The sequence below is a fragment of the Etheostoma cragini genome, chromosome 16 (assembly GCF_013103735.1).
Source record: "Etheostoma cragini isolate CJK2018 chromosome 16, CSU_Ecrag_1.0, whole genome shotgun sequence".
NCBI lineage: Eukaryota > Metazoa > Chordata > Actinopteri > Perciformes > Percidae > Etheostoma > Etheostoma cragini.
In genome coordinates, this window is record NC_048422.1 from 3,450,314 (window position 1) to 3,521,109 (window position 70,796).

The following is a 70,796-nucleotide window of genomic DNA, read 5'->3' on the forward strand; positions in this document are numbered from 1 at the left end:
GATAGCAGAGTTACCCGCGGCAACACTGGTACAAATACAGGTTTGCCCCTCATATTTAACAATAAACAGCTGTGTTAATAACAATTTAAACTGTAGACAAATGTCAGAAGTGTGGACCGACAGCCTCTGTGTGGCCGGGCACGGAGAGAGAGTAGAGGAGAGATCCAACACAGGCACGGCTTTACAGACAAAATGGGTCATGTAATGCAAAATGAAACCATATCCATATAAACAGCATGGCAGCGGATGCGAGGACATTAGCACCGGTGCGTCCTAGAAGAGCTAACAGCTAACAGACGCTACTAGCACCAACTAGCACTGGTCACTGCTGTTGTCTGAAAAACAACAGACGGGACAATATGTTGCGTTTACTGGTAAACTGGTAAACCTTGAGACCGACGTATAACCGACTGCTATCTGTTGAGTTGTCCTCCCGTTACTCTGTCCTCTGTGACTGTCTTCATCTAGAAACTAACGGGTGCAGGGAACTACCTTGACTGGCTTATGAGCAGACGGTGGTTTACGGAGGGGTAGATTGGCTTTGGGAAAATAATCAGCGTTCTATGAAATGAAGCTTAAAAAAAAACGCTTGATCTTGCAAATTTGATCGCGGGAAGTCAAAATTGTGATCGCGGTTACAATTCGATTAATTGTGCAGCCCTATCCATGCCCACATATTTCAGTGATTGGGTGTGTTTGTGTGTTATTAGGGTGACAGCCAGCAGACTCTCAGAGAGCTGAGGCTTCAGTTTGCTGAACAGATTTCTCTACTGGCTGCAGAGAGAAACAGCTCTGACATCATGGAAACACTGTTCAAAGGTAGGAAAGACAAAACATGTCAATGTAAAACTCCTTCAAATGTGTGTTAGAGACTTACAATGGTGTTTTGGCTGTTTGTGTTGTTGTTGTCCTCCTGTCAGACAACCGGATCGAGTCTCTGATCCAGAAGGCCGATCAGGTGTTGAACTCTCTGTCTCAGAGTTCTGGAGAAGCAGATCCAGGTGAGTGCACGACTCAAGGTTTCAGACCACTGTTATTCAGGACACGAGGAGGATCTTGTAGTTTGTTTTCTACAGATTTTCATCTGGTAGGGTTTTTAACTGAAGTCATCTATTGATAATATGATTATAACAGTGTTGCCACAGGAAACAATATCGATCCCCAGAAAAACTACAGATGTGTTCAGTCTTCTATCAACTTGATGCGTCTCTCTGCAGCAGTAGAATTAAAAAAAAAAAAAAAAAAAAAAAAAAAAAGTTTTCTCTAAAGCAAAACAACAAATACATGTCTACATCCAAGAGCAGTATGTTTTGTAACAAGGTCACACTGGTGGCTAACTCAAAAACATCTGCTTCACAGTAAAAATCAGCTAGCTATATGTAATCTGAGGAAGCAAAGATTCTTCATTATGTCTTATGTCAATATTTTGGCATTCCTTTTCTTTTTAATACATGGTAAACCATATACTATATACAAAGAGAGAACATAGGAAGAGACAGAGGGAGTTGACAAGCAACAGAAGTCCCTGTCCAGACTCAAAATGTGGGTACTACAGTTGGACGGGCTGGAACACACCCTAAACTTGATTTAAAGCTCTGCAAAAGGCATTACAGCGTAGTCACACTCTGAAACGTCTCGCTCCAGTTTAGGTTGCGAAGCTGGTTATGGTTGTTAGGCCTTTGTTTCGAGATTGGGACTGGGGTTCGAATACGTATGGCTGAGCCGTAGCAACGTTACCGGCTGAAGCGGGTTTTGTTTTGGCTCACACTAGCTTGCTTGTCAGGGCCCGCTCTACTCTGCTTCTGAATGGCTAGTAGGGTCATGCCTCGCTCTGTAGCTGAAACTGAGCGCTCAACACACAGGGTGAAAAGAGGAGCTGCAGCAATGTGAAGTACAACAAAAAATGGTGATTTTTGTAAATTAAACCATGTAAACCTGTTCTGGTACAGTGTCTTAATACAATCACAAACCTGAAACAAAAATCAAATCCTTGAAAAAGCAGCAGGTCCATCAGCATATGTCCAACCATGATCTCAATGAACCTCTTTTGTCAGGATATAGACCGTATCATCGTACAGAGACCACCCTCATCAAAATCACAAAGGATCTGCTCACCCCTGCTGACTCTGGACACATCAGTAGTCATTCTCCTTGACCTCTCTGCAACCTTTGACACAATCTCCCATACCATTCTCCTCGACCGCCTATTCCATCACCTAGGTATCACCGGCACAGCTTTCTCCCGGTTCCTGATCTCTCACACAGGAAGCCATTTGCCGCCTTTGGTGACTCCCGCGCCGGTCAACCAAGGCGTGCCTCGAGGCTTCCTTAGCTCAGCCACTGTAATTCGGTAAAGTGTCCTTGGGTTTCATTAAAGACACAATATAAATAAAAGTTATTATTATTATTATTATTATTATTACGCTACTGTAAAACAGCTAAGAGCAGGAAACATTGGCCCCATTTTGCCTCATCATGCACATTTGGTACCAGTACCTTTTTCTCCATTTTGTTTATTTTTTTTATAATCTTGGTCGGGTGAATATTTTTTATTTTTTTATTTAACCTTTATTTAACCAGGAAAGTCCCGTTGAGATTAAAAACCTCTTTTTCAAAGGAGTCCTGGCCAAGAGGCAAAACACAATCAATTACATTTATAAAAGTTATATAACACAGACCGTTAAAAACATTTACAATGTAAACAGGTCATTTCAGGTTCTCTCAATCTGGATTTAAAAGCATTTAAGGAAATAAGTTCAGATAATTTCAAGTCTTTTTGCAAAGAGTTCCATGCAGAAGGAGCGGAGTAGACAAAAGCCCTTTTTCCAAGATTTGTACGGGCAAATGGAACAAAGAGCAGAAAGTGATCATATGATCGCAATGAATAGGAACCAACACTTCAATAAAACAATTGCGGGCACTTGACTTATTTGAAAGTGCGGCTTTGTGCAAGGTGTCCCATTGTCTCTGACCAATCAGGGGTCTGCAGTGTTTTAACTCCACCTTCTAGTATTCACTCCAAACCAAACAAAGTTCCAGCTACTATCCACAACTTTTGCTAATGGAAAAAACAGAAAAAAGGACACGTACTGTGCTGTGGAAAGGCAGCAATAAACAGATGTTACCCTTGTGTCGTGTTTCTTATTGCAGGTTTTTATGGTGTCTAAATGTGACAATTATTGTTTACTGACACAATCAGAGAGACAGTTAACAGTGAAATCTTTATCTTATAACACCATCACTGCATTAAAAAGATTTTTCACACATGTAACGGCGATGCCTTGTTCTTAAATAACTAAACGTTGAATAACTGTTGTTGTAGGCAGTCCTGCTGATTATGTTGAAGCAGCTCTCAGTCCAGCAAACACTGAGGAGCTGCTGCTCTGTTCCTCCTCACACTGCCGTCCATTCACTCAGTAAGACTTATTTACTCTTTCCCTTTCTTACCTTCTGATGGACCATGAATCAACCCACCGAATAATGACTTGTTGAACCTGCAGGTACTTGGCAACAGCAGCAGGAGGGGGCATCACAGAGGCTCTGACTGACATTAAAGCTCAGGTAAGTGTTCATTCTGTCCTACTTCACTGCTCAGAGCCACCAGCCGCTGTACTCCACAAGCGGGAGACACACACTCGTATACACACACACACACACACATAGTTTGCTCAATTTATAGTTGCATGTCATTAAGTCCTTGCAATGCTAGTGGAATAGGCCTCTTCGTAACTTGTCTATATCTTCATAGTTCAACTTCTGGGTTTGCTCTAGTGCCGCAGAAAACTCCGCCGGATGCATATCTTTTTGACGAAGTCCGGTTCCTTCTGCTTTCTTTGTATTTAAACTCTGATGGACTCATGAGGACTGTTAGACGATGAGGTCAACTGCTTCTCAGATCTCTATGTGGTAAATTGAGACAGCTAGCTAGACTGTCCAATATTATTAGTACTAATATTATTGTCATTATATGATAGTCATTTTTTTACGATGTAGGCCGAAAATGAGCTTCCCCTCTGTGTGTGTGTGTGTGTGTGCGCGCAACAAATGCGTGTTTTAAATACTTTTTTTTAATAAAAAAAATTAATTGATTAACAACAAAACGCATTGTGTGGCGGCCAATGTTGATTGTGTGGCACATCGCCACAAATTAGTCTATGTGGGAAACCAGAGCACGTTTCTCTCCTATCCCAGAATGCTATGTGGACTAGCCAGACCCTCCTGGGCGGCGCTGTGGATGACGGCTTGGCAAAGTGAGACTAATTCATCACCACCTATAGGAGAGATGCACATTTTTCTCTTTCCCAGATTATTAAAGGACTGCAGGGCCAGTATCATAAACCACATTTTTTGTTCAGATAGACGATGGTGAATGGAGACCTCAGCTGGGTTTCCCATGTGGTTCCTGTAACACAGATGTCTGTGATCCACTTACATATCCAGGATCACAGCGCCCCTTTTGGTCTGCTCTCTCTCCCAGGCTCAGGGCTCCGGTCTCCATAGAAACAGCATCTTAAAGCAGCCTGGTCCGGTGGAGGCTCTGAAACAGATGCTGTTCAGACTGCAGGCAGTGGAGGCAGAGGTTCAGCGGCAAACGCAGGCATCGGTAGCTCCAACGTTCTCCGACAAGGACGGGCTGCAGGCAGAGACAACTCCAGAGAAGCAGGTGTGAAAAGTCACTCTGCATTGATTATTTTACCAGAAACAGAACGTATATATCCAGTGTGGCAACATTTAGCCTTCCCCGTGAGTAATGTAAACAAACAACCAACGGTCAACCAAAAGTCAAGTGGTTGAGGTCCTGTAGGACTTAATGGTGCATTCAGGTACGGGTCGTTAAACTCATGACACATGCATGTGCACCTGCCAACTCTGAAACCCTTAGTTGTTGTAAAGTCCCTGCCTGCCATCTAGTGGCTCTTATTGTGGCATTGCTTTCATTGCTTAAAAAAAAGTCCTCGTAGAAAGATGTGATCGAATCTTGACTTTATAATCCAAAAACAAGTTAAATTGTTGATTTGGAGAAAGGTGACATCCTCCAGGTTTATACATCATTTACACAGAGTTCCTGAACACACCTGGAAACTCTGCTGTCAACATTCAGCTGTATTGTATGGTGAAAATAATAACACCTACACACCTAAGTTTGTGTTTGTGTTGCAGTGGCCCGAGAGTGAAGCAGAGCTGGAAAATGTTTCTGGTGGACCATCACTACAGCGGTAACTCCCACTGAACACATGTTGTCACTTATCCTGTGAAATATCTCAACATCTTTTAAACATATTGGCACCAACATTCATACAGCCTCAGCTGTGTTTTGGCTGCACTAAAATAAGATGGTGAAAATGATAAACATTCTACCTGCGAAACATCAGCCTTCTAGCATTGTTGTGCGGAAGTAAGCATGCTACAGTTAACGTTAATCTCAATGCACAGCTCTCCCTAAGTACAACCTAAAGCAATAGCCCCTTGGGGTCTTTTTTTAAGCTGCTAGTGTCTGTTCTACATTATAATCCTATGGAATAAACCATGTTTCATACAAGTCCTGAGCGCTTATTTAAAACTTCACTGCCGTTTTCTGACAGCTGACCAATGGCAAGTGGAGTACCAAGACCTATCGTTTCCATAATGACAAGAAAAAATGGTAAAGATGCCCATAAATAGACTTGTGCTATTGTCTGCCTGCAGCGAGCTATGTGATATCTTGTCAAAACAAGTGTGATCATGGCCTCGTAGACTAAACCTATGTTGGTCTCAGTCACAAAATACTTTATCTCACCGAACAAAGCTATTCAAATCCAAATTCAAAAGGAGCCCGAACGCTTGCCTTTTCTGAAGATGAACTAAAAGGTAACACTTCTGTGATCTAGTGTATTTTGTCCTGATTGATTCTGCACTGTGCTCTCATGGTGCCCTGAACGTGTGCTTGAACATGTAGTTTGTAACAGAACTGTTTACATCCAATCACACCTACCCAGTTGTGAGTTCAGCGACAATTTTCTTTATGAATATTTCCATCCTCAGAGCTTTGCACCACCTAAGCCGTCTGAAGGTGCTGGTGGAAGAAAGAGAGAAGAAACACACAGAGAAAGAAGAGGAGAAGGACGAAGATGAAGGACGCTACTCCTCTTCTTCTGCTGAAGGACTCCCCTGCACCCAGCAGACCCCCACCTGAAGCTAAAGGCCGGTCTACCAGAGCAATGCCCTTCCAGGCAGCGTCGCCTTCGCTCAGTGTTCTCACTGGGCTCTCCCTCGCGTCCAGCAGCAACAATCTGCAGATGTTTCGGCCTAAACTCTGCCCTGCTAGTATTTTAGATGAAAAGGTGCAGTACTCAGTACAGGGACCATACCAGTCCCAATTGGAAATTCATAAAATGGGAGTTTAAGTTGTGTGAACAGTATGTTACAGTGAAGGAAGTCTAAACTGTCACTGTATCCTAAATCCAATCCTCTGGGCCTCCTCCTCGTGCTTCTAATGGCATAAGAACCAACAACCAATCAGAGCCGAGGATTCTCTGCAGTAAGAGAATCTTAAGTCAGATAAAATGTTTCATCTTCTCATCTAACTCGGCACAGACAAAAGGATTTATCTTATTGTCACACTGTTGCTCTTTAAATGCCGGATGAGATTGAAGCGCCGCAGTCTCTGTGACTACGTTTACATGCACGTAATATTCAGTTTTTTGCCCTTATTCCAATAAAGACCATATTCCGACTAAGCGGTTTACATGTACTAATCAAAGTGAATATTCAATTAATATTCCCATTGCGCAAAACCCGATTTTTTTTTTTCTTCAACTGTAAACGTAGCCACGTAACCATGCTAACATTGCCATAATACAGTGCTAAATGTTACATGCTAAGGTTAAGTGTATTTCCATGCTAAAAACTTAAGTGTTATATGTTAAACATCACACATGATGCTAAACCTCGACAACAAGGATGATATGAAGAAAAGAACTTTTGTAACTATATACTTTGGCAGATTTTGTGATAGTATTGGAATTTTTTGTTTTAAAACATGGGTTTATTCCCTAGATAAAGAAATAGTTTAGTTTATTAACTATTTGTACAGAAATTCTATTACTGTGCTAGGGCTGCAAGATATGAGAGAAATATCTCATTGTGATTATTGTAACAGATATTGTAATACAATTCACAATATTGGCAGGAATCATCATTTTGTCTAATTCTCATTTTCATTGACCATTAACATTGATAGAATTTAAAGTTTTATTTTTATGGGATCTGTACCAACCCGACTTTTTTTTTGTTTGTTTGTTTTTTGTTGTCCTTTTAGCCTGTAGGACATGATTTGTGGGTCTGGACGTCTTTGCAGCACCACAATACTTTATTTAGACTGGTTTGACACATATGTTGCCATTAACATGTTAATGTTGCCCCCCCCCCCTGCAAATTTGAATGGTGCACTAGTCCATATTGCGATTTGGATACATTGCGGTTAATTGTGCAACCCTAACTGGTGTCAATATTCAAAGTTTTCAAACGATACCAGCCCTACTAAATGTTGGCATGCCGTTGGCGCGCTCAAAGCAGAGCCGGGATAATTATTACCCTTTTTTTTTTTTTTCACAACATGGGAATCTTTCCCATCTCTACCACCCATCCCATATTCTGTAAATGCAGCATAAACATGTGATCTCTTTTGGCTCCATCCTCAACAAGTCCACGTTTGTATTTGCTGGTGCGACAAGATGGTTGCCGCCTCGCACTCATGTTCCTGAATGATTTCAGTCAGTTTTATTATGACCTGCATCAGAAAATCTGATTACCGATCTATTTGTATTTTCATTCACTTCTTTGGCTTTTCAGCAGATGAAAAGCGCCTGTCGGTGTTTTCTCTCGTGCTTCACAATCGGAACCATTAAAGTGCCAAATCATCAAAAAGATGCTAGAATGAATAGCTGTGGATAAGGGGAGGGACCCATAGAAAAGGCCTCTGGACAGGAGACCTGGACATGAAAATATATATATATTTTTTTCTAATGGATGCAATTTTAATGTATAACACAAATAGCTCATATTTCCGTGGAATAGACTTGTCTCCAGCTGCTCTGAGCTGGTTTCTCTTCAGACAGTTCACAATAAAACGTATCTACGTTTACTACTCAATCGTCGGCTCATTTTTAATGTTATTAAGGATCATTTGGACGTTATTAGGAATTGGCACTCTTTCACGGCTCCCCGTAAACTCTTATCATACATTCTAAATAGAGCTGCAAAGATTAATCAATTAGTTGTCAACTATAAAATAATCACCAACTCGTTATATAAATTGATTCATCTGTATTTTTTTATTGAAACAAAGTAAACTAACTCAATTTAAGTTGTGCACTAAACCAGACATTTGAGGAAGTCATCTTGGAATTTGGAAAAACACTGATCCACATTTTTTCAAATTTTCTGACATTTTCTTCTTTTTTTTAGGAATTTGTTTGGGCATTTCGTTTTTAGGATAAAAAAAACAAAAATCATCTGCTGGGGGGGGGGGGGGGTAATCTGCCCATCATCCAAACAGTTATCAGCTGGTTTTACTTCAAAGGTTTGCATTCCCGTTATGTCACGCCCAGATGTTAATCAGTCCATCACTCCCTGCTGACATCACAGTCTCCCCCGTGTGATCGAACGCGACACTCTGCACGCCGTCCCCGTGTCCCGAGAGGCTGCTCGCCAGGCACGAACCCACCTCCACCAGTCTGACCAGACCGTCGCTGCTGGCGACCGCTAGCATCTTCCCCGAGGGGCTGAACACCACCTGGTTGGCCGCCGACGGCCCGGCGTCTACCGTGGCCACGGCTGCCGCAGTTTTCCTGATGTCCCACAGGTTGACGATGCCGTGGGAGTCGCAGGAGGCCAGGACGTCGCCTGCCGGGTTGGAGGAGGCGTGGTTGCAGGGGTGCTGGTGGAAGGCGGAGCTGCAGACACCCACTCTGGCATCCCACACGGCGAGGCTTTTGTCAGCCGAACAGGTGAGGAGGAGGTTGGAGGAGGGCAGGAAGCAGACGCTGTTGACGGAAGCAGTGTGGCGGCGCAGCGTGAGGCGGCAGCGCCGGCTGTTCAGGTCCCACAGCTTGGCGGTTCTGTCAGCCGAGCAGGAAGCCAGGAAATGGCCGCACGCGTGGAAGGAGCAGCCCCAGGTGGGCTGGCTGTGACCGGACAGCGTCAACACGCAGCGGCCACGAGAGAAATCCCAGAGACGCACCTGCGGGAAAGAACAATCCAAGAGGGGACTGACATCTATGCACAAGAGCATAGTGCATTATACCCACGGCTATGATTATTATGAATCATATTTCTCTACATCTGCATCAGTGTCTGCGTTTTTCCTCGCCAATGTTGCCACAAATGCTTTCTCGTGGGAAAGTGTTGGGTCTTTGTAAATTATAGAGTATAGTCTAGACCTACTCTGTCTGTAAAGTGTCTTGTGATGACTCCCTTTGTGAAGAACAACAACAACACAGTGTAACAGTCTAACTACCTTGTCCAGTTTGTTCAGTTTGTTCCCCCCCCCCCAACTCTCAATACAAAAGGTCAATATACTCAGAATGATGTGGTTGTATAACAATGTCAGCATAGTTCTGTTAACCACAGACCAAGAAGATCAGGAAGAACAGAAACCTTACTAAGATCATGTTGGGTTTTACTTTAAATGGGTCATTTTTTCCTTCTACTGGGACATGCACTGGTATCTATGTAGCCTAACTAATGTGAACAACAACCAGTTGGAATTGGTCCAGAATTGAGCGAGAACACTGTAACCGGTAGCTACGAACTGGGCTGCAATGTAAGGACAAATGCACATTGTCAATCATGTCATTGTCTACCAAAAGTGCTTTGCTTACCACCGACCGGCTCCGATTATTATTCCAAGTCTCTGACGACATAATGGAAAGGACCCTTCCAGAGATAGACCTTCTAGTTACTAAGTAAGACCTCAGACGCAAAATCATCATCGCCAAACCCACCAGACCCCATCCATCCATCCGTTCATCCATCTTCATCTGCATATCTAATATCGGGTCGCGGGGGGAGAAACTCCAGTGGGGGACCTCAAACTCCCCTTTCCCGAGCCACATCAGCAAGCTCCAACTGGGGGATCTTGAGGTGTTCCAAGGCCAGGTTGGAGACATAATCCCTCCACTTAGACCAGGGTCTTCCCCGAGGCCTCCTCCCAGCGCAACATGCCTGGAACACCTCCTTAGTGAGGTCCCCAGGAGGCATCCTTACCAGATGCCCGAACCTCCTCAACTGGGTCCTTTCAACGCAAAGGAGCAGCAGCGGCTCTACTCCGAGCTCCTCTCGGATGACTGAGCTTCTCACCCTATCTCTAAGGGAGACGCCAGCCCCCCCCCCCTCCTGAGGAAACCCATTTCGGCCGCTTGTACCCTTGTACCCACCAGACACCATTTAAGTGAATAACACTGTAATAATAATAATCTGGGCCCGTCAGTGGCAAAACTAGCACTTTTTGTAGACGTACAGTAACTTGAAGGATTGCAATAGTCCAATAATGTTCCATTGGGCTGCCGACTGCAGCGATCTTGCTTAATAGTGGACCGTTTTCAAAAACTGTTAACATCAGTCGCTTATGGCGTTATTCCACTGCAGGGTACCTGCTCCACTCGCCTCGACTCTACTCGCCCTTTTTTGGTTTTCAATTACGAAAAAAGAGTCCATTATGTAGTACCACCTCAGTCGAGGTTCCAAGCAAGCTGAGGCGATACCAAAAGGTGACGCGAAACCCTGCAGACTCCCGATTCGTCGGAGAGAATCGTCTAATTACTGCGTCATCATTGCTAGCGACAGGCGGGGGGGGGGCGGGGTCAGTTTCCCGCTATGACGACCAGCCACGGAACGCATAAGGTGGTGCTAATCTGCAATGGAAGACGGGCGAGGTGAGCCAGGTACCATTAATGGGAAAAACGCCACTGGATACACAAACGTAGGAAAATAGGTTCAAAAGAAAAAAAGAAAAAAAGTTACCCTTTAATGTGTCACCCACCTGTACAGTGTTGCAGTAGTGTTTTGTAATAAAGATGAACTTACCATAGAGTCTCCACTGGTTGTTGCCAGTTTTGTCCCGTCAGGGTGAAAGCTGCAGCCAGACAGCCAATCACAGTGACCCTCGCCTGTCAGCACCATCTCAGCAACCTGGCAACACACATTACATGACGTCGCATTTCAGTCCAACAGCCAATCAGAGTGACCGTCGCCTTTCCACAAAATAATAGGATTTTGTCTCGCAACCGGTTTCCCAGGGCCCCGTTATTGCACGCCACGCACATGTTGATGTGGAGATATTCCCTGAATTTGACAAGATTTGTATTGGAATAACATCACTTGCTATACCTTTTTAATATTTAAACTCTTATCTGTAATGTTGACATGTACGTGACACCTTTGTCTCACCTTCTCTCCGTTGGCTTGCAGCACCCACAGCCTCCAGCTGCGGTCATCACTGGCGGAAGCCAGGATCCGCTTCCGTGGATGGAGGTCTATGCAGCTGATGGGAAGCTCGTGGGCTCTGAAGGAATGGGACAGACTGAAGGAACCGGGGCTTCTGCCTTTCTGAAATCCCACCTGAGCCAGGTGAGGGTTCCCCAGGCGGCTGCAGGCGGGGAAGTCTGTGTCCTTCGGATGTCTGTTGCTTATGGGGCTTTTTGCTGTCGACTTCTCAGCGCTGTAGCTCTTTTTGTTGCTTTTCTCTTTCGTAATTAGTTTTTTTTCCTGATTCTGTCTTGCGTCCGTGGTGCTTTGAACTCGGTCCTTTTTTAAACTGATGAGCATTTTGTGCCTCAGAGCGGCTTGATATTTGTCCTCCAGCTGCCTCAGCGCCGGCTCGTAAGACTCCAGGTGTTTCTTCATCTCTTTAAAGTCCTCTATCAGCCGGTTTTTGTCCCCCGCGACTCGTCGGTACTGTAGCCGGTGGAAATCCCTCTCCCTCTGCATCCTGACCAGCGCCTCCCCCGCCGCCAGCACTTCCTGTCGGAGCAGGTCCGTGTCTCTGCGGACCTTCTCCAGCTCGCTCTGGAGGAGCTGCCCGTGTGTGAGAGCATCGGGGACGAACGAGCAGCCGGTCGCTGCCACCGGGAGGAGCTTCTGCGCTGAGCCGTACCACTCGGCCTCGAAGCGGCTCAGAGTTCGAGTCAGGCCGGCCCTGCGGAGGAAGTTCCTCAGGAAGTCGTCCACCGCCTCCGGGATTTCGGCGACGCTCTGTTGTTCGGGTGGCCCGGGGTGTCTTCTAGAAGCTGTGGAGGGAGCCGCCTCTTCAAAGTCTTCCTCCTCGAAACTCCTCTCTTCCTCCTCCTTGTTCTCCTCCTGGGCTTTATCTTTTCTTCTTGCCGACATTTTCTCTCTCTCGTCAGTCTCTGAGCTTCTTGTTTACCTGTTGCCATGGTTACTGTGCCGGAATGGAAAGGTTACACGGCCTTTATCAGGCCCCCCCCCCAAATCCAAACTTTGTTATTTGGTGACTAAAAATATAACTTCCACATGATTATATCATATATTATGCTAATTTATTTTTTTTGGTATTTTAATGCATCTATAAATAGGCTTATTTCTAGGGCTTTGGATATCTTTGTCATTTTACTTTAGCCTACTGTAAAGGCTGTTTTTTTAATTTTTAATTTTTTAATTTAATTAATTAATTAATTAATTTATTAAGCCCCTCTGAACTTCATTGCAGTTTGTTCTGTTATCGGACCACACATGGAAAAGTAATGCAGAGTTCTTGTTTTTTTTTAGTTTTTAATTTTATTTTGTTCACGCCTGAGTGGCGTAGCTTTGGTGACATTGTCATTGCTAAAAATATAATTTGCGACAATGAATAGAATGCCTTTTATTGTTACTATATGTACAACAAGATTGAACAAAACAAAAATAAATAAATTTAGTTGATTATATTGCACCTAGTATGGGTTGCATAATTCAGAAAATGTCATGATTCCATATTAATTTTTAGGCTCATTATTCAATAAATGTTGTGACTTTTCCTAGGTGATAGTATACACGCCACTACACAATGAAAACTAAATGAATTTTTAGAATCCTATGAATCAATTTGGAATCTGTAGATCTTGAATCGCAATACAAACGTGTATTGATTTTTATTTTTTTATTTTCTTTGCACACCCCTAGGGATCCTCTCAACTGAGAAAGAACCAAGAACCAGAGAACCAAGTCACAGCAGTCAACACCAGGAACCAACATCTGGCACCGGATCTGCCAAAGGTACGGATGAGATTTCCTGAGTGTAGTGTACGGCACAGATCTTAAAGGTCAGAGTTCATGTAGAGTTCTAGTGTGGAGTTTCTGGCGGCGCCATAAGGACTCCTAAGAAATTTCCTCATGGGACAAGCCTTATGGCCATCTTACAGTCAATGCATCCAAGCGTGCGGGTGCCAACGTGACGTCAAAATAACCTCAATCCCCCTGGGGCGCCAGGATTCTGGGTGCGTGTCGTGTCCAGTATTTCTAAATTCCAGGCTTTGAGGCTCTTACATTTAAAAAAAGATGGACTAATAAAAAAAATCAGTTCAGTGAAATCCTTGAAGAAAGTTTGAGTTTCATTTGCTGGTCACACTGTTTTTTATTCTGACTTAAAGTGGAACCCTGTTCAGGTCTGGACTCTGTCACCGCTGCTATTTAAGACTGAAGGGCACACAGAGCATTATGGGTAAGAACGGCCCTTATCACAGCAGGGAATGTTAATGAAACACACATAGTTTCCACATGTGACAACACCTCAGGAGATACAGAGACTCAAATAGACCGGAGGGAGAGCCAGGCCTAGCTGACTAGTTTTAACTGAAGCAAATAAGAGACATCTGTAACAGCCACTGAATAGTCAAAATTGAATATTTTATTTTGAATAACAATCTAAATGAAGTCATTTATATTTGTTGTTTTATTTTATTTAAAAGCTTTATTGTAATGGATAATGAATTCATCTTTTTTAATGGTCACATAATCATTCAATTGAAGCAACCTGAATCTTTTTTTTTTATTTCAAAGTGTGAAGGGGAATCCTGAACTGATGTGTAGTGTGTGTGTATATATGTGTGTATATATATATATATATGTATATGTACGTGTGTGTGTATATGTATGAACGTGGTTGTATATATATGTGTGTGTGTCGTGTATGAATGCATGTATATGTGTGTGTCATGCATGAATGTATGCATATGTGTGTGTACATATTTATATGTATATATATATATGTGTGTGTGTGTATATATATGTGTGTGTGTACATACATGTATGAATGTTTGTATATGTATGTATGTGTATATGTATGAATCTATGTATATGTATGTTTGTGTGTCATGTATGAATGTATGTATATGTGTGTGTGTGTACGTATATAAATGAATGTATGTACGTGTGTGTGTACGTATATGTATGAATGTATGTATACGTGTGTGTCATGTGTGAATGTATGTGTATGTGTGTGTATGTATGAATGTAAATTTATGTATGTGTATCTATGTATACAGTATGTATCTGTGTATGTACAGTATATATGTATGTATGTGTATATAGGTACATATATATGTACAGTGTGAGTAACAATGCTCCAAAGAAAAATTTCGCGTATGTGTCCTCATACCTGGCAAAGCTGATTCTGATTCTGATGTGTGTATTTTTCAAGAGAAAATTCACAATTCTTCGGTTTTTCTTTTTCAGTTAAACTTTTATTTATTTCCATATATTTAATTACACTTTAACAATCCTGTGCTCTGTTCACACTTTATTCTAGTAGATCTTTACTTTTTTTTTTTTTTTTTACACCTCTGGCAATTTACATCTTTGGCAAAGTTCATAAAACTCCTTCCCTTTGAAATGAATAGAGGCAGATATAGAGACAGAGTCAGCACATAGATTGTTGTCATTGTAACAGTTTGAATGTAAAACTCCTGACAAATTTATTCATGTTTTTTTGTTTTGTTTTTTTTACCATTTCCTGGAAATTCTGTTAAAATGTGTAGTCTGAACTGAATAAAGTTGTTCCCGCTGGTTCCTGGTGGTTCTTGGGGGTTCCTTCTTGTTCCTGCTGGTTCCTGTTGGTTCTTTGTGGTTCCTTCGGGTTCCTGTTGGTTCCTGCTGGTTCCTGGTGGTTCCTGTTGGTTCCTGCAGGTCCGACTCGGACCTTCGAGCCGGAGCCTGAACAGGTTCAGACTGGTTCATTTTTGTCTGGAAGCTTTTTATCTATTGTCTCTTATCTGCTCTTTAAGTGCTTCTATTCCAGTTTTGTTCCATCTTTGGTTGGCTCTTCCCTCTCTCTCTCTCTCTCTCTCTCTCTCTCTCTCTCTCCCTCCCCCCCCGCCTCTGGACGTTATAAAACGTCTCCATCTCCGTCCGTCCTCTCTGCACGCAGCATGGCACCGAAGAAAGTGGAACCCAAGAAGACGGAGGTGAAGAAGGTGGAGGCAAAGAAGGAAGAGCCTCCTCCACCCCCCAAACCTGCGGAGCCTGAATCCAAGCCTCCTGAGGTGGACCTGAGTAGCATCGTGGTGGAGTTCACCCCCGACCAGATCGAAGAGTTCCGAGACGCCTTCACGCTGTTCGACGAGACGCCCGCCGGCGAGATGAAGATCACTTTCGCCCAGTGCGGAGACGTCATGCGAGCGCTCGGCCACAACCCCACCAACGGCGAGGTGCTGAAGCTGCTGGGGAGGCCAAAGGCGGAGGAGATGAACGTCAAGCTGCTGGACTTTGACACCTTCCTGCCAATGCTCCAGCATGTGGCGCGCTCCAAAGAGCAGGGCACCTTTGAGGACTTCGTGGAGGGTCTGAGAGTGTTCGACAAGGAGGGCAATGGCACGGTGATGGGGGCCGAGCTCCGTCACGTCCTGGCCACGCTGGGAGAGAAGATGACGGAGAATGAGGTCGACCAGCTGATGGTGGGACAGGAGGACGCCAACGGTCTCATCAACTACACCGAGTTTGTCAAACACATCCTGGCCGGGTAGAAACCACCACCGGGTTCTTGTGACGGACTGAGGTCTTGGAGATTATTATTTGCTAAAAGTTATTTGTATGATATGGAAATAAATTACGGAAGAGGATTAGGGCCACTGATGAAAAATGTATTTGAGTTCTGACTTCACTTTCAGAATTTTGAGAATAAAGTGAAGTCAGACTTCTGAGATTAAGTCAGACTTCTGAGATTAAGTCAGACTTCTGAGATTAAGTCTGAATTCTGAGAATGAAGTCAGAACTCAAATACAGTTTTCACCAGTAGCCCTCATCCTCTTCCGTAAGAAATAGACCAAAAGCTCCATTAGCTCCATTAAGAGATTAACAGATAAAAGACCCGGTGCTGGACAAGAAGACAACGACCCAGAGTGAGGGGGGAAGAGTTTGTGGACCGGCTCAGACTAATTATCTGTTGCTAGGGAAACTTAGTCTCTGCCTTGTGATCCCACAGATCTGGAACTCTGATGCTTGACTAATTAAAACGTACTCGTTAGAGATAGTACTATCGTCTCATAGACTCTGGTGTGGGATCGGTACGTTTTTAGGGGCACACAGAGGGTTTCCCCCAAAAGTCTCTGACAAACTGAGATTCCTGAGTCTGTCTTTGAAGGACTGTCTCTGATGTCTCCGCTGTGTTCAATGTTGCACCTGTATGTTTCCACGCTCTCTGTCTCTCTAATAAAACATCTTCAGTCCTTCTCAGTTATGAACTGTGTCAAAAGAGCTCAGGATGAATGGATCAACTTTTAGATAGTAACTGTAACTGTAACTGCACCCACATACATGTACTATCTATCTATCTATCTATCTATCTATCTATCTATATATATATATAGTACATGTATGTGGGTGCAATAACAGGAGACCTATTGGAGAGGTTGCCGAGCTCAGATAAAAGGAAGGTGGTCGTGATGAAAGAAATGTGCATTTAATACAAGATTTTATAACTCTATAATAACTCAAAAACATATTTATTATTACAGACAAAATTTAAGCTATTGGCTTTTTATTATATGAACACTGGGTCTGATTACAGTGACATAAACCATGTGAGAATGTGTATATATATATATTCAACACCAGGACAAGGTATGGCCTGTGTGTGGATAGTCTCACATTGCTAGACCTTCTGTCCCAGGGGCGTGTCAGTGCTGGAGTGCTAATCTATTCTGGGATGGGGGGGCAACTTACTTAAGCCTGTCTGAGTAGACTCAGTACTGTCTGCTGCTCCATCAAAGCAAAGGTGATGTGGATTGGTAAGGGGGGAATCACTGTCAGAGGCTCTAAACAAGCTCATGCTTCCTCTTTAACACTCAGCTAGAGAAAGATAGCAGAGGTAGGCTATCAGAAGGGGAGGGACATCTGGTGCGTCTCCCCCATAGACCATTACTATTGTTATCAATATAGTACATAGTATATACATTATATTTGTATATAGTCTATGGTCTCACCGAAAAATATGTTGGTCGAGCTGGACTAGTGTGTGGATAATGACATCTCCAGTTTTATAATCAGCAAGATAAATTCTGTTTTTATGTATGTACTGTGTGTATGTATAAATATATATCTATTTTTACATACAGTATATTAGGGAAGTATCACTCAACTCATGATTGTATACGATTCATGATTTTAAATTTACAATACAGACAATGAGCTACAGACATATCTGAAATGTATTGATTTACAGTATTTATACCGACAAAACAACCTTTGGACGTACATGGGGCTTTTTTTTTCAGCGGCACCGTTGCTCTGTCGAAGTGGGATAATTCCTAATTTCTGCTTTTCTAACTCAAACATCAGGTCTAATTTCCTATAAATGAGGTTTATTGACCATAAATAAATCACAAAAATCACTGTGAAACTAAAGTTAATAATAATAATGTTAATAAGTTAATAAGTTAGTGTTACGTAGTGTTGAAAACGTCAAAAAAAGTGACAAACATTGGAAAAAAAGCGTAATGGAGATTTGTCCACCCTCCATACCAGCAGGGGGCGGTAACGCGCCAGGGTGTTGTTTATGAACCGCCGATAAACCGCAAAAGGAGTCGCCTGCGTCACATGTCACAAGACTGTCAACAGGAAGAGTTTTCTCTCGGTTATTGTTGTTGAATACATCTTAGTACATTCAGAATATGACAGCGGAGCAGACTGGGTCTAAGTTAAGTTGACTCCGTTCTCAAGGGTTGAAAGTTTTACGGCGGCACGCGTTGTTGTCTTGCACGACGAACCGAACTCCAGCACCAATTCTCCCAATTGAAGATAATCTTGGTTTCACACCGAGGTATGTACACACATACACACGATTTAAAGCCTTTCTTGTATAAACGAGATCCGCATGTCGTTCGGCGTACATATAACCTTTCAAGTATTCTACAAATTCGTCTGAATACCCCAAAAATATGATTACATCGTTGGTTATGGCGGCAACGTTAACGTTACTCGTTGTGGAAAAGAGGAACCAACGTTAACTGGAGCTCCTGGATACTCCAAATTTAACAGATATCTTGAATTTATCAAATTTCGCGACGTTACCAACGTTTGGTTTTTGCTAAGGGGGCGAGTAAAATGCGAGCGTTTCCTTATTAATACGTGTCGGGTTTTATGATATTTTTTTGAATAGAGTTTGGCGTTGAGATTAGGAAGCAAATGGAAAAGTAAAAAACGTACATTTCCCACGAGAGAAACCGTTACATTCAGACAGACAGCTTTTTATTCAGGAAGTTTAACACCCTAGGCCTATTAAAGTCGATGTATATACTATACTACTCCTGATATAGCCATACAGCCCTTCCAAAGCATTTAGACAGATATAGCTTTTTACTAGGCTACTGCTGCACCCTTTCTTGTTGATAGATATTAATTAGTCAGGATTGAAAAAGTTCACTTTGAGCATACCTTAATTACTTTTTCTACATATATTCCCCCAAAATATGTTTAGATTTATTTTTCACAAGACCAAAAAGTGCCAAACTCCCATCACATGTAGTCGTTTTCTATTGATAACATCTGGAAAGCCTACAAGAGAAATCTGTCAATACATTGTATCAGCGAGGCTTAGTTTACTTAACCCTCATGCTGTCCTCAGGTCAAATTAACCCGTTGTCCTATATCAATGTTCTTTTTAATTACCCAAACTAACATGATTGATTCCACACAACGCTCGTTGGCAAGTACAAATCTCTACTTTCATTCCTTTTGGGGTCTTATTCAGTTTAATAGCATTTGAAGCCAAATTGAAGTGTTTTTGAAATAGTATTGAGTAAAAGTTGACATATTCCAGTCTGTGATTATTACCCTGACTTCCTTTAATTATAGTCTGAATGATTCCTAATTTCTACTTTTCTAACTCAAAAACTAGGTATAATTTCCTATAAATGAGGTTTATTGACCATAAATCACAAAAATCACTGTGAAACTAGAGTTAATAAGTTAGTGTTACGTAGTGTTGAAAACGTCAAAAAAAATGACAAACATTGGAAAAAAGCGTACAAATTGTTGGACAAAGGACCAAAATGTGAGGAAAAAGTGAAAGCATTGATAAAAAGCGTCAACAAAAGTGTTTATTTTCAATTTTGACGGGACGATAACACAAAGGTTAGCGTAAAACAGGCCACTGCCTACGCTTGAATTCACGATTTAAGTGAGCTTCGACTTGGAAACAAGTTAAACCTATTCTTACTGCACTGTCTATCTGATTTGGACTATTTCAAAGAAAACATGGACTTTCAGGAACCGATTGGAGAAAAGGAGATTAATTGACGTGTTTTATAAATGAAAATAAAACCTTCTAACCAAATAAAGTGAGATTCCTCTAAATGTATCTTGCCTCACTGGCCAACTCTGGGTCAAATAATATGTCACCAAAGGTAAAGAAAAAATGTATGTACTGTACAATACAACAGTGACTACTATCAAATGTACACTATTATTCCACTATTATTCCGAATATGACAATATTCCCGAATTTGATTCAGGTCATGTAAACAGCATAATCTGGTTGAATATTCCGAAAAAGGCCTTTTTCCCAAGATGGCATTTTCCAATTAAAGCTCTAGTGCGATGTTTCTGTCGCCCCCGGGAGGAATTCTATGTAACGACATGGAAAGTGCCGGCACATCCACATGATACAAGCCTTCCGGGATCGCGGTCCAACAAGTCCACCACTGCTGGTTCATTTTAAAAGAATCATGTTTTGCGCGGCTGCATGTAAACGGGAATATTACAGGGATAATAACTTTAATTAGCCATGTGAACAGATTAGTTGGAATATGGTCTTTTTCTGGATAAAGGCTAAAAAACTGGAATATTATGTGCATGTAAATGTCAACGTCACCGACATTTATATGGTCAGAATAGTTTGAAGTGAAGGATTACACATGACTCAGACCAGTGTATTATGTTGTGCCCGGCAGGGTCAGAGGTCACCATGGGCTCGGCAGTAGAGAGGACGGACGAACACGTGAGAGAGTATCTGATCTACCGCGGCTTCACCAGCACCATGAAGCACCTGGACACAGAGATCAAAACCGACAAGGAGAAAGGCTTCAGGGTGAGACTGCTGGACATACGGGTGGAGAATTTGTCTGAGGAATTTGTTTTACCGTAGTTTTAGAGACCGACTCTTTTGTAAAGGTAATTCTTTTGGGGGGCGTTTGTGCCTTTCTTCATCAGGACAGGTTAGATATGAAAGGGGAGAGAGAGGGGGAAGACGTGCAAGTTGGATTCCAGCCCTGGGCCTCCGCGTCGAGAAATAATAGAGGCTTCCGTTTACCCCGGAAGCCAAAGCGGAAAACAATGTCACACCCGTGTTAAATGCATTCCATGTCCAAGTTTCTAGCCAGAGTTAATTAAACAGGTTGGAAGGGTTTTATTTCAGTTGGTTAACAGCTGGTCTGATTTGCATTGAGAGATGATCTTATGGAAAGTTCCCCATGCTTATCTCTATGTATGGTGGAGGGTATGTGATGATGGGGGGGCTATTTTAAATCCAAAGGCCAAATGACCTTTATCAGGATGCATAGTATCCTGATCCATGAAATAACTGGCCCTATAATAATTAAATAACATAATAATATTAATAATAATATTTAAAATGGGCCGGCTTCAAAGGGAATTTAACATAGGGGGGTGTATACTTATGCCACCTTTATTTTAAAGAAGAACATTTATTTATTTACAATACATTATTCATTCACAAAGAAAATAGGTAATTATTTTTTAAAATAAGGCATTAATATCAATTTCCAAAAGATGTTTTTTTTATTCAACTTTAGCGTGTGTGGGTAAACCTTCTCAATTATTGAGACATACAAAAAGCGGGTCAGCAATTTTAGCAAGCGTTTGATTGCTGAAATAGCCAATACAGGCTTTTCTATTGATTATTGATACGTGTATGAATAATTTTGGACATGCCACTTTTTGTTCAAATGTAAATTAAAGATGAGTAATGATTTTTTCCACAGTGATGCCTCTTGTCCATCGTCTCATCTTCTGGGAGACGCATGTGTCTTTTCTAATCAAGAAAAAACTTGCTGGTTGAATAAAAGTAACTTTAAATCCAAATTTGCCAGGGGTATGAATACAGGCTTGACTGTATGTATAATATAACGAATACATAAATAAGAATAAATAGATGGATAAATAAGAATTGCACATGAGAGTGGGGCATGGTTGAGATAAAGATGTCTTCCATCTGCAGGTGGACAAGATCATCGATCAGCTGCAGCAGTTCGTCCTGAACTTCGACCTGTGTGGTCTGAAGGAGTACTGGCTCTACCTGGACAGGCGGCTGTTCTGCAGACTGGAGGATGTTTACAGATCCACAGTCAACAAACTGAGAACCAGCCTGTACAGATACTACGTCATCAACACCATCCAGGTAACACCCTGTAGAGCCAAGGGCCCCTTCTCTGAGAGAGAGACGGAGCAGGGACCCCTTACTATGTGTTGTATCAAATCAAGTTGCATATTAACCTGGTCCTACGGTAACGTGTGGGGCGGCCTAACACCTTTAGACATGTATCTTTTTAGTGCATAGAGCATTAAATATTTATTGGTAGGAATTTATAAATCATGTTTTAATGTTAAAAATACACAATGGCACAGTGAATCCTCAGCTGACTTACCTTTACCTATAGGTCAGAGAGCCAATCATCAGTGTTTTCTTTCCCCGCAAATAGTCTGATTTTATATTTGCTAAGATAAGATGTTGGATTCATGTTGATTCACATTTTCATTTTTGAAAAAACTTTGAAAAGTTGCAAAGAAACTCTTGTCTAATACGAAACGTTGCCTACTGTTACAGTTATTTTTTGCAAGTTGGACAGTGTGCGGGCGTTTCCTTGCAGCGTTTGGATCACTTATCCCCCTCCCTCCGACCTGACTCGTGTTATAGATGTGAAGAGAAAAAAAAAAAGGTATGGACCCCTTGTTGATGTTTCTCCGTCCTTAATGCCTTCTAGAAAGGAAACCTGGAGAAGACTCAGGAGTTTTTCCAGAAGCAGGCATTGGAGCTGCAGAGTCAGGTCGAGTGGCGCGATTGGTTCATCCTGCCGTTTATCCCCACCCCCGAACAGAACCCCGCCTTCTCCCCGTACTTCTCCCGCCAGTGGTCCGACACCTTCCTGGTCTCACTGCACAACTTCCTGTCTGTGCTCTTCCAGTGCATGCATATCCTTTAGCTGAATCGCCAGCTGATTGCAGTTTTAGTGATAAGTGATAGGGACGTAGCTGGTTTCCAGTCCTTAACCGGTTGTCACCCCAGCCGGCCCTGCTGAGTTTTGATGCCGAAGTCCAGAAGATGACGAGCCTGACAGAAGAGAACGAACAGCTCCGCCAGCTGGTGAGAATAAAATGATTTTTGTTGTTGTTGAAAAACGTCTTTCCAAGTCCCGAAGACGAATACACACTGCCTCCTGTTAACCCAGGCACACACGTGCCCAGTATACGAGAATGTTCCGGGGATATATATGCAGAGATTAGTTCTTCTGGAGCTAAAAACACTTCGAGATCGCCGCTTAAAAACCAAAACGTAGCAATGTAAATGTTGTGATCTCAACAGTCTGCTCACCTTTGTGTTGTCTTCTCTTCAAAATATGAAAATCAACACTTTTGTTGGTGCATCTTATCAATGTTTTTTTTAAACACTTTTGACTTTAAAAAAAAGGGTTTGTCACTTTTTTTGACGGTTTCAACACTACGTAACACTAACTTATTAACTTTAGTTTTACGGTTATTTTTGGAATTTATGGTCAATAAACCTCATTTATAGGAATTTACACCTAATGTTTGAGTTGGAAAAGTAGAAATTAGGAATTATTTAGACTAAAATTAAAGGAATGAATGTTGATATTTAATCACAGACTGGAATATGTCAACTTTTACTCAATACTATTTCAAAAACACTCAAATTAGTTTTTCAAATGCTATAAAATTGAATAAGACACCCCAATATTAATGAAAATAGAGAGATATCAGAATCACTCATGTTATTTTGGGTAGTTAACCCTCATGTTGTCCTCAGGTCAAATTAACCCGTTAACATGTTCTTTTTAATTCCCCAAAATAACATGATTGATTCCACACAACGCTCTTTAGCAAGTACACATCTCTACTTTCTTTCATTTTGGGGCGTCTTATTCAGTTTAATAGCTTTTGAAAAAAATTGAATTGGTTTTTAAATAGTATTGAGTAAAAGTTGACATATTCCAACATACATTCCTTGAATTTTAGTCTAAATAATTACAAACTTCTCCTTTTCTAACTTAAACATAAGGTAAAATCTCCTATAAATGAAGTTTATTGACCATAAATTCCAAACATAATTGTAAAACTAAAGTTAATAGTGTTGAAAACGTAAAAAAAAGCAATAATGTGATGAAAAAAGGGACAAAAACGTGAGAAAAAGCATCAATAAAAAGCATCGACAAAAATGTTGATTTTTAATTTTGAGGGGAAGACCACTCAAGGGTTAAAGAGAGTTGTTGATATAGGAAAACAGGTCAATTGTCCCGAGGACAACCCGAGGGTTAAATGGTTTTCAATGGCTCATTGTTATTGGGGTATATTTTTTGTTCCTGTTGTATCTAACCTGTGATTCTGTCTTATCTCGTCCAGCTGTTTGTCCTGCAGACAGAGAGTCGGGACCAGAGAGAGGGAGACGTGATGGTCCACCACAAGCTGCCGGTGTATGTCCAAAACATGGACCGCCTGGGAGACACTGAGCTGTGAGACACTTACTCCTCTGTCTTTACTGATGACTGACTGCAACTAAGATGGCTGCCGTCCTGTCAGGTCTTTTTTTTTTTTTATGTGCAATGGGTTGATTTAAAGACAGTGGAAAGCATAACCAGAGTTATTTATTGGAAAAGGAGTCTCACATGGCTGTCTCCACTGACCCAGAGGGGCTTTGCAGTCTTTTGGGGCACCCAAGATGGCTGCCATGCTTTAAATAAAATGGAAGTGTTAGTTTTTAGATGTGTTCGGCTACATTTACATTGCCACGTTTTGGTTTTGAAGCGGAGTTTCTAGCCAAAAGTAATCTCCGTGCACACGCAGCTCCAACAGAAGAACAAATGTCCGTTTAAAGTAACACGGCCAAACCGCATATCTCATCGGCATTATCCGACAGGAGGCTGCATGTGTACTTTGCCCATTGTTGGTAGTTGTCACGGTAATATTTGGAGCTTAGTCTCAGAGAACAAGATGGCATGATCCAATCAGGCGGTGACGCTTTGGCGTCAGTCGCGGTGTTGCAGAAGGTGTCTGTTCTTGGCCGTTGAGACAGCAACACAACCCCGCAGATTCCAAACCAAAACGGGTCGGAAGAGTTTTCAAATGTCTCCGGTTTAGAGGCTCTGAAACGCCAGAGCAGGAGGAATGAGAGGGGGAAACGTAACAAAAGATTTTAGTTTTTAAACCAAATGTTAACTACTAGGGTGAACAGTAGGGTTGCTGGTTCAAGTCCACATACGGACCAAAGTATGGTGGTAGCTGGAGAGATGGGCACTGCCTGGGCCTGGGCACTGCCAAGGTGTTCTTGAGCAAGGTATTGAACTCCAAACTGCTTGGGGCACCTTTCCATGCTTAGCCCCCCCCCCCCCCACACTCTAACATCTCTCCATTAGGGCATGCATGTGTACTGAGTATGTGTGTGTGTAATTCAGGCCTGTGTAGGATGTGTGTAATAACAACAGAGTGTAAATTGTAATTTTTTCCGTGTGGCACTAATAAAGGATATACTAATCTTAATCCTAAAACGTAGCAATGTAAATGTAGCCTTAGAATGGAAGAACAGATGGCGGCCATCTTAAATCTTCTCTCTAAATGGTCTTTCCATCCATTGCGGTTTTGCGTTTTTTAAGCCGTTTTAATTTATTGTTTCATTTCGTACCACCAAACACGGGAAATGTTACTGGTGTTAAAACTTCAGCATGCTAGCTTGGTTAATTGACCTCAGTGCATTGCCTGACTGCATTTGTTTACTGGTATTTCATTTTAAACGTTTTACCCTAAAGGCTGAAGCCCAGTTCAGACTGAAGATTTGTGACAAGTTGCAACCAATTACGTCTGCAACGTTCTGAAACCTGTATCTTTACAATAAGTTGACTAAATGGGACGGTGTATGGTCTCCATAGCAATAACTCTCTGTACTTCCATTCTAACTTCCAGCTTTTACAGCTTCATTGCAGCTGGATATAATGTGTTGCGTCTTAAAACATGAATGAGGATAGAGATAGAGAGATACTTGCTACAGTTGCACTTCTAGTGATGAAACTGTAGAAATGTTTTATTCACTGCTTTTCGCAACCCCCCCCCCCCACCCCCACACACACACACACACACACACACACACACACACACACACACACACACAGATGACGTCTGTCATGTTCTAAAACCAGCAGTGATGGAAAAAGTATTCAGATACTTTGGTGAAGTACTAATACCACACGGTAAAAATACTCCTGCATTGAAAATGTTACTTCAGGAAAATGTACTTAAAGTATTAAAAGTAAAAGGGCTCAATGAAGAAAAATCCTCACATTTTAAAAACTGGAAACGATCCAAACAATTCTGTCAATCAACTACTGCTGACTTTACACCAAAAGAATTTTCAAGCGATTCCACCGTTGCAGACTAATTTCCAATGTTGGAATAAAACCCTGAGAGTCTTGCTAGAGTTGGACCATACTCCCATCTTCTCAATCGTTCAGTGTAAGGTCATAAAACACAGTCCGTATTTTTCCTGTCTTGACTTTCCGACAAAATCAAACAAAATCTTAGCTTTGATGTCTTGGCAGTGAAGTTAAATCACGTGAACATTGTCAACAACCAATGGGTGCGATCCCTCCAACACCAAAGAGGAAGCAGCAACCGTCTAGAGCCAGTGTTGTTTATGGTTGCTTTTGTTTTTGGCGCCGTACTAAGCTAAACAAGAGGGAAAGTTTCAGATTTTCAACCCTGCTGAAGGGCGTCATCCAATGGGAGTTTTACCAGCGGATAAACAAGGTTGTCCGGGTACTGGAGACATTCATCTGCACGTACGGCAAAGCAATAAATCAGCAAACCTTATCCCTAAGTTACTAGCGGTAGCTAGCTAGCTTGGGTATATTTTTCAAAACAAATCTAGTTGTAGTCTTGCAATTTGTGACCGGCAAGATCTCCAGTCTATACATGACAGTCTTTATTGGTAATGCTCACAGTCTTCTAGTGTATGGTAGGCATAAGTGTTTAATCGGCTAATCATTTCAGCTGTACTTGTAGGCGTCCGTATTGTTAGTTAGTTTGATTCATTATAAACCATTGTATTTCCTAAATTACATGTGCTTTGTGTGCCAAATTCTTAATTTGTAAAGTATCTACTAACTAAAGCTGTCAGAAGAATGCAGTGGAGTAAAAACTGTTGCGTCTTTACCCTGCAACGTTTTAAAATGGTTTTGTCTTGGTGATACTCTTTGGTCTGAACTGGGCTTAATATGTCAGTTGTATAGCGTAGAAACCCTCGCCGAATTTTCGACCATAATATGGCTGACCTCCTGCTAAATGAAAGGTGCTAAAGTTCTTTGCTAGTGAAGTACTAAGTATGATTTGCGTTATGAGATATCTCAGGATAAGAAAATATTTTTAGAATAAATTCTGAGTAATGACAGGGACGTCAGATGTATTGAGACAAAAATAAGAATTCTGACTTAGTTTTGAGATTTTTTTTTTGATGAGGAGGGAGGAATGTGAGGAATTCTTTTTCATAATGAAGTGAAGTTTTCATTCAGAAACCTTGTACATCTTCATCACTTTAAGAGAACTTTGAGGCACTTTAAATGACAAAACTCCAATTATTTTCTGTTTATTCATATAAAATATATATTTAATAAACTTTTAAACTAACTTATTGTTAATGATACAGTTTTTAAGCTGTTTTACAGTGTTTACTGTGTGCTGTGGTGTTCCCAAAATAAACAATTCACCTGATGAATTGTTGTTTTTTTGTCAATACGATCCATTTTTAAATTTTCCCTCACATGCTGAAAGAAGAATGTAGACTTGGCTGACAAATAAAGTACACTTCAAAATGAATAGTAACATTTTCACATTTTTGGTATGCCAGTAGATAAGTAGTAAAGAAGTGATTTAAAGGCACAGTACTATAGTACTGGAGTGATTTGGAGAGCCTTTGTACCTCAGGTCATTTGTGACTTATTGTCACAAATCTCGTCAAATCTTGAATCTAGTCACAGGAACAGTCTGAGGACCTCGGGCTGTTAAGGGCAGATTAACTCTGATATATTTTCTAAGAGACAGTTGAAAGAGTGCAGTGAAATTAAACTCAAAATTGCATTTTTGGAATATCAAAACCGGTCGAAGGTATTTCTCAAACAGAACTGGATGAGCTTCCTAATGTTGTTTAAAGACAGATACAGAGCAGCTGGGCAAGCCACAGCAGACGGTTTGTACAACAAAATGTCAGCTCCACTGAACGTTGACCCCAAATACGCTGAGCCCACATCACGTGTCCAAGGAGATTCACGCTATAGAAGATGGGAGACGTCATTGGGGTTAATATGTTAGGGTAGACAAAAATGATTAAGAGGTAAAATTTTAATTGTAACTCGGGCAAGGATACAATAATAAACACAATATCAAGATTGTCGACATTTCAGGGTAGTCTGCAACATTGTTTTCTGCGCTTCATTCTATCCAACTATTCGCTGTTGTGCATTTGATCTGAAACATCCTAACTGGAAGCCAATTTAGTATCCTGTATGATTTATAAGACCTGATCTGATCTGATCTGATCTGATCTGATCCTACCCTATGTATGGTAGAAAGAATAGCATCCTTAGGCTCAACCCCTATATAGAGTTTAGGGTCATCGGCATAGTAATTGAACAAATCCTATGCATGCAAATAATGACCACTAGTGGTAACATTTACAGGCTAATTTTCAAAGAAGCCTTTATAGCATCCTAATTTATAGCCAATAAATGAAATTTGTATTACAATATTCAAAAACAATTAATTTTGTGTGTTTTTTTCAGCGTTTTTTGTCTCTGTTTTTGTAATTTCTTCCCAAGGTTTCGGTCACTTTTAAAAAATGCCATAACATTCAATTAAACAACCAAAACTCAGTGAAAGTAACATCGTATGGCATCCATGTTATTTTTTGGCAATTTGGTTGAAAGAAAGCCATATTCCTGATATTGAAAATAAAAAAAGCGGGTCAAATTTGACCTGAGGACTGCACAAAAGTTAAGAAGAAATGTCACAAAGTGCTTTTTCTTTCCCCAGCAGTGACCAACAAATATCACATTTATTTATACCCAATATGTAATATTGTCATAATCACAAAATGTGTAGAGCAACTCACAGCTTAGGATGCAACAGTATCAAAATATGCAGCTCTTAGATAAATAATATTTGGCAGTATTAAGACTGTGATCTGGACACCAGCTTCTGCTAAACAAGACTAAAAGAAACAGGACGGCCCAACTATCTGAGGTTCTATGTGTGACAGTAGTTTGAATGCATTTCAAAGTTGCACTAGTGTTGTCAACTGTTTAGGCTAGCTTGGCTAGCTGCGTCCCTACAGCTAGCCAAGCAATTCCATGAGGCTGTAATTAATTGTTAAGAAGGTTACAAGCTATTGAACAACCCTGCGTTGACCTGCTGGTGGCACTAGTTAAAATGTCAGACGATCAACAAAGACAGTTGGCTTTATGTACGACCAACATTGTCTTTCTTAGGGCCACGCTGCTAGCTTAGCTAAAACAACTGTTGATGTGTTTAGTTTGTCATCGTGGCCTTTCAACCCACTACAAAAAATCTCGTCTGCTTTGCTGACCAGATATCAGATGTCCTCATCTTCGTTCTTTGTGCTTTTGGGTTGGCTGTTGTCTTTTTGTGATTCACGCCGTCACCTTTGTTGTAAAGCTACACCATTACTACTGCTGTAATATAATGTATAGTGCTGGGTTGAGCTTTTTTCTCTAATCTTAACCAAACTTGTTACCTGTATCCACTAAGGGACAACATCCCTGGCAACAGGAGGGTAAAGGTTTTTAAAATATGTCTCCATAAAGATATGGATCTCTAAGCAGTTTTTTTTGCCAGTAGATCAGGTTTAATTTTGTATTTAGAAACAGCTACAGTGAGCTAATTTAGATGATCACTCAAACCTTCAACACGTCACTGAGGTAAGTGACACCTGTTACCTGTTAGTCCTGTTGTATAGAAAACCACAGCCGGGCTGCGTCACAGGTTCTGACAATGGCTTCATTCACAAATTGGCACCCTTGACCAATGGCAAACTTAAGACTACTGACTTTTGCTAACTTGAAATGCTACTGACACTGACTAGCACTAGCATGTTTCTGTCTGGCTGGTGCGTTGGCTGTTAGCTTTCCAGCTACAGCAGGTTACGACTAACTAGTATTGTCGAACTAGCAAGTAGTTCAACAGTCAAGCTTCTACCACCACCTATTTTGAGATTTTAAATAAAAGAAAAAGTCACAAACAATATTAAATGCAGTTAACTGTTCACACAACATAGTAACTGTTTACTAGTCCATACTTTGTCCACAGCAATCCAGCCACAATCAGTCTCAAAACGTCCCAGTTAGAGAGTAAATGCCGTGAACATAAAATTATAAATCTTTACAATCATACCCTGAAAGAACCAAGCGGGCCTTCCTTGTTATAGGATCCAAATTTTCCTCAAAATTTGCCTTTTTTGAAGCATGTAGCTTGCTAGTTTGAAGTTTTGTTGTTGTTAACCCTAAAAATAGCAGCAGACCAAAACATCAGATCTGTGTGGAGCAGTGATGAGACTGTAACCTTTCTCACATTAATACTTGAAACAAACAGAAATGTCGTATTTTCATCATCGTTTTGTACGTTGTTTTCCATTGTTTGAGGCTTGACCGGCACTCTTTTAAAAGTTGTGTCCTCTTGTTGCAGTCTCTACTTTTGCAAGGGTTTAATGTCACCTGACTGGAGAATCTCATGCCAACTCCATGTGTTCACATAACAGTAGTGGATGGAGAGTGTATTTATTCAGAATTTCTTTAGCCAATTTTCTGGAAATGTTTTCAAAATGTTGGCTACATTTGAATGGAAACCTAGCTAATGGCGATGAAAATGTACAGCAAGGGGTCTTTATCCTAAAATGTAGGCAATACTAAAACAAGGTCTGCATCAGTGACACACATAAAGCCTTATATTTAACCCTTGTGTTGTCCTCCCAGGTCAAAAACGGACAAATATTTGTATTATATATATATATATATATATATATTTATTAACCTTTTTCAGACTTATTTTTTTTAGTTTTCACTAACACCACCTTACAACCACTAGTTTTACAAAATCTTTTGGAATTCATGGTCAATAACCCTCATTTATATAGAATTACACCTAATATTTGGGGCAAAAAAAGCAGAAATTATGAATTATTTTGACTTATAGTTACGATCAGAGGAACGAACAGATGAGTTTTGTCAGGAATGAAAGTGATCAATAGTATTACATTAGTATATATGTGTGTGTATATACAGTGAGGAAAATAAGTATTTGAACACCCTGCTATTTTGCAAGTTCTCCCTCTTAGAAATCATGAAGGGGTCTGAAATTGTCATTGTAGGTGCATGTCCACTGTGAGAGATAGAATCTGAAAAAAAAAATCCAGAAATAACAATGTATGATTTTTAAACTATTAATTTGTATGATACAGCTGCAAATAAGTATTTGAACACCTGAAATCAATGTTAATATTTGGTACAGTGGCCTTTGTTTGCAATTACAGAGGTCAAACGTTTCCTGTAGTTTTTCACCAGGTTTGCACACACTGCGGAAGGGATTTTGACCCACTCCTCCACACAGATCTTCTCTAGATCAGTCAGGTTTCTGGGCTGTCGCTGAGAAACACAGAGTTTGAGCCCCCTCCAAAGATTCTCTATTGGGTTTAGGTCTGGAGACTGGCTAGGCCACACCAGAACCTTGATATGCTTCTTACAGAGCCACTCCTTGGTTATCCTGGCTATGTGCTTCGGGTCATTGTCATGTTGGAATACCCAGCCTCGACCCATCTTCAATGCTCTAACTGAGGGAAGGAGGTTGTTCCCCAAAATCTCACAATACATGGCCCCGGTCATCCTCTCCTTAATACAGTGCAGTCGCCCTGTCCCATGTGCAGAAAAACACCCCCAAAGCATGATGCTACTACCCCCATGTTTCACAGCAGGGATGGTGTTCTTGGGATGGTACTCATCATTCTTCTTCCTCCAAACACGGTTAGTGGAATTATGACCAAAAAGTTCTATTTTAGTCACATCTGACCACATGACTTTCTCCCATGACTCCTTTGGATCATTCAAATGGTCATTGGCTAACTTAAGACAGGCCTTGACATGTGCTGGTTTAAGCAGGGGAACCTTCCATGCCATGCATGATTTCAAACCATGACGTCTTAGTGTATTACCAACAGTAACCTTGGAAACGGTGGTCCCTGCTCTTTTCAGGTCATTGACCAGCTCCCCCTGTGTAGTTCTGGGCTGATTTCTCACCTTTCTTAGGATGATTGAGACCCCACGAGGTGAGATCTTGCATGGAACCCCAGTCCGAGGGAGATCGCTCTTTGGTCTTGGCCATGTTAGTAGTTGGATTCATACTGATTGTATGAGGTGGACAGGTGTCTTTATGTAGCTAACGACCTCAAACAGGTGCCTCTAATTTAGGATAATAAATGGAGTGGAGGTGGACGTTTTGAAGGCAGACCAACAGGTCTTTGAGGGTCAGAATTCTAGCTGATAGGCCGGTTCAAATACCTATTTGCAGCTGTATCCTACAAATAAAAAGTAAAAAAATCATACATTGTGATTTCTGGATTATTTCTTTTTTAGATTATGTCTCTCACAGTGCACATGCACTTACGATGACAATTTTAGACCCCTCCATGATTTCTAAGTGGGAAATGTTAATGGGTAGAACTGGCCCAAGGTTCTGTTCTGCTCTTACCAGTGAATCTCTGCATGCTCTTAAATCTTAACAAAATTAGAGAAGGGATTCATTTTTTTCTTATTTAGTGCTTTGATGTTAAACCTTTTTTCTTTTTGCTCCCCCCTTCCCCCCACTCTCTCAGGGACTTGGTGTCGAGCCAGCGCCCTGTCAGCACCACCACCACTTCTTCCAGAAACTTCTTCTCTACATTCCTGCCGCAGGGCAAACGCACTCCGAGTAAAGGGCTTCAGATCACCACTGGGGCCTCGCCAGGCCAGTTAGCAGTGGGCAGGAAAGAACCACCAACCAACCCGGTAAGAGTGGGGCATGTTATCAAAAGATTTAAAGCTCATTGGGATTGAAAACAAGGAATCATTTTTTTAAAACTTTAAAGCAGGTCACAGCAGCAGCTGAATTCCAAAATGTGAAGTTGCGTGGATGTTTTTAAAATGAATGTGCAGGTGTTCCAATCAACGGCCACTGAGCTAAAGCATTATCAGCTGCAGTGCCTTTAATGTCCACCAGCTGCGGCTCTAAGAAAACACCGACTGTATTACTGTATGGGAAACCCCTTAACCCTCTTGTTGTCCTCTGGACAAAGTGACCCACTTTCAAAAAGTTTCTATATTAGAAACTTATGTTTCGTTCAACTAAATTGCCCCAAACATTACGTGGATGGTTCCATGCAACGCTCCTATCAAGTAAAATAAAGGATAAATAATAAATAAAGAAATCAGTTTGCTACTTTCATTGAATGTGGGTGTTTTACTAAATTTTCTAGCATTTGAAGAATAAAAATGATAACAGAATGTTGAAACAAATTTGTTGGAAAAAGCTTTCAAAACTTCAAAAACAACAACAACAAAAGTGTCGGGGTGTCAATTTGTGTCAATTTTAAATTTAAACCCTCAAAATCAAAAAGTTGCATGGTCGACGGGAAGAAAACACAAGGGTTAACAACTTCCAAACCAAAAGTCAAAGTCTGGACGTTTTTTACAGAAGTTTAGCTCCCGAGAGATTATTGGCCTTCTTATTTTGTCTTATTTAAGTCTGATTGGAGATTTTGAAAATGACCATCCCTTCATCATCGATGTTTCAGGGGCATGAAACTCTAAACCTAAAGTGACCATCTCTCATTGGCCGTCCTGATCTTAGATTTGTTAGAAAGGCATCTCAGTCTATCACACAATCACAAAGGCACACACTCCTTTGCCCTCCGAGAGTGTGGCCTTACCAGGCTTTAAAACTTATCTTTGAAGACCTGTAGGGAGCATCACGGATGTTCCAGTTATCCTACAAATTAAAGCTATAACCTCTGGCAGCCATTTTGTTGGTTCCCAACATAATAAGTGTCTGATAGATTTATGACCTGAGAGCCTCTTCTGTATCTTAAATGATTTTGTTTTTTCTAGCATGCAAAGTGCAAAGAGCCTGTCCAAGCTAAGGAGGTGAAGCCAGTTTCCAGTCAGGCATCAACCAGTGAACCTGCAAGCTCCCAGTCCCAACAGTCAACAAACCAGTTAACAAACCAGCCTTCAAACCAGCCGTCACATCCCAGACACAAGAGAATTCAGGAACATGAGAAAGAAAGGAAGGAGCTTTTCTCTAAACCACCATCACAGGTACCCTAAGGGCCGGACAGCAGCTTGGTGCATTTTTACAAAATCAGCTTTCCTTGTTCAGTCAGTTTATTTTAAAGGAATAGTTTAAGTTTTGCTGGGAACGCCCGCCTCCGTCGCACACGTAACTCGCGCACCTACTGACGCAGCGCTACTTTCAGTGAGTCTCTGAAATCTGGTTCGGTTGTTCTCTATATAGTTCACTATTTAATGAACACTGTATAGAGAATAGTGAGTGACAAAAAAAACAGCTTCTCTGAGCACACAGCCAGACCCACTGAGCATCAAATATGCTAAGTTGAGTTTATGTGGACTCTAAATGAGCCGAGTGAAATGGATTTGAGGATGCACCAGCATGGAAGTCTAGGCTGTAGCCATAACCCAGAATGGAGTTTACTTTATTAGGGCATTCCACAAGTGGGAAGGATTTGACTCCTAAAAGTGAGCAGACCAAGGCGATGAATTAGAGACTTTACTTAGGCATGATCAGCTGATCCATTCAAATGAAGTTCATAATGTCTGAAGTATAGATTTTGGGGACTGGCTTCCATTTATACTGACAACATGCTTCCACGTGTATTTTTTTAGACACCAGAGAAGAAGGGCGAGGCAGGTGAGGTAGAGCTTCTCGGCGAGACCCCCGGCGATTCTCTCGACTCCTGCTCCAACAGCAGGAGTTGCGGAGCAGCAGCGGAGGGAGGAGGTCTTTCAGTGGAACAGCCTTTCATCAAACTCAGCCAGGAGGAATACGGAGAACACCACTCCTCCATCATGCACTGCAGGTCTGCCTTCCAAAGCCTTCCAGTTTGGGATAAGTGACCCCACCCCTTCCTCCTCACAGGATCTCACACATCTATGAGCCTGCTTGGTTTCTCAACAAGTAACACCATCTGAAAAAATGAAGATTTTAACTAGCGGCACCCCTGACTAGCTGACACACGACTAGAAAAAGGTCTGGCTAGTCCACACAGCATTCTGGGATACGAAAAAAAGTGCTCTGGTTTTGTGGCATTTCTTTTGACCAATCACACATAGTTATGGGCCAGGGGTTTCCGTGGGGTCTTAAAAATTTCACAATCAAAAGTTTAGGCCTTAAAATGTCTTAAATTTGCTGAAGTGTTCTAGGTTTTAAATAATTAGGTCTTAATTGTCTTACGTCCATGCAAAGCTACCTCTAATGCTCTTTGTTATTTATTATGGGGTGTTATTATGGGGAGTCCAAATATAATTTCGCTGTATTATGACTACGAATGAGACCAACATGCAACTTGTATTGCAGCCAATCACCTCTCTTTCAGATTGTAGCACAGACATAGTTTTAATTAATGAATTAATTTAATTTGACTTGGTAAAGCCTGCAGACACTCTGTGTGCGGCGCTAAGTGTTGGTTGCAGCAACTGTGCCTCTGCAAAATAGCTTCGGAAAGGACCCAGTTTTGGCGGAACATGTGTACGATCTGAGGAGAAGATAAACACAGTCCTCAGAAATTTACCGGAGTTTGGAACACCAACACAAAGAAAGAGGACGATGAGGGACATCCGGCGGAATTTCCGGCGGCACCGGAGCAATCCCGGAAGCGGAACGTCTGCGATGTAGACAACAGAAAAGATAATATCAAAATCTAAAACACTAATTCTTTTCTCTTTTTTGCATTTCTCCTTCTTCCAGGGTCGACTGTTCTGGTCGCCGGGTTGCCAGTTTGGACGTAGATGGGGTCATCAAGGTGAATCTGCATCATTTATCTTTTTTGGTTGTATAAACAGTTGGTTACAGAGCATTCTCCTAGCGTGCCCCTCATCTTTGGAATGAAAATGGAATAAATCTAGATTGAAAAATCCCCTCTACTCATTAGACTACAGCCAACCATTACACACCTTCCTATCTGCGTCCTTCACAAAGCAACCTTTTTCACTTAATATCTTATGTCGCTGGTTTTGTATTATTATTACAGCGTTAATGCTGTTTATTTCTTGCTGTCTGTTATTACTGTGTTCCTGTAATTGTAAGGTGCACTGAGACAGTGTCTAATGGTGATTTTAATTGATTGATTTTCCTCAGGTGTGGTCATTCAACCCCATCATGCAGACCAAAGCAACCATCATGTCCAAGTCCCCTCTGCTGTCTCTGGAGTGGGCCACCAAACCAGACCGACTGGTACGGTAAAACAAACGGACTGCACATAACTGAGTACAGTGACACTAGTCTCGCTTTGCCAGACCCTCCTTCGCAGCGCTGTGGAGGAGGGTCTGGCTAGTCCACACAGCATTCCGGGATGAGAGAAAAAGCACACTCTGGTTTATTGACATTTCTTTAAACCAATCACAGTTGGCTTGGGCGGCGCTAAGCGCCGTACGGAGCTGTAGTTTTAGTCGCGCAACCGATAACTCAGATTGGACAGATAGTCTAGCTAGCTGTCTGGATTCACCCTGCAGAGATCTGAGGACCAGGTAACCATAGTCCTCAGAAATCCACCGGAAGTTAGATTGCCAGCACAAAGAAAGTCCAAGGTAACGGATATCAGGTCTAAATAAGTGAAACCCTGCGGAGTTTCCGTTGACAACGTAGTAATCCCGGAAGTGGAAGGTCATGGTAGAACTTCAGACATCACCACAAATTCTTGAAATACATGTGGCACTGCACCTTTAAATAAATAAATAACATGGGAAAAATGCATTTAACACAAGATGTTCTGCATAAAGCGTAAACATGTCATTTGTAAAACTACCCTGTATGTGACTGACAATAACAAGCAGTGGTGGAATATAATCAAGAACATTTACTCAAGTACTGTAATTAAGTACAAATTTGAATTACTTTACTGGAGTCTTTTCTTTTCATGCCACTTTCTACTTCTACTCCGCTACATTTCAGAGCAAAATATTGTACGTTTTACTCCACTACATCAATCTGACAGCTTAAGTTACTTTACAGATTAAGGTTTTTGCACACAAAACACATTTTATAAGATACAATATATTTTATTTATCATAAACTGAACTTCCCAACAATATGCAGGTCTACAAGCTGAACTGATTTAAACACTTTCTAAAACCAGTTTCTAAAATGTGTTTGGTTTTTCTGCATTGAGTACTTAAACTTTTAATACTTTAAAAAACTTGACGCATTGTGGGAGTTTCCTCCCATTTTGGGACTTCATTTTGTGGTCCCTGGTTTAAGGTAGGTTGTAGTAAAGGTTGGCATCTCAGGTTAATGTATGTAGGTCAATCTAATCAACCAAAACTCTGTGTGTGTTCAGTTGTTACTAGGCAGCGGTGTTGGCACAGTGCGGCTGTATGACACGGACGCAAAGAAGAATCTTTATGAGATGAACATCGATGAAACTCACCAACGGTAAACCTGCTCTGTCCACAATACTGCATTTAAGTTCTTTTGTAGTTTTTTTTTTTTTTTTACAATTTCTCTGAATTGAGTGAGTTTCACTGGCCACCTGATGATGATGATGCTGTATGTCACTGTATTTGTACCAAGTTTGACTGAACAACAAAGGTTTGCTGTTTTAGGAGTTTAGTATCGCATTGACAGACCTTCCTCCACAGAGCTGCGGAGGAGGGTCTTGTTTGTTGGCATTTCTTTAGACCAATCACAATCGTCTCCTGCGGCGCTAAGAGCGGGAGGAACAGCCTTGGGAAGGAACTTGTTTTGATGGAAAATGTGCACGTAGGGAGGCGAGCTCTGGCTTCTCGCGTTTGAGTGTTTTACTTTAAAAAAGATCATAATATAATTTGTAGTCGGTTCTAGCTCGGAGGACATTTCCCAAATTGACCGGAGGTTTAGGAGTTTAGGATTCCACCTCTAAGAAAGCGGGAGGAGAGGGACATCGGGCTGACAATGAGGGACATTTACAATCCCGTAAATGAAACTTGGGCGATAAAGACTATAGGGAAGTAAATGCTGGAGCATTTGCTGGGCCATATAGGCAAAGTCTGAGACCTGTGGAAAAACAACATGCTTGAGTATTGCATTTTGTGAAGTAGCGCTTAATAATGCTTGTTGTTGAAGTACAAATTCTGATATTAGTGTGTCCCTCCTCTGTCTTCTAGGATCTTGTCTTTAGCCTGCAGCCCCAGTGGTTCGTCGTTCGTCTGCTCAGCTGCAGCTCTCAGTCGATCCGGAAGTGTTGACTCTGCGCCTCGACTCCCGATACCGGTGTCTGGACAGCTGCTGCTCTGGGACACCAAGACTGTCAAACAACAGGTAAAAAAAAAACAAGCTAGCTCAGGAATAGTTTTGGAGCTAATGAGCTAGTACATCGGAGCAGCGCTAACAGTTAATGGCTGCGACACACCAACCACATCGGCTGTCAGACAGTCGCACGGGGACCAACTCCAGATCTGAGCCGGTAACTTGCTAAAGGGCAATGACTGGAGAACCTAGTACATGTTTTTTGATGGTGGTGTTGGGGGGGGGGGGACCGGAGCACCCGTAGTAAACCCACGCAAGTCTGGGGAGAACATACAAACTCCACATAGGAGCGATCTGGATTTGAACCCAGAACCATGCTGTGAGGCCACAGTGCTGAACAGATTTTTGTCATAATTTGAATGAATGTTATTTACAAGTCATACAATCATTAATGCTATTATGTTAGCATGTTCACGGCTGCCTTGTAAGTACATTTGTTTGCGTAGCACTATCATGCTAATGTGCCAACATTGAGTGTGTAACTATGATCTCTATGGTAATGTTTAGCATGTAGTGTTCATCTTTTGGACCATTATTATCCCCATATCTGTGTCTAAAACATTGAAAAAGCTAGTGGAGATCATAAATAAATAAATAACACAAAAAAAGCTTAAAGATTCAACTTAAAGCTAAATAAGTTCAACTACAATGATTAGATCTAAAAAAAAGTATTTTAGTTAGTTTTAGTACATTAATATAGCTGAGGTTCTGCCTAAAGTGGCCCGGGTGCTGCGCCTAAACCTTATAATAACAGGGAAAACTGTCAGGTTCCAAACCTTAAATAAAAGCACACACTGACACAGACTTTGTCTTTTTGTTTTGCAAAGGGGATGAACAACTGAAATCATTCAGCAGTCTTCAAATTGCTCTTTCCCTGCTCTGCCTTTTTATTGAAGCTGAATGCATGGTAGTGAACACATTGTGTCTCTTCTATAACGGTGCACAGTGCACCATGTTTCTTCCTTACAACAGGACACTGCTACTGGGCAAGCTTTGGTCCAAAAAATTTGCTTACTTGAGCTCATACACACACACACACACACATAGTTTCACATCTAATCTCCCCTTTGCACAACATGAGTTCACACATATTCACATGATAACTATTTACAGTTCCCACAAATACCCCGCATAAGCTTTAGTTTATTTATTCCCTGTGACTGTGGTATAATTAGTGTGTTGTCTGTCTTTTCAGCTCCAGTTCTCTTTAGAACCTGAACCAGTAGCCATTAACTGCACAGCCTTCAACCACAATGGAAACCTGCTGGTGACCGGAGCTGCAGACGGAGTCATCAGACTGTTTGGTCAGTGTTTATCAGGAATACCACTAGATCCATTATTGGATTATTATTTTCCTCTGCCGACTATTTACGATCACTTACAGTGTGCGATCTCAGAAATGATGACAGATGGCCGCGTCATTGCTTCGAGAGTTCAAAGTGACGTCTTTCGAAATATGTATTTTTCTGACTAAGCAGTCATCAATCTGATTCATTCTTCACAGCAAAGACTACTAATAATGTACTGAACCGGCTCAGCACATCAGACCAGTGATTCTCAAAGTGGGGTCCCTGGCAGGACTTTTGGGGGGGATTTTGGAGTACTTTCTGTAATATTTCCGTAGGAATCACACAGTCCTCTGAATTCTCGGCTGTAGATATGCAACGGTACGAGAGCGCTATGAGCTGGAGGGCTCACGACGGAGAAGTGTACAGTGTAGAGTTCAGCTACGATGAAAACACCGTCTTCAGCATCGGAGAAGATGGCAAGGTGTGTGTTTATTTTGTAGAAAACCCATCATGATAACAGAATTTCTACAGATCATAATAATGTCTTTTCAATCTTGGACTTGGTATGTGTGTCTTTGTGTCTGTGTGTGTGTGTGTGTGTGTGTGTGTAGTTCATCCAGTGGAACATCCACCGGTGTGGAGTGAAGCAGTCGGATCAGGCTTTACCTCAGGACGCCACCGGGCCCTTCATCCTGTCAGGATACAGCGGATACAAACAGGTAGTTAGTGTTTCCATGGAAACAGGTTTAATTTTCAGACAGCGCTAGCTTTTTACATTTGAACTTTTATCATTTACTTCTCTTTTACTAAACCAAGCCAACTAGGATGATATCACAGTTTTAAAAAATAAGGTCACAGGAAAATAAGTCTTGCTGATGGAATATGAAGACAAAGAATAAAAAAATGTAATAAAATGAAGGTAATGACGCGTTGATGTCTCGACTTATTTAGGTTCAGGTTCCTCGAGGTCGACTCTTTGCCTTTGACTCTGAAGGCCAACACATCCTGGCCTGTTCCAGCACCGGAGGACTCATTTACAGAGTAAATACACCTTCATTAGACAATGATTTATCCTGAGGGAAATTGCTATATTTTTCCAGCTTCTTACATGGCTTTTAAAAATGTGTATTATTGCATTTTTTTTTGTATGGTTTTGATACATTCTGATTTTATTCCAGCTTTTTTTTTTTTTACACGACCATAAGTAATTATAAATAGTTATTGTAAAAGGTTTACTGGTTAACATTAACATTTTAATTTTAACTCTTCTGTTGTCCTCAGGTCAAATTTGAACCATTTTCAGAAATTTGGGTTACATTCAACCAAATTGTCAAAGAAAATAAATAAATAATAATAACCTGGATGGTTCCACACAACTATTACTCTTCACAGGTTAACTACTTTTCATTGATTTGGAGAGAAAAAATGGCAAAAAATGTAAAAATAAAATAAAAGTGATGAATGTTGGAAAAAGCTTCGGAAACACAGAAAAAAAAAATCAACATTAACATGTAAACAAACCTGTCAAAGAATCGTTAAAAATGTCAGAAAGAGTGACAAAAAACACGGGGGGAAAGTGACAAATGAAATGGAGATAAACGGGGAAGAAAGAGACAAGACTTTGTTTTGTGTGACGTGTTAAACGTCGTACAAAAAATGTTGAATAAAAAGTTTTCATTTCAAATTCTGCCCCGGAAAAAGAAAAAGTTGCATGGTTGCATTTTGTGTTCTGTTTTCCCTCGCTGAATCAAAATGTAGATTTTCGTTTAAACTGGTTTTATATCTTGCTTTCATAACGTATCTACATTTCACCTCCCTCTCTTCCCAGTTGACCAATGGGGAGCCGGCTCTGGAGAGCGTACTGTCACTGGGTGGGCACAAAGCGCCGGTGGTGACGGTTGATTGGTGCTCGGCGGTGGACTGTGGCACCTGCCTGACCGCCTCCATGGACGGGAAGATTAAACTGAGCACGCTCCTGGCACAGAAGTCCTGAGTGATCACCTGATACGCTTTGCTCAGTCGCTGATGAGAGATTATTCCATAATCTGATAAATACAGGATGTCATCGGTTTCATGATGTGAAAACTCACTAACCTGTTATCAATTCATATTAACATTAAAATCCCACTGAAAATTCAACCTGAGGGCAGGTTTCTTTCTAAAAGCTACATTTAATAATTCTTCCATGGCTGCTTTATGGGGTAGAGGAACTTCCCAATAGTACTACAATAAAACCCTAATAGGACCTATACATGCACTAAATAGACAGATGTCAGAACGAGGGGGCTGCCTATGACAGGCGCATCGAGGCCCCAGGAACCGACCCTCCGGTTCTTGGAGCCAGGTCCCTGAAGACTGAGCTACTGGCTCACCGAAGCAGAGATTTAAAGTCAAGCGTGCGTCCCGCAAAACCATGACCATCCAGGCGAAAAATACCAAGTTTTTAGATAATTCCCTTCTTCTGTAAGTTGAAATAAGTATTTTTTTTAAAGATTTTTTGGGGGCTTTTCCTCCTTTTATTTGATAGGACAGCTAGGAGAGAAAGGGGAGAGAGGGGGAAGACATGCAGGAAGTCTTCATAGGTCAGATTCGAACCCTGGACCTGTGCGTTGAGGCATAAACTTCTCAGTATTTGTGCGCCTGCTCTTCCACTGAACCAATCCGGCCACAAAATAAATGTTTTTGTCAGTGGTTTACATATACTTAGATAGTTTGTGATTGTGTGACTCTCAGGTCAGATCTTACCAGCAGCACATTGTTTACCTTCATTGCTTTTCCAAACATTGGAGCTGTGCTGACATCCAAGGTACTGTACTGTATGGTATGGTACTGTATGGTATGGTACTGTACTGTACTGCACTGTATGGTATGGTACTGTACTGTACTGTATGGTATGGTATGGTACTGTACTGTACTGTATGGTATGGTACTGTACTGTATAGTTCTGAAACGTCTTCATAGAAGAACCTCTGTATCTGTGTCAGGTCATGTGGGGAAGAGTATTTAGAAGGGCATGCGGAAAGAGCATTTTTTTTTCTCAAATCAGATTTTATTTTCAGAATTTACATAGCAACAATGCATATAAGCATACATCAAGTAGTGGTCTGGGTTTAGGGGAGACAATGAATAAGCACAATTCAAATGAAGTATAAAATGAAAAGAAACCAGAAAAAAAGGAGGGGAGAAAATTAAAACAACCTATCAACATAACAAGAGATATGTATCCTTGTATCTAAGAAAAAATGTTTCTCATCACTTTCCCCTCTGGATAATTTCACTTAGATCCTTAGGCAGGTAATCCATTAGAGGCTGCCACATTAAAAATGTCATAAGTTCCTTTCAGTTTGGCGCTTAGTCTTTCCATAGGGAAAATTTAAAAATGTATTCTCGTTTCTCACTAATCCAATGAAATAATATACATTTTCTAGCGTTTATTGAGTAATTTGGATCTTTACACATCCATTATTCAAAGATGGCAGCCCCAATAGAAACTGGCCCGGATCTTTACCTATTGTCTTCAGTTTCTTAGATATACATGACCAGAACTTTGATATTCCAGGACAGCGCCAGAAGCAGTGTAAATATGACCCACTTGTCAACTTACATTTAAGGCACAATGGCGATCTATTAGGGTCGATTTGGAAAAAGCATTTTGATGCTAAACATGTGTCCTTGGACCAAAATGGAAATGTTTGGATTTTAAAGTATAAAGAACACTACTAGAAAGCTACATAATGATATTTAAACAGAAAGGAATTAAGTCGAATGGCTGCTTTGAGTTTTCATCGTCTGCTCTACGCCGCAGGGGGGAGTCCTAGCAGCCTGTGCTGTTAGTCCTTACACCGAAGAAGAAGTGGCAGGCACAACAAAAACACACAGCCACACCGAGAGGAACATCTACGAAATGTCCCGTTTTTAACTCATAAATCCTATTTTAACACATATAGACAGAACGTTTCCGCGAATAACCTAAACCAAAATCTCACGGGAGGTCAAGTTAGGCACCATGTTGTGTTATTAAAAGGAAATAACTTGCTGTCGTTGTTGTGTCGCGCAATCAATAGAAGCTAGCTAGCTGCGTCGTTAGCTTGTTTACAACCAGTTCGGTGTTCTCTTTGATGTCACTGGGCTGTGGTACCGCGCGCAAACATGGAGAGCTTGTACAAGCGGAAGGTTTTCGCGTCGATGCGGAAAACCAAGGTGGACGCATCAAAGAAAAGGAAAGTAATCGGCTTGCCGGCCTCCATTCTAGACGACAGTGACGAAGGCTCCTTCACCTCGTCCTCCTCCGGATCCCAATCCGACTTCCAGAGTTCCGCGGAGGAGGACAGCGGGCAGGAGGACCGCGGCCGGAGCGATTCCGGGGCGAGTTCCAGCGACGACAGCCGCTCCGTGACCCGCAAAAAGCGCTCGTTCCTGGGAGGCGACAACAGCTCCTCGTCTTCCAGTCCCGGGGAGGAGGACACAACAGATGATGAGAAGGGGGCCAGAAGCCAGCCGAAGAGGTTGGTGCAGCCTAAAAAGCGGAGCAGGCTGCAGCGACAGGACGAGTCGGACTCGGACCATGCGGAGGAGAAGCGCAGAGAGAAGGCGGAGGAGAAGCGGAGAGAGGAGGCGGAGAAGGAGAAGAAGAGGCAGAGACACAACAAGCTGCTGGCGCTGTCCCGGAGGATGAAGGCCCGGGTCCCAAGCCGGAGGAGGAGCCGCCTGAAGGAGGTAACTTTGGACACCTTTGGAACCCCCCCATCCCATCCCATCCCGTATCACACACAGTCCATTTTACCTTGTCGGAAAACGTCACTGCAGCACTTTTTTGGGCAGGACTATCAAATCAAAGTCTTCACATAGGGCTGCTCGATTGTGGAAAAAACTAATAATCACCATTAATTTTGCTCAGTGTAGGGAATCACTATTATTTAACACAATTACTCTTTGCCTTTTTCAAAGAGGTTGCAGCTATTGAACTTGGAAAAAAAGGTTTAACTAATCAACAGTGAAAACACCAAGAGCTGTGACATATTTCTCCGTACTTTTTTTGTTCCCATTCAAAACACGAGACAAAAAAAGAGTAACGTGCAAAATTATTGTTAATTTGTCATATTTTTTTGTGATTAGGATCCCAAATCAGAATCTGGAACACAATTTCCATTATTTGCACAGCCCTAGTCTGACGTGTGTTTGTATTTTCAGGGTGCGGGCGATGAGGAAGAGTCCAAAGACGGTGAGGATGAGGCTGGAGGTGATGAAGATGGCGGCGGAGGAGAAAACGGCAACGAAAAACAGGCTGCAGAGAGTGATGAGGGAAGCAGAGAGAGGAAGAAAGAAACTAAAGAGGAGAAGGAAGAAGAGGACGACGATGAAGAAGAAGGGGAGGAGGAGGAGGAGGAAGAGAAGTAAATCCACTCCGTGATGGAGTACAGAGGACTTTGAATGTGACAAACTAAACACTTCTGAAACGGACTTCTAATAACTTCGTTTGTACAGTTTTCCCTTCCCCTGCAGAATTTATATTGGAAAGTTAAAACCACCAACCTGGAGTTACAAGGTTTTCACTGTCATGTCTTGTTGCTAGAGAAACAGACACTGGCCACATGCAACAAAAAAAGATGTGCAGATGATTCAGAAAGCCTGTAATGGCATGTATTTGGTGAAGGAGGCGGAGCCTGAAAGAGGAAAGGGGGCTGATGTATATATCACTCCTGGTTCAGTGTCATATGATCAGTGGTCACACCTGCTGATGTCGACTGATATGTCATGCCAGTGTTATTTACACGCTTATCCCAAAGTCACTCATCCCAGATAGATATCATGACACCCATGTTTCACCGTCAGTTGCAGCTTAAACCGGCAGTTATTGTGTAAAATCGGCAAATTTGAAGGTGGTGTTAGCTATTGGGGCTTTGCCGTGGCTACATAGTATCCCTGTACGGCTGGCACAGAGATAGTAGCCTGTTTGACATTGTTTTAATGCAAAACCATGACAATTTTTATTTGAGTTTCTGCAAAACTAGCAGAAGTAAGTGTGCAGCATGTGAGCCATGTTATCATTTATGCTAGCTAGATTCCACTGCATTATATAAAGTATGCATGGTTTGTATTTTATTCTGATATTGTTTAAAAAAAGAGTAATTCTGTTAAGAGGAGTCGTTGCTTAGTATCATTAACATGCCGTGAGACAAAATAGTTGTAGCTCAAAGTCCACTTCCTGGCCTTTTCTGCTGCTTTAAACCTCGTGTTATTGTTTATTTTAATTTTTTTAGAGACCATTAGTACAGAACAATAAGTGTTCCACAAACAGCTATAATTGGACCTTGAGTTGGGATTACAGTTGTACTACTGATCCCAAGGACAAGAATTAAAGTGCTCATATTCTGCTCATTTTCAGGTTAATGATAAGGTTTTATTAGAGTAAGTTTAAATGGTTTCATTGAAAAATATATATATATAGATTTTTGTTGTACTACACACTGCTGCAGCTCCTCTTGTCACCCTTTGTGTTGAGCTCTCTTTTTTAGCTACAGAGTGAGACATCTCACTTCTGTACCATCTTTGTTGGGAGCAGAGTGAGACGTCTCACTTCTGTACCATCTTTGTTGGGAGCAGAGTGAGACATCTCACTTCTGTACCATCTTTGTTGGGAGTTGCACATGCTCGGTACCTAGGTAAGGACTACTAGCCAGTCAGGAGCAGAGTATGAGGCCGTGTCCTGACAGTTCCTAGGTAAGGGCTACTAGCCAGTCAGAAGCAGAGTATGAGGCCGTGTCCTGACAGTTCCTAGGTAAAGACTACTAGCCAGTCAGAAGTAGAGTATGAGGCCGTGTCCTGACAGTTCCTAGGTAAGGACTACTAGCCAGTCAGGAGCAGAGTATGAGGCCGTGTCCTGACAGTTCCTAGGTAAAGACTACTAGCCAGTCAGAAGTAGAGTATGAGGCCGTGTCCTGACAGTTCCTAGGTAAGGGCTACTAGCCAGTCAGAAGCAGAGTATGCGGGCATGCTAGCAGTTAGGCGAGCATTATAACGCGTGTTACAGTTTGAAGCAGTTTGTGAACGGTGTTTTCTCAGAATTGGCAGATGATACTAAAATAAGAGTGGCATGACATCTGCCCCTTTTTAATGTGAGGGCGGTTGAAGCTTCGGTGGGGATTTGAGCAGTTTGGCGTGATTTGTGTTTCTACGGCAGCTCCATGCGGAGCTTTTGCCGTGGCCTAAGCAAGTGGCCTGACGTTTGTACTAGTGCGTTGGTGTGTGCGTCGCGCTGCCGTGTGTGTGTGAGGGGAGTGGGTGATGGAGCGAGGGAGAAAGTGAGAGAGCGCTTGGGAGCGAGTAGCAGCGAGTAGCAGCTCTAGAATCCTAGCGAGATAAACAAAGTAGTGAGAAATCTGTATTTCATGTTTATGGAGATGGAAAACCAGGAAATGAGTCGCCGTGACGTGATGTTACATTTTTCGAGGGATGCGTGCCAGGCTATGGAGTAGGGTTCCGTCGTCGGTTTGTGTCTCCACGTACCTACGTACGTAGCATCAGTGTAGATTTTACGTGATATCATCTCCCGGAGAAGGGAACAGTGGGCAGGAGGGGGAATCTCACCTGACTGAAATATCGGTACAAATGCTGAGGACACTGAGGTGAAGAGATGTTCACATATTGTTAAAGTCAAAGAGAACATAAGTGGCTGTAAGACACCTCCAATCAAAGGCTTTGAGTTCTTGTGTAGTTCCTGACTGCAGTGACAAAGCAACTGAATGTGATGAAACTGGTTTCCCAGGTCCGGGGGCCGTGACTGCTGGGGCGCCACATGCAACTTCCCCGACTGACAGCGCGCCCATTCTTCTTTGTTGCACTCCTCTTCTAATTTCATTTTTACTTTAGTTGGGAGATTGTGACTCTTCTTGTATACCAGACTTTTTGTCTCTGTGTTTGGGGGGGGGGAGAAGCCACTGTCTGACTGGCTCCTTCCTCATTTCAGCAAAGGATCTAGACTGAAGGATTTCAGCCACAAGCACTCTGTAGTAGACAGTAGACTTTAATTTGTTTCAGTTTATCTGTACGTGCGCACCGCGGCCATCTTGAGCCGCAACATGACCGGGTGTCAGATTCAATAGATGTCGGCTTCTCTCAGCTGCAAGGAGAGGCAAATCCATCGGTGTCACGTTCCGGGCGTGTTGAGCGTCAAGCAGAAAGTGGAAACTAGGTCAACTTTATGGTAATGAGCTACGACGCACATGACCAGTAATCAACCGGATAGACGTCCCTCGCGCTGGCGGATTCCAGAGAAACAAACGATCGAACATAGAGCGCTGCCACGTCAGAGCCGGCAAAGAGTCAAAAATCATCCCTGTACTTTTTGCGAAGCCTCCTATAAGTTGAAAGCGGAATTGTCCATTATCCTTACCATTTCTATTATTCTTAACACAGTGTGGCAAACTTGCACCAAAATTATGCCTCCAAAATCAGTGGTTCATCAACTTGTACCATGTGAACGGCACTCTCTACCGGCTATACCGCGATGCAAGCTTGCCAGATCGGGTGGCGGATCTGTAGTTCCAATGAGACATTCTTACAGCGGTAATGGACAAGTCTGCCTCCAACCTGTAGGGGGACCGACGTGGAAAGGTTTTTTAGTGTTGCTTTAAAAGCAATGTTTGCGGCAATGTCTGCATATTTTTGGTAGTTTAGTCCATCCTTTCCGTGAGTTATAAGCAGGGTTCAAAATAAGCACCATCTACCGGCCGAATGCTGGTAAAATATGCAAATGGTTTCTAGGTTTTCTTCAATCACCATCCAAAAACCCAATGGTTATCTAGTGAGTGACTGGTCATATTTAGACGTACACTTGCTATTTGGCTGGTGGTTGATAACGTTCATTTTGAACCCTGGTTATAAGTGGTGTTTGGTGTTTGAAGCCCCCAACGTCTCCTTCCAGGCAGCGCGGCAATGGTAATGTGTAGGGTTAGCGTTAGCTGCCTGGAAGGTACTTGGCAGCCACAGCTTCTCCAATAGGAGGATTTTCCTCTGTTTGATGTTATTGTAAACTGAATATCGTTGGGCTGTGGGCTGTTGGTTAGACTAAAGAAGACTTCTGAAGATGTCATCTGGGACTTGGAAACATTTCATTGACAGTTTTTTTATATATATATATTTTTTGGAGGCGCATTCACATTCACAGATCCCAAAACCTTTTTCACTGAATTGAACATTTTCCCTATAAAATGATATCATAGCTGACAGGAAAGATGGACTAACTATCAAAATAACATTCAGACAAATTCTTTTGTACATGTCATCAGAGAGTCTGGACATTTCTCCTGATTGCAGGAATCAGGTTTGCAGTTTTCTGGTGCACTTGCTGAAAGCACTTATGTTAATATAAGAGGAGAAGAAATGCAGCGTTCCCTGTATATAGAATAAGTTGGGGCAGTCCTTAAATCTTTCTTTGCACTTTTCTATGTATTTATTTCTCTCTGAAGTCTGTTACCGTACTTTATTACAGTACAGTGTTCAGTATTCATATTTCTATATGTTGCCTTCACCTCCTTCTTCTCTTCCTTCAATGTTTCCCTCCTCCCCTTTTTCCTTCTTCTATAATGGTGTGTTTAGGTGCAGTCCTGTAGATGGGGGAAAAGGACTTTCCTAATCATAGCCCAGCCTGTTTTGTAGATATCTGAGTTTTGACAGCTGTAAATAAGCTACCAGCTGGTGAGAAACTGAGCTGTAAAGAATGTTGGTTTGTTTTTTAATCAGTTTTCAGTCTGTGGCTGTTTAAACTGAACTTACAGAGGGGTTAAGAGCCTTTTGGCCTTTTTATGCTTTTCACTTAACTCATTATATTATACAGAAAAGTGATGAAAAACACACACGTCAGTTGTGTGCGTTTTTGTCTTTTGTTGCTGTAATATAGCTCCTCAGACCAACCTCGCCTGTTCAAACCGCCTCTTTTATTAATAAAGTTTCTTTTTCTCACCGACAGATTTTTGGTGTTGGAAATCATCCTAGCTGTAAAAAGGTTGCACGTTTATTTTTTGATATGTAAAACTAAAATCACCGCGCCTGAAGACGCTCATTTGAACAAATACATGACGTTTGATTGGCTTGCACAACTACACCTCCCATGATGCTTTTACAGAGCTTTCATACAGGGATTTCATACAGAAGCAACCAAAAGTATAACCTATTGCACTTTACCTATTGCTTTCGGAAAAAATGTTGAAATTAAAAAAATATTTTGATATTAACATGTGTATTTCTTCCAGTTTGCACATTCACACTCGCTCTACGTTAGTGCTAGTTGGCTTAAAGAGCGACACACCTTTTGATGATGTCATAAATAATGTAGAAATATTGATAACTACAGCATACTGTATACAACGCATGCAGCTGCGGGGGGGGGGGGGTTTGTTAGGGAAGACATTACCTGATGTAATGTAATGCGCATGCTGACGAGAGCGTGCACACCAAGGAGTGCAGATATTCAGAAGCTGAAAACACGCCTGGCCTCGGCGATATAGCTACTTGACTGAATTTGGTAAGTGATGCTTTTAACAATTTTAATGTTTTCTAGTATACCTAAGTTACCCAGGAGCTCTGTTGACTTAGGCTTAGCTACAGCTTGATGAATTGAGTCATTGAACACAGCAGAAGAGAACGCAACATTAGCCAGCTAAAGCTACCGTTGGAAATTGGTAGCTAATGCTACCGTTAACATTAGCCTAACATTAGCTAGCTAGCTAGATATTGTTATGAAAGTTAGCAGCTAGCAGACATGGGAAGAAACAAAGGAAATACTTTGTAACTGTACTTGATTTTTCAGATATTTTTACTTTACCATTTTTTGTGGCGACTTTTTACTTTTACTCTTTACATTCAAACACAAATATCGGTTCTTTCTACTCCTTACACTTTTACTAAATTGGCTTTAGTTTTGTACAAGAGGTTGTCATGTAGGAGAATTGCGCGGACATGCGTCTCACACCGCGAGCTGGCGCACGCTCCACATGGGGAAAAAAGTTGGATAATCATTTGAGATTGTGTTTGTGCATCTTTGCGAATGCTTTGCTTATGTTGTCATTTATTGTGACCTTACCTAATATACTTTAAATGTTAGACCCAGTGACAGGCTGGCATGAAATGGCTTGCATGATACTTAGTAAGGAGGTCATGATATTGTTGACTCATGGCTGAAGTTAAGTTTCTCCAGCTCTTCCAAGGTTGGCAAAAAATGAATCTCAAAATGCATCAGGTTGATGCTTTAAAATATGGAAAATTTTCAGCGACTTTATAGTGAAAAGACGTTACAGTTTACCTAGATGTTAAAATGCATACAGTTTGGCAGGACGGTCTGGAAGGTTTTGTCTTTCGCTCTAGTGGCTGCACGTGGCACTGCAGGGATTGTGGGGAGTCAAGAAAATGTGATAGGTTTCCCGGCTGTCAATCAATGTCTTCCAATAATGGGGGCTCCTGATTGGTGCGGGCCCGTAAGCAACTGCGTACCCTGTTTACTGATAATCACTAAGATCGACAGTTACAGTTACCTGCATTTGGCAGGTGTTTGGGTGTTAATTTCAGGCCTTGGTCACCGCCACCGGCTGCTGATGCTTGCCCTCATCCACTTTAAAAGCGAGGCACAGTTCATCTCAAACAAGCCTATTGACACGCAGTTAGCCCCCCCCCCCAGCCCGCTGGTCCTGATTGGTGCATCTGAAAACCCATCAGTGCAAATCACACTACAGGCTGTAGGTGGCGCCAAAGGAGCCAGATTTGTTTTTAAATGACTTGTTTCATGTAGTTCTACTTGAACATAGGGTTAGTTTCAGCAAATATGACAGAAAGGTTAGTCTTAACTACTGCCTCTTTAACAAAAAAAATCCTTTAAATAAGGGAAAGGGTAAAAATAATCTTTCACAGCTGAGTCTCTCGTCTTTTATTTCTCTGCCGGACGGAGAAACTGTGCCTCTTCAGAATAGCCTTGGGATCTTATGTCAGGAAGTTGTTACAGCGGACCTTGTGTTCACTCATGTGTGCTCATTAACATACCAACAGACAAGCTACCTAGCACAAATTAGTGCTTAAAAAGTCACCAAAATGAAATATTTGAACCTAATAGTTAAGTGCAAAATGAGGAAGAAACAACAAGAACATCCATCCATCCATCCATTCATCCATCTTCGTCCGCTTATCCGGTATTGAGTTGCGGGGGCGGCAGCTCCAGTAGGGGACCCCAAACTTCCCTTTCCTGAGCCACATTAACCAGCTCTGACTGGGGGATCTCTAGGCAATCCCAGGCCAGGTTGGAGATATAATCCCTCCACCTAGTCCTGGGTCTTGCCCGAGGCCTCCCCCAGCTGGACGTGCCTGGAACACCTCCCTAGGGAGGCGCCCAGGAGGCATCCTTACCAGATGCCCGAACCACCTCAACTGGCTCCTTTCAACGCGAAGCAGCAGCGGCTCTACTCCGAGCTCCTCTAGGGTGACTGAGCTCTTCTCCAAACTCCTCTCGGATGTCTGAGCTTCTCACCCTATCTCTAAGGGAGACGCCAGCCCCCCTCCTGAGGAAACCCATTTTGGCCGGTTGTACCCAGCAAGAAGGTCTTCTTCTTTAAAAGAAAAAAGGCCGGTTATGGGCCTGTCTGATGGCTGTCCCGACAAACCATCACACACTTCAACAGTGAAGGTCTTTTTGTCCTCCAGTAAGTCAGGTTCAACAACTCGTATGTGCATGTGTGTATGAAATAGAAAAAAAGCAGACCCAAATAAGCTCCTAAAGGCTAGCCATGTTTTTTTCAACCGTATTGTCTTATGGTTTTGTGTCTAAGTGTCTAAGTGACAGATAAGTGACACAACAATATTTGACGTTGGTCCAGTGTTAAGTGAGCTTGCTGCAGTCGGCAGCGGGAAAACAAGCTTCGATGTAAGTTCATGTTTCCCATCGTTTGTGCCCTTTGTTTACACGCAAACGCAGAGTTTGCCTCTAAAACAAGTCTTTCTAAAAACCTCCAGCCAGAGTGGAGATTTTGGAAATTTACATGTAAACTGAGACAACCGGAGGTTTAGGCACTCGAGGAAGAGAAGAGAAAGGAAGTGATTTGTTGCTGTTATTGTTATGTTCGGGATTCGGATTGACGAACGTGGGCTTGAGTTCTCGTTACCCTGCATCCTACAGGTTTGGCATGTTCTTGACGGCATATGTACACGAGAACGTGGTCACTTTTCTGAAAACAGACAGCTGTGCACAATGTTATTTTGTTGTCTGTTTATGAAAATAGTGTAAACTTAGTCTAAATGGTTTGGAGGCCAATCCAAAACCTAATCCCTTAAAAGGAGATGGGAGAATCCGGAATTGGCCTGGATTAGAAGATAAGGGTTATATAACTCCCCTAAATTAATAATTTCCTGTTGCTGTTAAGCATCTGGAGATTCAAATAACTTTTTGTCTTTCTGAATAAGGTCAGACGGCCCTCAGTGGGCAACACCTGGGCCGATTTCCCGGGCACCGGGCCAAGGGAGGACCCAGAAGGTCCCTTGGCCAAAAAAGTCCTGGGCACAAGGAAGACACACAGACCTGTGTGTCACTATCACTTTCTAAATCAATACAATGAAGGTAATCTGTTGGTTTAAGAGAACGTGTCTTCTTATCTGCAATTCGTTTTTGTGTTTTTTAATTTACAGTTTCTAATATGGCCCCCTTTGATATTTACTACTGTGTGTATGTTGATGTTTCTATATTAACTTTTCCAAAAATTACAGTCATTTATCTAAATTAATCTGAGTGTTATTGGCTAGATTCTCACTGTTTTAGATCTTGTTACATTGATTTAAGGCATACAAAATATTGCATAACAACAATCGAAATACAGCCTTGTCTTTTTCTTGTTAGGCCTGGGTAATAGTCTTTTCTGAAAGAATTTCTTAGTAGGCCTAGACCTAAATGGATTACGTTTTTGGTCCATAGCATGAATTCCTGTAATGATCCGGTTATATATGAATATTTCAATAATCTCTAATCAAATTAAAAGGCAAATAATAGATAAAACTGACTGACTAGACTGTAAAAACAAAAATCAAAGCCGCCTGTGAATGGATCAACCTTAGACTGTAAATCTCGTGTTCTCCTGGTGCACATTGTCAGATATTACGGTAAGGTGTAGTAAGGGAGTTCTGCCAATCAGATCCGAAAGCAGAGTTCTCGTGGCGTAAGTCCATCTCCGCCATGATTGTTATTGGCAGTGAAGCCTAAAGAAGGGCAAGGAGGAGCACCACCTGAGTTTCACAAGTATCAGTACAGTCCGGGCAGAAGCCATGGTTCAGACGTGCTCAGCGTACGGCTGTAAGAACCGCTACAATAAAGACAAAGACATTTCCTTCCACAAGTAAGGGTATTCAAATTATTTGTTTGAGCTAGTTAGCGTTAGCCGTGAAGACGTGGTAGAAAAACTGTGTTGAACCGGTGAGGACTACCAAGAAAGGAGTACACCAGCCTGCGTTTACTATTGTGCTTTATTAAAGCTTAATTGCTAGTTGTCAACAGCACATGGGTGATATAATTCGACAAAGGACATTTATTGGGTCTGTGGCCTTATCTAAAAAAATCGTCTTAAATACAATTCACCAAGCACCATTTGACTATGATTAATTGATAGTCCTTTATCACGTTCGCCGGCCAATTGCACAGTCCCGTCTCCAAAGTAACAAGTCAACCTACATCGTATTTACAATGGCGATAACCAACCATTCCAGTTTCGATGCTACTAAAACGTAACTAAATAGCTTTTAAACAAATGCCGAATATGCCAGGACATAACACATGTTCGTAAAACACTTACTAGCATAATCTCCAACATTTTTTTCTTACCAGAAATACGGAAATAACAAACTCCATTTATTTTGATTGGAGTCCGGGTCAACGATGCACTGGCATTCAGGTCATAGTTAATAGAATACAAAGTTTAGGTTTTTCTAAGTTTTTTTTTTTTTTACTGAACTGTGTTCTGCGTGTATGCCTAGATACCCCTTATTAGTGTTCACCTTAAAATAATGTCTTACAGCACCAAGCTGTAGCTAACAAATTGGAAGTTTATTTCTGAAATAAAACTAAAGGTATTATCAATAATCAGACTAAAAAAAAACAAAAATGGGCCTCCACCTAAATAATTTTAATATTATATTATATTATAAAGAACACAAAATTAAATTCCAACAGTGACTACACAGTAGTAATGAAAAATTAATAACAAAATATAGGAAATAATCATAAAGTAACAACAGTATCAAATAAAAATTGTAAGTGTGCGTATGTGCATGTTCACTGTATTAGAAGTACATTTAGATACATTTCTTATTTTGCCAGGTTTCCGCTGGCCAGGCCAGATGTTTGTGGTAAATGGGTGGCAGCGATGAGGAGAAACAACTTCAAGCCGACAAAGTACAGCAACATCTGCTCGCACCACTTCACAAGAGACTGCTTCAAGAGAGACTGCAACAACCGAGTGCTGAAGGAGAACGCCGTGCCGTCGCTTTTCACCTTCAACCTTAAGGTAAAGCAGCTCAGTGCATTTTTTTCGTGTTTTCGAGTTATTGTAGGACGAGCACAGGTGTTCCTAATGACATTAACGACGGGTCTGCATTATTCTGGGTTCCAGGCGACCCTTAATCCGTGTTTTCACAACCTTCTACCCGTGAACGTGCCCTGGAACGCCAGCAAACCCCTAGCTTTCTACCCGTGAACTCGTACCAGATCTTTGTACTCCCACTTAAAGTTTTTGACGTCACACACACACACATACATGAACAACTATGGCGACCCCTGTTGATGCTCTAAAGACGCCGGTGATTAACGGTGAAAATAGAAACTAAATAGGCAATGTAAGGTTATTCGCACATTGTAATCCAAATGATACACATACGATTGTGTACTACTACAGGTAATGTTTATTAAATTAGGCCCAAAATATGTTGCAGACTAGAAATCGCTAGTATCAGTTAGCGTTAGCAAACCTCAACGTTAATAGCTGCTAGCTAACTTTGTCGGGATTTGCCGGGAACCGTACCGAGTCGTGACTTGAAATTGTAACTTACGGGCTAAAGATTGGCTGGAATGCAGAATTTGCGCTAGGCGTGCTTTTTTTGTTTTTACCCAGACATTTCAAAATAATACATTTTAAAGCTGGAACTGCATTGCCGATTGCAACGAAATACAAATACTTCATTATAATACTCAAGTAGATTTTTCAGCTATTTTTGGTTTGCTTTTTATTTTGTGCCGACTTTTTTTCTTTTACTCCTTACATTTTAACTTGAATATCGTTATTTTCTACTCCTTACATTTCACAAAATTGGCTCCTTACTTTAGTTTCAAATAAACTCCGTGGGGTTATTTTTTGCGTCATTAATACCAAATTCAATCTGATTGGATGGGAATATGTGTTGTACAACACACCACTACAAGACGACTTGACAGATTCGGCGGCATTCATTCGCGGCAAATCATTGCGTCTTATGATACGCAATGCTAACGTATGATGCTAACGTTAGCATTGCGTGCTAACGTTAGCACACAGTAGCATGGGCGGCGACATGATTGAAAAGGAAGAAAACCGAGATCCCAGAGATTCAGCAGACAAACAACAAGACAGTCCTGATCATCCTCGGCCTTGTGTGCCTTCTGGCCTATGTGCTGGGGAACTTCTTAATTAATGTCTGTTAAGTATTTAATCCTTTATTTTCTTTCAAGAAGCCATATTTGAGCACACACTCAAACTTACACATAAATTCCTTTAAATGTTGAGATTAAAAAGGAGATCTGTGAATTCTCACAGAATTACAGCTGAATTCATATCTTGCTGCTTAGTCAGAATCTTATTAACCTGGAGTCCCAGTCTCAGTCATAATAATCACATATGGGACGTTTTAGGCCTATTGGCAGACATCCAATTAAAATGTAGCCAATGGCATACACGCCCACTGTAGCCAACAACTTATAAAGAGCATGTTTCCATGTCCACTCAAGTTCCTCAGCTTACTTTCTAGTAACGCGTGTGCTCCATGTAGCTCTGCATGAAGAATGGTTGTCATTCGCAAGGCTATTTTCATACTTTAAGTACATTTCCAAGCTCGTAATTATTTATTTGGGTAAAGAAGTCAAATCGGTACTTCTACTTTTACCATAGTATTTTCTAACACATATATCTGAACTTCTACTTGAGTACAGGAAGTGAGTACTTTGGCCATCTCTGATGCCTTGAAACCGTGATAATTTTGCTAAAGGCTTTCTTATCATCAGAATCACGTTATTATGGATCCCACACAGAGGTGGGTAGTTTTCGAAAAAAATGATACTTCTAGGAGTAGTTTTAAATCACTATACCATTTACTTGAGTAGATTTGTGAAGAAGAAACTGTACCCTTCCTCGCTACATTAGGCTACGAGGAATATATGAGATGTATAACCTTGTGCCCTTTTTCAGGGCCGTTGAGCATTAAATCCAAACTGTTACATCCAAGATTTATCCATTTGATGTCCATAATTCATCACGTTTTTGCTCATTTCTGCCGCTAGCTCGTTGCTCCGTTTCCCCTCTGTCTGTGTTGGAAGTGAAGGGAGCAGTATGCCCATATATGGGAGACAACGTAACCCAAAGAGTATGGAGTGTGAAAAGAGAGCAATCTTTCCAGTCAAACTAGTCTAGTATGCAATCAAAGATACATAACGGACAAGATCGATATCTACCATTTTACAGAGGAGAATGGCCTCACTGGTTGGAGATTTGGCATGCATTTGGGCCTTTTTTTGAATAAATGTAATAGTAGTAGTAGTAGTTATTTTTGCATAAAGGAGAACTGTTTTAGACAACACAACTGCTTGTGTAGCATTGCTGTGGGTGTAATATCAATAAATATGCAAAAGTGTCTGGACTTTCTTTGAAAAAATATATGTATTTTGTCAACTGTATAAGTTGTAATGATTATTTCTTCACAGTGTGACTCCCAAGACATGTGAGAAGTGTTTTAGTGAAGAAAATGGCTTAGGTTTTACTGCTCTGTCTGTGATATCAATACATATCTGTGAGATTCATGTTCCGTTTTATTTATTTATTTGTCTTTAAGGTCCTACAACAATTTTTCAACATTCAAGTGACCTCACTGCAGCCCAAATATTCTTAAAACCCATTTTTTCCTGAAAAGAATGTTCATATCTTGACTGTAGACAACAGGGTTGATGTTTTACAAGCTTTTTTATAAAATAAATCCAGACGGACAATGAACTGTAAAAATGGCCGTAGAGTTCAGAGGTTTAACTCAATTTAGTCCTGGATTAGTTTTAAAAAAAGCAGCAAGATAACTCTTGTTTGTTTTTCTGTCTGACAGTCGGAGTCCCTGGAGGATCCCTTCCCCTCAGAGATCCACTTCCCTCTCTCTCTACCCCTGACCTCTGACCCGGCAATGGAGGAGGAGGAGGAGCCCGAGAGGAGGCTGCCCGAGCTCCGGTGCGACCTGGTGGCGGTCTCGTGCGACCACAACTACACAGCGGAAGACTCTGCCCGGCAGAAGAAGCGCATCGAGCAGCTGGTGGAGCAGTTAGGGAGTCTGAAGAAGAGGCTGAAGACGATGCAGCAGAAGTGTCGGCGGCAGGAGAGACAGCTTAAGAGGCTGAAGGCGACATGCGGGACACCCAGGACCGGCCGCGAGCTGCCAGCAGCGTTCGGCGAGGGGTACGTGATTTTACCGAGACACCTCTACCACACACTCAAAGGCACTGAGTGACGAGGAACAGAGAGAGGAGAGACGAGTGCAGTCAAACTGAGTGGCAGATTAAAAGCCGTCAGCAGCAGCAGCAGTCAGGCAGACTTTTCAAAGAGCTGCTGAGCAAGGCAGCAAACCTCCCGATCTGAGAGCTGGACTTACTTGTTCGGGAACACAAATGCAAGACCTTGTGGAAAATGTCAATCAGATTTGGTGGATACAACAAACTCTTTACATATCAATGTTTGGGCTGCACTGAAATGTCTAAGACATGTAGTCTCACTTTAAATGAATAGTTCAACACTTTGGGCTTGGTTATGGCCGAAGCCATTTCTCGACAAAAGTCTGACGGGTGATGTGACTCTCTGGAGACTTGTCGTCACATTAAGGTTGCTAGGCAACAAGTGGAGACGCTGCTCAGAAGTACCGGGCAGGATGGATAAACTTTTGTTCTTCAAGAAATAGTGCCAAAATGTATCTCCCTCTAAAATCACAAACTGACACTTTTTTTAATGAGCAAGATACGACCTGTTTGGCTCCAGTTAACTGTTCCGTCCGGTCTTTAGGGTAAGCCAGGCTAGCCATCCTGCCTGTGTCCTTAACACACACACATGACGTTTATATCCATACTGTCATTTCAGTCTCCAAACAAAGCAAATACATTCTCCCCAAAATGTTGAACTGGTCCTTTAAAGATCCTGGTTTGGGATTTGAGAATTCAATTGGCCACTTTAAAAGCTCAATAAAACAAGCGTCAAGTGAGACTTTAACTTCTGTCCTATTTATGTTTGTCTTTTTGATGATTTCTTCTTAAAAGGAAGTATTACACATGGTACATTTGTTTTCGGTATTTTTGTTCACGTGTGTGTGTGTGTGTGTGTGTGTGTGTGCGCACAACGTTATGGTTGCAATCTACCATAGAAGACTATGTTTACATGCCCATAATATTCAGATTTTTTTGCCCTTATTCTGAAAAAGACGATATTCCGACAGAGCTGTTAACATGGCTAATGCTCCACTAATATTCCTGTTTACTTGTAGCCGTGCAAAACAGGGTTTTTTTGTCATTAGAGGTGTGACGAGATAAAATGTGATGAGATTTCTCATCAAGGTAAAAAGTGTCCTGCAAACGAGCAAAGTGGAAATTGGTCAAGGCCACACCCCCACACTCCATCTTGCCCCCCCCACCCCCCCCTTCCTCAACAGCTACAGACTCAGAAATGGGACTAAGTAAAGCTGATTGTGGTACTGGTTTTAGTGGCTGTAATTCTGCACCAAGGCTGAATTTGGGAATAAGACTACAGATACAGTATTGGGAGACCATTGAGGCCTATATAAAAGACCACAGATACAGTATTAGGGGACCACTAAGGCCTATATGAAAGAGACTTCAGATACAGTATTAGGGGACCAATAAGGCCTATATAAAAGAGACTTCAGATACAGTATTAGGGGACCACTAAGGCCTGTATAAAAGACTTCAGATACAGTATTAGGGGACCACTAAGCACTATATAAAAGCATCCAAAAAGCACCATGTCATGGGACCTTTCAAATGTCTCGATCTCGTGAGCTGGGTGTCTCGTCACACCCCATTTACCAGCAGCGGTGGACTTGCTGGGCCGTATTATTAGTTGTCTCTGCAAATCAGCCGCATATTAGTAAGAGAATAAGATAAACCAAAAAGCAATTTTAATCTGTTAACTACTGGATGTATTAGGTAGGTAAAAAATAGCAGTTTTGAAGATTGAAGTCACCATAAAATAGGTTGCTTCAAGTCAGATGTGAATGTTTTATCGTTGGCTGGGGGCTGGAGAGCGTGCATGCCTGTGAGATTTTTTCAAAAAATGCGAGCGCGCTAAAAATTCAACTTAAATCAGTCCTGGTGTTATAATTTGTCTAAAAATAATAGTTATCAATCTCAACACACTTGAGTGCAAAGGACAAGCTTTGGTGAACATGATGTGAAGACAGAACAGAGGCTGGGGAAACGTAAGATATTTTAGAAACAGGACTGATAAATGTTATTTATTATTTTCACTGCAATGTTGATATTTCACTCTTATCTTGGACTGAGCTCAAAATGTTGTACAAAGGGTTTCAATTTGAAATTGATTTCTGGTGTGGATTAAACAAATTGGGATTTAATCTGGTCAAGTTTTACTAAATCAGAAAACAACCTAGGGGACATTAATCAGTTGCAAATGTTACTTTATTTTTTCCTACATCATTTTCTTCTCTGATTACAACCACAACCTTAACTTATTCCTTAACTTTTTTAACCTTAACTTAACTCTAAATCCTCCTCAGGGCTGGATGCATAGACATGCTGACATCATAACTAACCTACTCAAGTCACAATGCATATATTTTTAGAATATATCACATATATTAAATTAATTAATTAATTTTTAACTAAACAGTTTCGGTTCAAAACAAGAGCCCTCTGGCTAAGCATACACTTGTCAACATTTATGTCTGAAATAAAAATAAACTTTATTTCAGACCCAGGGGGATCCATATCACAATAAGAACATATACAAATACAAAATACAAAAAAAAAACCAAGCCTTCCACAATGGTCAGTGTCTAATATATGGAAATGTTCGCCAATGGTTCCACAGTCGGGGGGAGAATCTGACAGAACTACGAACAGGGTTAGCCAAAACAGTGATTATGTCATTTTCTGACTCAGATACCTTACACATCAGGTTACGTAAAACAGCAGAGCAGGTAGGTACCCCAACGCTGACAAACATATGGCTTACACTGGAGTTTCTTGGAGCATTCAGCAGCAGCCTCATGCTGTCAATATAAGCCACTATGAGTTTTCTAATGCTGCCTTGCTTATAACGAGACCACAGGTTGGCTGCATTCAAAGGTGTACAATACGCTCTAAAGAGTGAGATTTTCACAGGTACAGAGCACATGCTGACATTGAGACCCAGCATGTTCGCTTGAGCATACAGCTTCCGACGCTGCCTTTAGATATCCTTATCATCAGAAAGGTCATTTGCAATAATATGGCCCAAATATGTAATCTCAATGACAGATAGAAGTCAGGGAAGGTTGCCTGTCTGTCTTCTCTACTTCTGATAATCATCATCCTACTCTTTTTAGCATTATATTTTAAATCAAAATCCACACCAAACTGTGTGCATACTCTCAGAAGCTGTTGGAGACCAGAACTATATGGGCTAAAGATGACCAAATCCTCTGCGTACATAAGGTGATTAATTAGTAAGTCACCAACCCTACAGCCTGTACCACATGCATTTAAAATCAAAGACAACTCATTCATATACATATTAAAAAGAAAGCTTTGATTCTTTAATCCACTCAGATGAAAAGTTGTTTGCTGCCAACAAAACCATTTCATCATGGCTAAGTGTCTTCATTTTAACCACGATAAAGTTTAACAGTTCATCTTGCACTATCACATTCCAGTTATCAGTTTTATAGATTGCAGGTTTTGTACGAAGGCAATCTGAGCCTCCACCAGCGGCACCCACCACCGCCATTCGAAATAAGAGAGTCTTTAGTCTCCCAGTGTCTAAAAATGGTGATGGGTGTAAACCGAAGCCCTGGGTATCCTGCTCTGCCTTTAAGAAATGAAAGCTCAGATGGCCGTTATTCATACAAATCAAAAATGGAAATAATCCTTTGATCAAAAATGTCTCCCCTCTGTGCTGCGATTAACATGTCCTTCAGTCCCAGGTGGGAAGGGTTTCTAAGATGTAGGCCAACCACCCGAGGCAACAGCGCTGGCAGTCAGGATTTCAGTCAATCACAGCTTTCAAATAACAATGACATTTATAATGAAAGTAAGTAAGTAAGTAATCATTATTAAACAAAAGGCAAATTCACTGTAGCTGGCAGCAACTCTGTCTATGTGCCCACCACACGTGCAAGCCTCAGTAGTTCAGCAGGGTAGCTGTCACACCCAGGTAAGGGGTAGGTCATGTTTTTACAGTAAGAACTGGATACGGTGTTCGATGCGTGGCCCCATTCACTCCTATCAGAGTTATTCAGGGGGGTGCCTGGGTAGCTCACCTGGTAGAGTAGGCGACCACGTATAGAGGTTTACTCATCGACGCGGCGGCTGTGGATTTAACTCCAATTGCAGCCCTCAGCTGCATGTCATTCCCCCTCTCTCTCCCCTTTCAAGTCTAAATGGTCCTATAGAAATAAAGGCTTAAAATGCCCCCAAAAAAATCATCTTTAAAAGAGTTTTTTGGTGGCCCACGAAGCAAAAAAAGGTTCAACTTTGGCATATAAAATCACTATAGATTATCATCTGCTGATCTGCTTCTCTATCGGCCCCAAATTGGCAACTTCCGATGACGCTCTCCGCTAACTTGAATGGGGTTTCAATGGTTTAATCATTCTTCTAGACTTTCCCTATGTGATCAGCATCAGAAAAAGGTTTGTTGCCACACTAAGCAGACTTACAAGGATTTTACCTGCGTGAATGGTGCAAACATAAACAAAATAATATCAAGCCTTAATAAAGAAATAAAGAAATACAGAAAATAAATGTATACTCTCAAAATAACTTGCATAAAAAAGAAAAAAGGGGCCAAGTTCAAATTCAGAAAGTGAAAAAAGTCATTTTTTGGGGGGGTTGTGACAGGTGTTTTTTTCCATTTAAGTCTTTATTATTATTTTTTTTAAAGATTACTTTTTGGGGCTTTTTCCTTAGGTCGGACTCGATCCCGTGCCGCTGCAAAGGATTTGGCCTGCACGCTCTTACTGGGTGATCTAGAGGTCGCCCCTTTTTCTGTGAATGTCTATGGGGGAAAGTCTTTTTAGGCCAGAGGGCATCACGTGATGGGCTGGGAGTTGCTGTTCCACTTTTCGCCCACATGTCAGGGATAGGGTTTGGCCTGTTCTTATTGTACATAAGAGCATTAGGCCACCGGCTTGACTCGCCGCCTCTTAAACACTCCAGAAAATCTTTTACACTGACTGAAATTATATAAAATCTCAGATTTGGCATGTGTGGCTTATTTCACACATCAAATTATTTCAGGAACACATTTTGGGTGACCTTTTTTTGTAAAGAAATGTTGCTTGTCAGTGGTCATTGAAGAGCTATTGATAACTGCTAGTGGCAAGCCCAATGAGCATCCAAGCGGGGAGATCCCTGCTGTCAATAAAAGCCCCTGTGGACACAAACCATGAGTGAGACGGAGGTGGCTTCCTGGAGGAAGAGAGGCTAATACCCGCTCAGACTCAGATTTAACTTCTATTATCTTCTGCCCTCTGCTTACAAGTGGTACAGTTACTTGTCACAGCCATGTAATATGATATAGTGTTTGTGTAAAACAAAATGCTGCCATAAACAGAAGTAATGTGTAGAGTGTGGATGAGTCTAAGTTTGTGTGTGGGGAAGGATCAGAGGAACACAGGGATAATGCTGCTTCAACCTCAGGATCATCAGGACAGCTGATCCTCTCAATACATCTAGTTTTTTCGATGCTCATACTGACAGAGATCAGCACTCCCGTCTATTAAGAGAAGAAGACAACAAGTGATGCAATATAAAGACCAGCAGAGACTTTAGTCCTATTCAGACCACAAGTGGAGCGGCTGTGTAGTGCTTTCTTACAGCTCTCAAGTTAACGTATTGGATTGAACAAAAGACTAAAATATAGCTTCCGGGTCTGAAAAGTAAAGCCAATGCGGAAGTGTATAAAGCCTGCATTCTACTGTATCTATAGATCCATGTCACGGAAGTAGGCAGAGGGATACTACTTAGTTTTGCTTTATTTTACTGGGGCACGTTCTTCAGCCCCGACAAAATGTAGCAAAACGTTTATGTTTAAATATCGGTTTGAACTGACGTGCTTTGATACTATCTGTGTTTAGCTAAATACTTTCTGAAAGTAGCATGGACTGACGTCAACCCTCTACTTACTTCAGAGTCTCGAGTCCACAGAAAGATCTGAATCCTTCAGGTTGTTGAGACTCAGCTTCAGTTCCCTCAGATGGGAGGGGTTGGTTTTCAGAGCTGAGGCCAGAGAAGCACATCTGATCTCTGACCAACAGCAGCACCTTAATCTAAATAAAGAAGAAAGTTGTAACTTTAGAAGACTATGTCCCTGCTTGAAATCAAACAATGTTAAATAATCTGTTCATAGCTGAAGGTTTAGAATGAAGAAGTTTAGAAGAGAGAGAGAAAAAACGTGTGTCATTAGTTTATGATTATTCGTGATTACATATTTTAATTAATGGGCAACCTCTAGCTGATCTACAGCTGGTGTCCAAAAATTCAAATTCAAAGTTCCAATTCAACCTATGGTCTTTTATCACGTGTAATTCTCTCTCTCTCTCTCTCTCTCTCTCTCTCTCTCTCTCTCTCTCTCTCTCTAACCTTTCTTGTGTATTTACAATAAATATCACAATAGGGCTGTCCCAATTAATCTAGCAATTATGTTAGTTGAGTAATCCACTCTTTTTTCGCTGTCTCAAATTTTTCAAATGGCGATTATTTTCCCATTGCTTAAATTATTCACAATTTACACAAAACAAATTTCAATAAGGTTCAAATATATTTATTAACACAGCCCTTTTTAAGTAAACTGAATTTGTAGTCCAACCTGAAGCCAGATTAAGGCTATCAGTCCAAATGTGACCGTATCTACATGCTCTGCAGATTTTTTTGTCACAATGTTCCCAGGAGCCGTTTTCTCAATGTGTTGTTTAACAGCACTGTTTCTGGAGGCCGCCGTGTTGTTTTAAGATTTCTACGACTGACGCGTCGATGAAGTTTATTATTAGTGTCAACGTCAATGAATCATCACAGCCCTATATCACAATCAAAAATTAAGTGTCTGAGAGGTTTGGGTTGAATTATCCAGTGTAAGAATTCTTAAGGTTTTAAACTTGATGCTCAACATTGCTGTCGATGGATAGCATTAAGATACTCAGTGTTAATCATAATATCAGCCTTAAAAGTTTAGTGTTACCACAACTTCCACATCATATTAATCTTAGCACATAAGTTACAAAAGGTGTCTGGCCCCAGACTCTCCAGTCTACAGTCTGGATTCTCCAGAAAACCACAGAGCAGCTTCACTCCTGAATCCTGGAGCTTTTTGTCACTCAGGTCCAGCTCTCTCAGATGGGAGGGGTTGGACTTCAGAGCTGCGAGCAGAGAAGCACAGGTGACCTCTGACAATTCAAAGCTCTGCAATCTGAATAACGAATAAATGATGTAGATAAAAAACTAAACAATAACATGCTGCTGACCTTAGTCAGGTCCGGATTAGAGGATCAACACTATATTGATACCTTTAAACAGCTGTGTGTGATCAATTAATAATCAGTAATTCATCAATATTTATTGGAGATTCATTCATTCAAAATTCATCAATATCAATGATCAGACAGTATTTGTTTAAACACATTGAAATTGACAGAAACCAAAGAAATATTTCTACTTCAGCAAGTAAAGTTTATCAATTTAAAACCAATATTACTTCACTGGATCTTCTGTAAACAGATGTGGCCATTTAACAACAATTATAAATATGAATTTAACAACTAACATTTTCTACAATCCCTTCGAGGAACACAACTCTTTAGAGACTGTTGACTAAATTTAGTATAATATAGATTTAGTAACAGAGAGTCCGTGAGCTGACCTCAGAGTCTCCAGTCTACAGTGTGCACTCTCCAGTACATCCGCCAGCAGCTTCACTCCTGAATCTCGCAGCTTGTTGTAACTCAGCTGCAGCTCTTCAATCTGAATAAAGAATACATGTTTTATCCTTAGAAAACAATGTGTCTTCTTAAAATGATTTAATCATTGCGTTTACATGCACAGCAGTAACTGGGTTATGCCAGTTCTTCCCATATACCTGAGCGGCGAAGAATTGGAAGAATGACAAGAGTAGCGCTATCTCTGGTACAGTAGGTGGCGCTCTGCCAATGCACAAAGCTTTTTCTTCCAGTTGACCTTTGGCAATTTTACAAAGACCAATCACTAAATTAGTAAAATTTAACAACTTAATGTTAAATTTACACATCATCTCAGCGTAGGACGGCACAGTGTTCCCGCCAGATGACTGACAACTTGTTCGGCTCATTGTAACAGTCGGTTTAGCCATCTCCTGATGTCCCGCGGCCTTATGAGAACTCCAATTTTAACCAGGGTAAGGTGTTTACATGGCGTTTGAGAAATCCGAGTATTATCTTAACCTGAATATCATTGTTTTTTAAGAAACATGTAAACGCACTGAATGTTAATCAGAGCTGATTAAGGTTTAGAATTAGGGATACAACCAATGATTATATACGTGTGTGTATGTTTTTTGTTCGGACATGCATAGTTTTGACACACTGATGGAGGATAGGATTTACATGGGGAAAACTAAGAAATGTCTGGACGTTTTTCATCGTAAAAAAAATAAACAAATTGTGTGGCATACTAAGTATGCAATACTTGCAAGGTCGGATCAGATCAGATCGTTCAACGACACCAATTTCATCACTTTTGAAGAACCGCCATCCAGAATTTCACCAACAACATCAGGAGCAAGCTACTAGCAGGTAGTCGCAGCTCACACGTTAGCGGGTGTGCGGAAGAAAGAGAGAGAGAGAGAGAGGGAGACAGACAGACAGACAGAGATTTTTTTAAACCTGTTTCACACTCTGTGTGTGTTTGTGTGTGTGTGTGTGTGTGTGTGTGTGTGTGTGTGTGTGTGTGTGTGTGTGTGTGTGTGTGTGTGTGTGTGTGTTAAGCAAAGAGAGATAAATTCACAAAGTTTTCAATATGTTAGTCCCTTTTGATTATAGATTAAATTTACAGTCAAACTTACTGTTCAGGCACCTGGACAAACGTAGACAAACTTGGTTCAAAATTCAAACAACTAACAAACCAATGAACCAATTTTATTGTGAAACTTCATGAACTGACCTCAGAGTCTCCAGTCTACAGTGGGGACTCTCTAGTCCAGCAGACAGATGCTTCACTCCTGAATCCTGCACCTTGTTGTTATACAGGTCCAGCTCTCTCAGATGGGAAGGGTTAGACTTCAGCGCTGAGGCCACAACATTACAGTGAGTCTCTGAGAGTCGACAGCCAGTAAGTCTGTGATTACAGATAATAAAATATTTAAAATAAAATAGCATTTGAGTATTTTATTATAAAAATAGACTATGCATTTTGATCACAAAGCACATAAACATGAGCATCCGTAGCTCAGCTGATCGGTCATTGATCACAAGATGTGGTGTTTGAACCTTTAGCTCCTCATGTCCACAAGACGAAACAAAGTGTCCAAAAGTGACAAAGTGTCCTTTAGCATCATAATAAACCTAAAGTGGACAAATGTGTCTGACAAATGACTGTAAAGTACTGTAAAATGTGGCATACTGAGATACACAGGGTACATTGATTTGTGTTTGTTAACCTTTATTATAGTATGATATTCAGCCCTACCTTTGCCCTCTCCTGGTTCAAATCATACCTCTCCAACCTCCATGGGCTACATTATCACTGTTACGCCGATGACACCAGTCTTTACATTTCCACCAAATTCATCACTCCTGCCACCTGCAACACACTCACAACCTGCCATACAGAAATAAAAACATGGATGCAAGCTAATTTCCTCAAACTCAACTGTGAAATATTGGAAATCGTTATAATCTACCAAAAATCCCTCATCAAATCCTGCCAAAACTTCTCTCTCTGCATCAATGGTTCTTCTATTCCAACATCCACAAATCCAAACATCAGCAGCCTCAGGGTGATCTTAGACCAAACCCTCTCCTTTGAGGAGCACATCAACTACATCACAGCATTCTTCTATCACAAAAACATTACCCACCTTAATCGCCTGCCAATCGGAAGGTGCGGGGTTCGATCCCTGGCCCTGCAGTCCCATTTTGAAGTGCCCTTGAGCAAGACACTGGACCCTGAGCTGCCCCTGAAGCTGCGCATCAGAGTGTAAATGTGTGTGAGTGTTCATCTGATGAGCAGGTGGCACCTTGTACGGCAGCCTCGGCCACAGTGTATGAATTGTTCCTGTACTATGTAAAAGCGCTTTGAGTAGTCGTTAAGACTAGAAAAGCGCTATATTAGAACAGTCCATTTACATTTACATTCTCAGCCACTAAAACTCATCCATGCTTTCATCACCACGACTGGACTACTACAACAGCATTCTGTATGGCACGCCCACAAAATTCTTTAAAAAACTACAATATATCCAAAACTTAGCTGCATGTCTACTCACTCACTCTGGCACCAAAGACCATATCACTCAAGTCCTCCAAGACCTCCACTGGCTCCCCATCAACACAACATACATTTCAAAATCCTCCTCATCACCTACAAAGCTCTCAATAACCTTGCCCCCTCCTACCTCATTGACCTCCTGCACTGTCATACCCCCATCTAAGACCCACAGATGCCAACATCCTTCCCCTCTCACCCACCACAAAGACCAAACCTGGGGGGACAGGCCTTCTCTGTTGATTCCCACTCCCACTGTAACTCTCTCCCCAAATACTCAAAACACTTGCTCACTTCAAAACCGCATTCAAAACCCATTTATCTCAAGTGGCTTTTAACTTGTAATCAAATTAGCTGTATTTTGTTTGTTTTTTAATCCTGATTCTATGCTGTTTTGCTGCAACTTTTAACACGTATCTCTGGTGGTTGATATTAATGTAGTTAATGTTTTTGTATTTGTTGACCTTGTAAAGTGCTTTTGGTAACCTTTTTAAAGTGCTATATAAAATAAATGTATCATTATTATTATTATTATTATTATTATTATTACATTTTGGTTAAATCATGAATATCTTTTGCTACATTTATGCCTCGTCTCCACACTACTCCAGTGTGTCCGAGCTCCTAAAAGGGAGACATTTGGAAACACTTTGTAGATATACACTATAAAAATACACAATACAAAATACACTGCAGAAACGAGCCGCAGTGTAGCCCGCACACATAAGGATAGTAGCATAAGTCCCGGTATTCAACATCAACATCAGATAGAAAAGCCTGTAACTGTCTGTTGTAGAGTCCTCGGGCTCGAATTATGCTGACAGTTTCCACAACAGTGTTCATCACATTGCCAAGCTGGACTGTCTTGGAACAGAGGGTTTCTTGGTGGATGATACAGTGCATTTTAACAGCCAAGCCTCCACTCTCCTGCACCATTGAGACCATTCCTTTGCGTTTGTCCATCCGTTGTAACTCCACACAGTTTGTCCCATTTAACGAGTAAATTAATTTGACGAGTCTTTGATTTGCCACACAACGTTTCTAGACAGGCTCACATTGTTGAATTCCTGAATTTTCTACCGGGCACATTATTCCTGCAACTTTAGCGAGGCCCTGTTTTATGAAGTCCCCATCTGAGTTGGGAATGGAGTGATGGTGGTGCAGAGCATGAGGGCTTAGCTGGGGTGTTTGCTACAGTGGGCCGTACAGTATCTTGCACTCGGCGCAGTTCGGCGTAATGCCAAACGCAAGTGTCTTTCATTTTTTAAGACCATCCAGCGCCCATGTCATTTAAATACCAAATGCACCTCGCGCACATGGGCGTGCTGGTCTTACAGGGAGGTGTGTTCAGGTGCATTCTGGATGTGTTGCTACCTAAAGGCAGCGGAAAGTGATCGTGCCATTGAGCAATAAAAACCTAGTAACCCAGCTTTTTATTGTTATTTTAACAGCAAATTAGTCAAATGTGCCTAGGCTTATGCACAGTGTACCCACACACTATGCTTTTTACACACATACACACACACACACACACACACACACACACACACACACACACACACACACACACACACACACTCTGATTGGTCTATTCCATGTTGCACCCAAAACACCCCTATGGTTAATGAAGACACTAAGTACAACCCTCTAGAACCACGGGCCCTGCGATCGGACCCTTTTTTCCGCCGTCAAACTAGCAAAAGTGAATTTGGACACGCCGTAAACACACCAGCAGCAGGCGCTTTACGCCGTGCGCTTAGATCGTTAAATATGGCCTAGTGTTTTAAAGAAATTAAAGATTCAATTCAATTCAATTCATTTTTAGCGCTAAATCACAACAACAGTTATCTCATTGCGCTTTCCTTAAAGAGCAGGTCTAGACCGTACTCTGGGATGTTATTTACAGAAACCCAGCAGTTCCCACCAAGAGCAAGCACTAGGCAACAGTGGCAAGGAAAAACTTCATTTAAGAGGCAGAAACCTCAAGCAAAACCATGGCTCAGGGTGGGCGGTCGTCTGCCACAACCGGTTGGGGGTGAGGGAAAGAGACAGACAGAGAGAGAGACAGAGAGAGAGAGACAGACTGACAGACAGATATAGACATGGAGAATTGTAGCAGAGGGTGGCGAGCAGGAACATGGAGGAAGCAGGTGACTCCAACCACTGATCCACAGCCAGAAACACCTGCAGGAAGAGATAGGAGGAGA

General features: G+C 41.5%; 6 protein-coding genes across 7 annotated transcripts in view; 5 read left to right on the forward strand and 1 right to left on the reverse strand.

Moving 5' to 3' along the window:
• c16h18orf54 (chromosome 16 C18orf54 homolog) overlaps positions 1–6,412 on the forward strand; it is an 11,752-nt gene extending 5,340 nt beyond the window's left edge. Inside the window, exons 7-13 of the mRNA XM_034896976.1 lie at positions 711–819; positions 921–1,001; positions 3,323–3,416; positions 3,501–3,561; positions 4,478–4,663; positions 5,161–5,216; positions 6,022–6,412. Coding sequence (XP_034752867.1) covers positions 711–819; positions 921–1,001; positions 3,323–3,416; positions 3,501–3,561; positions 4,478–4,663; positions 5,161–5,216; positions 6,022–6,172 — 738 coding nt within the window. The 3' untranslated portion in view covers positions 6,173–6,412. The remainder of the gene's footprint in view (positions 1–710; positions 820–920; positions 1,002–3,322; positions 3,417–3,500; positions 3,562–4,477; positions 4,664–5,160; positions 5,217–6,021) is intronic.
• Positions 6,413–8,528: 2,116 nt separating this feature from the next.
• On the reverse strand, positions 8,529–12,419 carry LOC117959660 (sperm-associated antigen 16 protein). The gene is made up of 3 exons (XM_034896917.1): positions 11,428–12,419; positions 11,065–11,169; positions 8,529–9,220 (listed from the first exon to the last, which is right to left on the reverse strand). Exons 1-3 carry the CDS (start codon positions 12,364–12,366, stop codon positions 8,579–8,581), a joined length of 1,686 nt encoding a protein of 561 aa, XP_034752808.1. The 5' UTR covers positions 12,367–12,419; the 3' UTR covers positions 8,529–8,578.
• Positions 12,420–15,375: 2,956 nt separating this feature from the next.
• On the forward strand, positions 15,376–16,068 carry LOC117959648 (myosin light chain 1, cardiac muscle-like). The gene has a single exon (XM_034896901.1). The coding sequence runs from the start codon at positions 15,402–15,404 to the stop codon at positions 15,993–15,995; it is 594 nt and encodes a 197-aa protein (XP_034752792.1). The 5' UTR covers positions 15,376–15,401; the 3' UTR covers positions 15,996–16,068.
• Positions 16,069–18,052: 1,984 nt separating this feature from the next.
• Positions 18,053–41,750, forward strand: wdr91 (WD repeat domain 91). Its single transcript, XM_034896570.1, has 18 exons — positions 18,053–18,289; positions 20,421–20,557; positions 21,707–21,886; positions 22,470–22,677; positions 22,767–22,849; positions 24,124–24,233; positions 32,642–32,813; positions 33,912–34,121; positions 34,707–34,900; positions 35,788–35,842; positions 36,178–36,273; positions 37,376–37,470; positions 38,181–38,334; positions 39,518–39,626; positions 39,980–40,092; positions 40,223–40,330; positions 40,563–40,652; positions 41,440–41,750. The coding sequence occupies exons 2-18, from the start codon at positions 20,435–20,437 to the stop codon at positions 41,602–41,604; spliced, it is 2,265 nt and encodes a 754-aa protein (XP_034752461.1). The 5' UTR covers positions 18,053–18,289; positions 20,421–20,434; the 3' UTR covers positions 41,605–41,750.
• A 1,681-nt stretch (positions 41,751–43,431) lies between these two features.
• ccdc82 (coiled-coil domain containing 82) lies at positions 43,432–45,197 on the forward strand. The gene is made up of 2 exons (XM_034896829.1): positions 43,432–44,327; positions 44,802–45,197. Exons 1-2 carry the CDS (start codon positions 43,761–43,763, stop codon positions 45,006–45,008), a joined length of 774 nt encoding a protein of 257 aa, XP_034752720.1. The 5' UTR covers positions 43,432–43,760; the 3' UTR covers positions 45,009–45,197.
• An 8,528-nt stretch (positions 45,198–53,725) lies between these two features.
• thap1 (THAP domain containing, apoptosis associated protein 1) lies at positions 53,726–59,074 on the forward strand. 2 transcript variants are annotated; one of them, XM_034896652.1, is made up of 3 exons: positions 53,726–53,980; positions 54,952–55,138; positions 57,969–59,074. In XM_034896652.1, the coding sequence occupies exons 2-3, from the start codon at positions 54,998–55,000 to the stop codon at positions 58,362–58,364; spliced, it is 537 nt and encodes a 178-aa protein (XP_034752543.1). In that variant the 5' UTR covers positions 53,726–53,980; positions 54,952–54,997; the 3' UTR covers positions 58,365–59,074. The 2 variants fall into 2 exon arrangements, with proteins under 2 accessions (XP_034752543.1, XP_034752542.1); XM_034896651.1 differs by having other exon boundaries at positions 53,732–53,974.
• Positions 59,075–70,796: the final 11,722 nt, after the last annotated feature.

Bases quoted from the DNA above. Each gene is read 5' to 3' on its own strand.
- LOC117959660 (XM_034896917.1), bottom strand. From the start codon at position 12,366: ATGTCGGCAAGAAGAAAAGATAAAGCCCAGGAGGAGAACAAGGAGGAG. The intron at 11,170-11,427 runs GTGAGACAAAGG...GTGTGTTGCCAG, and splicing joins TGCAAGCCAACGGAGAGAAG to GTTGCTGAGATGGTGCTGAC. The intron at 9,221-11,064 runs GTAAGTTCATCT...TCTTTCCCGCAG, and splicing joins CAACCAGTGGAGACTCTATG to GTGCGTCTCTGGGATTTCTC.
- ccdc82 (XM_034896829.1), top strand. From the start codon at position 43,761: ATGGAGAGCTTGTACAAGCGGAAGGTTTTCGCGTCGATGCGGAAAACC. The intron at 44,328-44,801 runs GTAACTTTGGAC...TTGTATTTTCAG, and splicing joins GGAGGAGCCGCCTGAAGGAG to GGTGCGGGCGATGAGGAAGA.
- wdr91 (XM_034896570.1), top strand. From the start codon at position 20,435: ATGGGCTCGGCAGTAGAGAGGACGGACGAACACGTGAGAGAGTATCTG. The intron at 38,335-39,517 runs GTAAAAAAAAAA...CTGTCTTTTCAG, and splicing joins CCAAGACTGTCAAACAACAG to CTCCAGTTCTCTTTAGAACC. The intron at 40,093-40,222 runs GTGTGTGTTTAT...GTGTGTGTGTAG, and splicing joins GCATCGGAGAAGATGGCAAG to TTCATCCAGTGGAACATCCA.
- thap1 (XM_034896651.1), top strand. From the start codon at position 53,904: ATGGTTCAGACGTGCTCAGCGTACGGCTGTAAGAACCGCTACAATAAA. The intron at 53,975-54,951 runs GTAAGGGTATTC...TTATTTTGCCAG, and splicing joins AAAGACATTTCCTTCCACAA to GTTTCCGCTGGCCAGGCCAG. The intron at 55,139-57,968 runs GTAAAGCAGCTC...TCTGTCTGACAG, and splicing joins TTTTCACCTTCAACCTTAAG to TCGGAGTCCCTGGAGGATCC.
- LOC117959648 (XM_034896901.1), top strand. From the start codon at position 15,402: ATGGCACCGAAGAAAGTGGAACCCAAGAAGACGGAGGTGAAGAAGGTG.